General features: G+C 32.8%; 3 protein-coding genes across 4 annotated transcripts; 1 reads left to right on the top strand and 2 right to left on the bottom strand.

Moving 5' to 3' along the window:
- Positions 1-16450: 16450 nt before the first annotated feature.
- On the bottom strand, positions 16451-19763 carry LOC101250348 (uncharacterized). The gene is made up of 4 exons (XM_004248699.5): positions 19446-19763; positions 18675-19014; positions 17002-17109; positions 16451-16903 (listed from the first exon to the last, which is right to left on the bottom strand). Exons 2-4 carry the CDS (start codon positions 18972-18974, stop codon positions 16595-16597), a joined length of 717 nt encoding a protein of 238 aa, XP_004248747.1. The 5' UTR covers positions 18975-19014; positions 19446-19763; the 3' UTR covers positions 16451-16594.
- Positions 19764-29069: 9306 nt separating this feature from the next.
- On the top strand, positions 29070-30642 carry LOC101250638 (uncharacterized). Of its 2 annotated transcripts, none has more exons than XM_004248700.5 (2): positions 29070-29212; positions 30111-30642. In XM_004248700.5, exon 2 carries the CDS (start codon positions 30129-30131, stop codon positions 30504-30506), a length of 378 nt encoding a protein of 125 aa, XP_004248748.1. In that variant the 5' UTR covers positions 29070-29212; positions 30111-30128; the 3' UTR covers positions 30507-30642. The 2 variants fall into 2 exon arrangements, with proteins under 2 accessions (XP_004248748.1, XP_025883545.1); XM_026027760.2 differs by having other exon boundaries at positions 29105-29483.
- Positions 30643-31421: 779 nt separating this feature from the next.
- Positions 31422-33259, bottom strand: LOC101251133 (uncharacterized). The gene has a single exon (XM_004248702.5). It carries the CDS (start codon positions 32469-32471, stop codon positions 31590-31592), a length of 882 nt encoding a protein of 293 aa, XP_004248750.1. The 5' UTR covers positions 32472-33259; the 3' UTR covers positions 31422-31589.
- Positions 33260-72089: the final 38830 nt, after the last annotated feature.

Here is a 72089-nt window from a genome sequence, read left to right as displayed (position 1 = left end):
AACGATTAATTAGACAGAAACAAGTTCGAATCTAGGAAGACAAAGTGAAATCGCAGCGAAGATGATCGATGACTAGGGTTTTGGTTTGTGAATCGTGGTGGAGACGACTAGGGTTTTGCGTGAAAAGCAATGGATCTTTCTTCGAGTGTTTAGATTATGGTGTGTGTTTAGGATTCTTTCAATGGGTTATGGGGCGGGTTATGGTTATGGGTTAAAAAAGGGATGAATGGGTAGTATAATAGGATCATGACACGTGTTATAAAATATGAGTTCTATAGTGACAAGGTTATATATGTACTACTAATTGAACGATAGGGATATACGTGTGCGCATAGTATAATGGAGGGTATATACTCACCTTTTATTGAAGTTCAAGGGTAAATCCATCTCTTTTCCCATGTATTAATAATACGTGGATTAGTTATGAGAAAATTAATTTTATTATTTTATTCAAGGATCAATTATGTAAAATGTATTTATGAAAAATTCATCCAAATACACAAGTTATTTGATTATATTCTCTAAAGTTCTTTATCATTTGAAAAAATTACAAACATCCCTACTTTACGGAGTTCGAAACTTAAATAAGACACACAAAAATAAAAGTAATCGAAATAAGCCACTATTTTAAATATGGGAGACATGGAAATTTGAGAATGTCCTAACATTTTTCGTCTTTTCAGACTGTGAGAACTGACCAAAATAATTATCTAGTTCATAACTTGGAGCAATATTCCTATCTTGTTGGAGTACCGCTAGAAAATATATAATAATAATATTTGGAATAATAATAAATAATATAAATTAATAAATTATTGATCAATTGAAATAATAATAATCAAAATATAATTATTGAGCATTATCAGTCACATTTATTGATAGTTTCGTTTAAATTAAAATCATATCGATTGGTAAGAATATTTTGATAATGAGTCATGTTAGAAAAATCGGTAGATTCACTTATAGGAAATCCATCAACACTATTCTGATTTTCTAATTGGGAATGGACATCGACCGATAAAGTAGAACATTGTTGGCTAGTCTTAGGGTCCTTTCTAACATAGATTTCAAGTATTGTTAACTTGATTTGATCTATATAACCATTTGGACCCTCAAAAAGTCGGTCAACGATTAATTATTAAAGATAATCCACTCTCTAAAATTTACTTGTCCTTGTGATAAAAATGAAGTAGATATTTTTCGACTATAATCACAATAATACTATTTATACCTCAATTCTTTTATAAGTTGATGAAAAGAATATATGATATCGGATATTCATTGAATATTTAGTATTGTGTTTTGGAGGACAATTATATTAAACAGCATTTTCATCACATATAATTTCACCATCCCAATAAATCAAAACTCTAATTTTTGGTTTAGAAGACACTATTTTGTGATTGAAATGAGGAATAATAGAAGACTAAAGATGTTGAATGTGTTATGTTTGAATGTCCTTAAATAGAGCTTGGATGATCTTTCATATTAAAAAATAAAAAACCATAGTGTAATAATTTTTTTATTTTTATGATATGTCAAATTAATACAATTATATGACAAACATTACAAAAGCATCATAAGGAGTACAAAACTTGAAAAATATTCCTCTTTGTAAAATGTTGTTTTTTCTTCCACGTTATAAAGTGTAAGAAAAATTCCACTTTGCAAAGTGTAAGAAAAACTTACATTTTATTAAGTGTAAGAAATAGTTCCGTATATATTAAAATATACCTGTTATAGACTAACGAAAAACGTTTGGAATATTGGATAAAGTGGAATTTTTTCTTCCACTAAGTCTATGTTAGTTACTTCCTAAAATAGTGGCTTATTTTGGTCACTTTTATTTTTTGTGGCTTATTTAGGTTCCGAATTCTACTTTACGTTATCTATCAGTCGAATACATAATTTTACGCGATGTATCGATCAAATAAATCACTTTATGTGATATATCGAGACATACATGATGCATCGTGATGTTACTTTCGCGATGTATCAACCGGATACATCACTTTATGCAATGTATGGGGACGTATGCAATGTAACGGGATGTTGAGCGATGTATCCCAAATCGAGACGTGATGTATCGGGAGACTAAGAGATGTATTTGAAACCAAGACGCTATGTATTAGGACGTTTTGGGATGCATTCGGATTCCACCAAATTTAAGAAATTTTTGTAATCTGAAATCAAATATCAAACAAAACCATTTGTCTAAAAATTTTAAATTTATAAACCAAACCAAACTAATAAAATTTGATTCTTTTCGGGGTTTTCAACCTTGGGTTGATTTTGGTTTTCAAATACCAAACCATTGTGTCGAATTTTTTAATTTATAAATCAAATCAAATAATAAACCTCGAATTTTTTTAGAATTTCAATTTTTTTGGGTAAAGTTTGCATACAAACATATAAGTAACTTGTGCTTCAAATATTTCTTTATTCCAACCAAAATATAATTATCTAAGGTGTTTCTTAAAAAAATAACACTAAACGTGATATGAGTATTGATGACACAAAAATATTCAATTAAAAATAATAATGAAATCATCATATAAAAAAAATATTGTTAAGTCATAATGAAAATGATCGTAATTTAAAAGTCTAAATCATGCTAAAATAAGTTTAATAAGTATTAGTTACATTAATAAATATTTAAGAAAAAATAAAATTAGATTATGTATTTTAATTATCTAAATAAATGTAAAAATAAAGAATAAATATTCAATAATATTGTCATTCTTAGTGTTGAATTGATTTTCTTTTTGCATTGGTATTAATTTGATTTTAATTTAAGTTTTATTATAATTATCAACATTTATGAACTACAATGTTTAATAAACATTCCGAATTCTAAGTTTTAAACTTGAAGTAATATATGAAAAGATAAAACTATGAAATAGTATAAGAAATATTTTAAAATTATATCGAAGTAAAATTTTTTTATGTATAAAATAATTTTAGAATAACATATATAATGTCGGGTAAGTATGGTCTCGGGTTAATTTTTTAGTTAAAATCAAATCATTCCAAATATAGTCCGATTTTTTTTCCATTACCAAACCAAATCACTAGTCGGATTTTTTTCGGATTGACGCGGTTTTTGGTTTGATTCGATTTTCAGCTCGATTTTGTGCACCCTAAAGGATATGATGTAATTAACTCTTAACACTATGCAATTTGTGTAAAATCTACTTTATTTATTCATGTAATTACTCATTTCATCTTCTATCATGTATAAAATAATACATATAGTATCTCGAAACTTATACATTTATTGGTTATATATATAGATTTCTAAATTGCAATCAAACAACATATTAATTTTAGAAAAATTTTAACATGGTAGAGGTCCAACCAACAAAAAATGAGTGAGACTCCATTAACTTTTTGACACATGATTAAGAGTGGGTCATTTATCAACTTTAAAGCAAAAATGTTACCACTAGCAAGAGAGAGAAAATATATTAACACAATAAATTGGGTTGAACAAATATAAGAAAAATGTAAGAGAAATTATATGTAGTAAATAAAAATGTAAGAGAAATTATATGTGCATTTACTGCTTTTAATTTTTAATTTTTAATTGTTAATATTATATTAATTTTGAGATTACATTAGATATGTTATTATTATTGTAGTTTATGTTAGATTGAAGATTTTTTATAAACCTAGAACAAAAATAACAAAAGTAAAATAAATTTTATAATTAATCCATGTCCCATTAGAAATAATACATTTCACTAAATATATAATAATAAAATAAAAAATGATGGTGAATCCACATTTTATACTCGTTGAAAAATTAAATTTTGAATTCTCTTTCGTAATATTTTTTAAAATCAAAGGGTGGTAATCAATTACGATGTTCAAAATGAATCAATAATTTTTAAAAAAAAAACATTTTTGCTAATGGTAGAAAAAAAAAGTTACACCAATGTTGAAAAGAAATAAGATATTTTCTCTCTAAATCTAGCCATTTTTAACTTAAATAAATCATTATTTGAAACAATTAACAATAAAATAAAATAATTTTTTAAAATAAAATAAATTAACGTATTCCACAAAATTTGAAGTACTATTTTACAAATTAAAAAAAATAAAAGTAGAAAAATAATACAAATTATATTATGTAGAAAAGATAGCATATCAAAATAAAATTTCCAAACCAACACATGACTACTTAACATATTCAATATAATCTCAAAATTAAAACAAAGAGGAAATAAATTCACGTTTTAATTTCTCTTGTTAATAGTAACATTATAACTTTAAAATAGATAAATGACCCACTTATCCATGTAAATCAAAAAGTTAATGGAGCCTCACCCAACTTTTGTTGGTTGGACCTCTACCATATTAAAATTTTTCTTAATTTTGTACATGAATAACTTACCTCCTAACCAGCTATCAAATGTGTTATTACTAATGTAAAATTTAATACCTACATAACTCATTTCCAAACCAACTACTAAACGACCCCTATATTGTCTACCAGTGTTTACAGACCAAATCCAAACAAATGTAGTTTTGCTTAGCAAGAGAAGTTATTGCATATTGTAAGTTTCTGGTCCTCTCTGGAGTTCATTCGAAGCAGCATGGACAAAGCTAACCTCTGGAAAATCCATCTTTTGAACGATATGTTGCTTCTTGCTATGCATCTATTACAAGTTAAATCTCTGAGAAATGATTAAAATGATCCCTTAAATTTGTGTTAGGCTTAATATAATTCCTTAATATACTTTAATTAATGAGGAACTTTCATAAAGAGCAACAGTTTGGAACATAATTACCATTAGTATCTATAGTTGTCCAATTACTATTCATAACTACTACTTTCATGTAATTAGGGGTGGCTCAATGCCTTTAAAAATGAGATATATGTCTTAGGCCCTCAAAACGAAGGGCCTATTTTTTAGTAATAATAAAATTATCTTAAGTTTTTTTTTAACAAAAAAAATAAGTAATGTTTTCATTTTTTTTCAAAACATTAAAGAGTGTTTCTTTTTTATGGATCAATTCTTAAATTTAACTTCCACATGATATGTTTAATACCACAAGACTAAAAGATATTTTGAAATATATATATATATCTTTAATTTAAGATCATAAAAAAATAAAACTTTTATTTATTAAAAAAAGAAAATAACTTGAATCTCAAATATATAAAAAGATAATTTAAATTTAGGACTCCAACTTATTTGTGGCTTTAGTCCACTCATTAGTGTGTTCTCTCAAATTTGTTGTATCAATGTACATTGTCATGCTAGATAGCGTCAAGATAGGTCGCTGGCGTTAACTCAAGTTTATTCAATTTTAATGTGACAATACATATACAACCATGAGAATCCATCATCATAGACAACAATGCTAATCTAATTAATCACTTAGTGAAACAAATATTTGAGTAATTCAACATCAGTTACTAAAATACGGTCCGCTTATCATCCTTAAATGAATGAAGTTGTAGAAGTTTCCAACAAGCACATCAAGAAAATTCTGAAAAAGATAATGGATAATCATATATCTTGGCGTGAGAAGTCGTCTAATGCTTTATTGGATTATTAGACAATTATCAAAATATCAACCAGGACAAGTCTCGATTTGCAAGTATCTAAACAAAAGCAGTAATGCATGTTGAGGTTGAGATCTTTATTGGAAATCATTTTGCAAGTATCTGAAACAGAAGCAGTAATGCACGTTGAGGTTGAGATATCATTATTGGAAATCATTCAAGAAGTTGAGTTGAGCAATGTTAAATGGGTTCACACCCGATATTATGGTACAATTAGAGTCGCTGCAAGTGTTGTGCATTAAGTCGCATATGTTTCATTTCTTTTCATCATAACGTTTTTTGCTTACTTAATTTCTGTTGCTTATAGCCACTAATTATGAATAGCTAAATCTCATAACTAGGATTATGGAACCCTAAGTATGGATGAAGATAATAGATTCTTCACATTAAAATCTTGATCACGATGCGATTGTTGTGCATTAATTTTTTTTGTAATGATTTTTTTAAGTGTTGCACATATCAAGAAATCATATGTGTTATTTGTAGTTTTGATGATGTAACAAACTCAGAGACCTTGTGAAGGTACCGGTTCTCAATATGAATCATGCGTTGACTGCCAGCTGGAGAAGGTACAAAAGGTTGGTGCACAGTTCCCTACTGCGTCGAATACGTCAGAACTTTCCAAACAATGGCAGGGGTTTAAGGAAAGTGACTTGTCTATACAATGTCATCTTTCCACACATTGCGCTTATGTTTTTGCAACTTGAAAAAGCACATTCAAGAACTCTTGCAAAGGCTTAAGAAAATCAAGGAGAAGAATCATTCAAGAATAATCTAAACTCAAGAGTATATTGTGTAGTTGTTAGACAATATATTCATTCGATCTTACATTGTAAACTGATCCTAAATCTATAAAGGAATCAGTGTGGTTTGATATGAAATTCTAAGTTAGTTAGTTGAACTAATTTAATGGGTAACCATTGTGTTGCTTAGAAAATTCTAAGTAGTCTAGAGTGGTAGCTTAGTGGGTAGAGTAACATCTACTTAGAATCATCAAGCAATAGATTTATTGCTTGTTGGTGAGATTAAAAACTTTTTCTCACATTTGTGTAACCGATTAACTTTTGCTTGTGAAAATTAGTGAAACGGTTGTTAAAAAATCCTGTGAGACAGGTCGTGATTTTACTCCCTTGAGCAAGGAGATTTCCACGTAAAACTCCTATGTTGTTAAACTGCATTTACTTTTTGTTATATCCTTATTTGTGTGTCAAGGGACATGGTTCATTGACTGATACTGAACGCACATATTCTAACAAGTTGTATCAGAGCAGGGACTCTCTATCCGGTTAACACCAAGAGAGTGATTCATATTCTAGAATGGCTACTCCACTTAATCTGGAAGAGAGTCAGTCTTCAACTAGACCCCCTCGTTTCAATGGTCATTTCTCTAGTTGGTGGAAAGTGAGAATGTATGACTTCCTTATGGCCGAAGACAGTGAACTATGGGACATTGTCTTAGATGGACCCTTCATCCCCATGATTGAAGAGAAAGATGGTGAAAACACTAGGCTTGTTCAAAGCCTAGATGAAAATATGATGAAGTTGATAGGAAGAAGATCGAAAAGAGATACAAAGCAAAGAAACTTCTAGTCTGTGGGTATCGGACCTGATGAGTTCAGTCGTGTCTCAGCTTGTGAATCTGCAAAAGAGATCTGGAATTGCTTCAAAACAGCTCATGAAGGATCTGAACAAGTAAAAGAGTCAAATATTGATATGCTTACATCTCAATAGGAAAATTTCAAAATGAGAGAACGTGAAACTATTCATGAGATGTTCACTAAACTGTCATCAATCACAAACGAGTTGAGAAGTCTTAGAGAACCTATCAGTATGAGTAAGCAAGTTAGGAAAGGGCTTCGAATTCTTCCCACGTCTTGGGAAAGTAAGGTTGATGCTATTACTGAAGCAAAGGACCTGAAAGTGTTGACAATGGATGCTCTCATTGGAAATCTAAAGACTCATGAGATGAACTGAAGTCATGATCAGTCAAAGAAGGAAGTCAAGAAAGATTATTCTTTGATGCTGATATACATATTTGAAGAGGACTCCAGTGATGATGATGATATGGCTTACCTCATCAAGTGATTTCAGAAGAAGATTTTAGAAAGGGAGCAAATGTTCCTCGAACTGCCACTTTAAATGATACTTGTCACAAGTGTGGAAAGCTAGACACTTTATTAGAGAGTGTCCATTACTTAAAGTTGAAAACAAAGAATATCAAAAATCAAGAGGTGATAAAGAAAAGCGAAGGGACCTGATACTCGATAAAAATGATCAGAAAGCTAATGCTGAGTATGTGGTCAAGAAAGCTCTTGCTGCATGGGGAGACTCTTCGAGTGACTCAGAAGATCTTGATAAACCTAATGATGTGTCAATGGTGGTGGTTCATGAGGAGGAAATCATATTCAATGAGATGTTTCCTTTCGTGGCTAAGGTAACTATTCTTAATATGAAACATGATCTGAATACCTATTCTCTTAAAAAAATTACGAAGATTAGCAAATGTTATGATTGATTCAGTTATTGAGTTAACTTCTGAAAGATATATTATGAATGCTGAGCTTGAAAGTTTAAATGAAAATACAGATAAAAAAGGGTAAGAAAATGCTGAAAATTGAAGATAAAATGGTTGTTCTGGAATCTGACAAAATAGAACTTAAAAAACAGTTGCATCTGATAAATGAGAAAGCTGAAAAACAAAAAAGAAAGTCTAATGGTTTACAAGTTGAGCTCGAAGAAAAACTGAAAACCTCTAAGACTAATTTGGTTTTGGCTTTGGAAGGGAGCAACAACTCAGAAAGAGATATTGTCAAACTTAAAGATGAACTTGAAAAATCTCTTAAGTGGACAAAATCTTCTAAGCTGTTTTCAAACGTAAAAAATCAAAGTAATTTCAACAAGAAGGTCTAGGAAGTTTGAAAATTACTCCTCCTTTCGATCCTCACAGCAAATATGTATTTGTGTATGACAATTTGTTGTGCCTTCATTGTGGTAAAAATGGACATTCAAAAGAAGAGTGTACTGCCTGGAGAAAGTCACATGAGAGACTTTCAAAGTATAATGAAAAGCAAAGGGTTTTTCAAAAGAGAGATCTGGTTCCACAAAACAATCCTAAACCAAAAGGTTTTCAAAGAAAGGACTTGGTTCTACTCAAAAATCCTTTTTCAAAAAGAATCTGAAACTACCTCATTGGGATAGAAACACTTTGATCACTCCTTTGTCTGCTTTCTGGGAACTTAAATTGAAATCTGTTCCCAATCCTAACAATTGATTCTCGTTGTAGGTGAGTGAGAGGAGCAGCAGTCAATGTTGGTACATGGATAGTGGATGCTCTAAACATATGACTGGTGATATTAAAAATTTCCTCTCGCTCAAGGCACATCAAGGAAGAGGTGTCTCTTTTGGTGATGGAAAGAAGGGGTATATTTAGGTGTTGGTAAAATGGGAAAATCGCTTGGGCAATCCATTATCAACGTGTATCATGTCAGTGGGTTGAAGTATAGTCTTTTGAGTGTGTCTCAAATTTGTGACAAAGGAAATGAAGTGAAGTTTACATCTAAGAAGTGCACTGTAGTTAATCTAACTACAAAGAAAGTGATTCTTACTGCTCATAGAAGTAAAAACATGTATGTGGCTAACTTAGAAACATCTCATGGAGATGATCTGGCATGTCTTAGTGCTTAGAATGAAAATGTTGATCTGTGGCATCTAAGACTAAGGCATGTGAGCTTATCTTTATTGAATAAACTGATTTCTAAGGACCTAGTCCTTGGTCTGCCAAAGTTAAAATTCTATGAAAGTAAAATTTGTGAAGCCTGTGTCAAAGGAAAACAAATCAGATCATCCTTCAAGACCAAGAAGCAAGTAACCTCATCGAAAGTTTTAGAGCTGCTACACATGGATTTATGTGGACCTTTGAAGGTTTAAAGTAGAAGTAAAAAGAAATACATTATGGTGATATTTGATGACTACTCAAGGTACACATGGACAAGGTTCTTAAGATCAAAATCAGAAACACCAGAAGAATTGATAGTGCTTTTCAAAATGGTTCAAACAAAGTTGAATCGAGTGATTGCTGGAATTAGGTCTGATCATGGAACTGTGTTTGAAAACTCAAAAATTGATCAATTCTGTATGAAAAATGGCACTAGTCACAATTTCTCTGCTTCAAGAACTCCCCGGCAAAATGGAGTAGTGGAAAGTAAAAACAGAACCTTGATAAATATTGCAAGGACCATGATTATTGAGTCAAATCTTCCTCAAAGTTTTTGGGTTGAAGTAATCAACACAGCATGTCATGTTACTGTCAGATGTTTGATAAGGTCTCCACTGAATAAAACTCCCTATAAACTACTCAACAACAGAAAACCTATGTTGAGCTACCTTAGGGAATTTGGATGCAAATGTTTTGTTTTAAACAATGGAAAGGATGATCTCAGAAAGTTTGATCTTAGAAGTGATAAAGGAGTGTTTGTAGGATATTCTTCATCAAGTAAAGCATACAGAGTTTTCAACAAGAGAACTCAGTGTATTGAAGAAAGTATTCATCTTGTATTTGATGAAGATGGAAATCTGAAAGGTGCTGCATCAAATGATGAAGATGAATTAATTGAGCTGTTTGATTCTCAGAAAATTGAAAGAAGTGAAGCTGATGTACATGACCAGTTGAAGATTGACAATGCTGATCAAAGCTCATCTGAAAAGGCTGATGAAGTTGAAAATGTGAAGAGGAACTTGGTACCATTCTGAACACAAGTCAGAATATCTCAAACTCTCAAAAAAATGAAGAATTCTTGAGGAAGAAGAAGAAGAAGAAGAAGAAGAAGAAGAAGAGCATACTGATCAGCTGAACCAGTTGACCTTGAGACCAGGATGAAAACACAGCTCATCATATCCACTTGATAATCTCATTTCACCTCTGAACTCTGATATTCACACTAGATCAAAAACAAGAAATCTAGTTGAATTCTCAGCGTTTATATCATCAATTGAGCCTAAGAATGTGAAAGAGGCATCAGGTGATGGATATTGGATTAATTTAATGCAAGAAGAACTCCATCAGTTTGAAAGAAGTAAGGTGTGGTACCTGGTTCCTCGACCTGTTGACAGAACTGTTATAGTAACAAGATGGGTTTTCCGAAACAAGCTTAATAAAAATGGTGTGATTACTAGAAACAAATCCAGATAAGTTGTTCAAGGATACAATTAGAAGGAAGGTATAAACTATGATGAAACCTTTGCTCCTGTTGCAACGATGGAGGCTATCAGAATTCTCATAGCCTTTGCAGCATTCATGGGATTTAAGCTATATCAAATGGATGTCAAGAGTGCTTTCCTAAATGGAGACTTAAAAAAGGAGGTGTTTGTTAAACAACCTCTTGGGTTTGAGGATGTTGAGTTACCAGATCATCTGTTCAAATTGAATAAGGCTCTGTATGGTTTGAAACAAGCTCCCATAGCTTGGTATGAAAGACTGTCGAAGTTTCTGTTGAAAAATGGGTTCAAAATGGGGAAAATAGACAATACCTTGTTCTTATTAAAAAGAGAACAGTATTTGCTTATTATACAGGTATATGTGGATGACATTCTCTTTGGAGCTACATCGGACCATTTGTGTGAAGAATTTTCATCATTAATGGGAAAGGAGTTTGAGATGATCATGATGGGTGAATTGACTTTCTTTCTGGGACTACAAATCAAGCAATCATTAGATGGAATCTCAATCAGTCAGGAGAAGTATATTAAGGAGCTGTTGAAGAAATTCAATATGTTTGATTCTAAACCTATTGATACTTTCCTTTTTATAACCCCTTTTTATCTCTTTTAATCCTTCATCTTGCAGTATTCCTTCACTCTGTCGAGAAAAAAAGGGGGGGGGGCTAAATTTGCTTTAATCACTACATCTTTTATTCTCCAATACTGCTACTCTCATTTTCTTCTTGATAAAATGGCAGACCCTTCTTCTGCTTCTAAGCAAATGCTTACAACACTTAGTGAGATTGCACCAATCGTTTTCTACTCTCTGTCATTCACAGGGTGAAGATCTAATCGTCCAACAAGTTTTCCTTTAGATAATCCCGAAAACCCTTTTCATTCTATAGATTTAAACAGTTCAAGTGTTCCTACTGGACCTGGTACTCATCATGAAATGCTTTCAGATGCTTCTTTTGAAGGAGATTTGCCAAGGAACAAAACTTCTGAGTCAAACTTTCTTGCTGCGAGTGAAGAATTGGTGATTTAGAGTCTTGTTATGATGCAAGAGGGAGTCAGGGTTGAGGAAAGTTAACCTTTTCATAATGAAGATATCAGAGAGACCCAACCTATCTTTGATAGAACTCCAAATTTTGGAAGATTTCCATCCTCTAATTCCTCTGACTCAGCAGGTGATGAACAATCTATAATACATTGGAAGGTGGAAAGAAGAGATGTAAGTGCATCTAAAAGGGGAAAAGAGAAAGTGGTGGGAGAAGTGTCTAAAAGGACACCTATTACTAGATCTGACAGCAAAAAGATGATGGATGATGCTCTGAAAGCCAGTGCTAAGTCTACAACAGAAAATAGGAGCGCTAGAACTTTCAAAGTGTCCAATTTTAAACTGCCTGAGTGTAGTGTGATAGATGTGTCTACTGAAGAGATGGAAAAGGGATACAGGAAGAAGAGGTCAGGAAAGACAAAACCAAGAGGAACCAAGAAAGCTGAGCAAACGAAATCCACAAAGGAGACTGCTAAAGGAAAGAGGAAAAGGTCACATGGACCTGGTACACAAGGGAAAATTGAAGAGCAGATCAACAAACAAGAGACTGTTGACAATCTAAGGAAGTAGTTTGTACTGGCTGGCAGGGTTTTTGATATGGGGATAATTAATCTTTCTAGGATGGACTCACTTCATGACATGGTTGAGATTTAGTCTTGGATGCATCTTTTAACCAAAAATCTCCCATTCTTCATGAAAATAGGAAGTGCGAGAATTTTACTATAACATTCAATTTCAGGAAGATGGAAGTGTCAATAACAGAGTAAAGGACATTGTTGTTCACCTTGACGAGACTCTGCTGGGAAAAATTCTTAGGGTACCTCGAGATGGTACTAGGTTTGTGGTAGGGAAAACGTGTTCTGTTGAATTTGTGACACTGTGTTCGAAGCTTCCTACTACAAAATGTGCAGGGATGTTTAAGAAAGTGATGAAAAGTGAGTATCAGTTAGTTTTTGAATATGTCAACAAAACTCTCCTCCCTCGAACTGAAAAGAGGACCTCAGCAACTTCTGCTGATTTGTATGTGATGGAATTGTTGTGCAAGTTCGAACGTCTGAATCTTCCGGGACTCATGCTTGAACATATGTACAAGACTATCATTGAGAGGAAAGGAATATATGGTATGGAATATGGATACTTTCTTACTGAAGTATTTAAATATTTTAACATTCCGTTGGGTGTTGGCAAGGTCGGTACAGTGAAGAAAGCCTTTTCAGAGACTACCTTGGTCGAATGTGAGAGCATTGAAGGGAAACGAAATCCCAAGAGCAAAATGGCTCAACACATTGAAGACCAGGACCAACTCAAGCATGAAGTTGAAAAACTGACTATGAGGCTGAGGGGAAAGGATGCTGAAATTGTTATTCTTAAGGCCGAGCTACTCACTGCGCAGACAGAGGAACCTGTTACCGCTGTGGTTCAAGCCCTGGAAAGGGAAAATGCAGAACTGAGGGCCAAAGGTATTGCTTTACAAGAAAAAGCAATAAAGGATAATGATGATGCTAATGCTAGACTCACTCTAATCATTCAGTCTCTTTCCCATCAGTCTTCCACTTCATAGTCCATTCCTTAATCTTCCTATGTCTTCTTTATATGTCTTATATTTTCGTTCTTGGATTTCAGTTTGATGTTAATGTATTGAATGTTAATTTTGGAATGCTATTTATATTATTCCCCTAGTGTTCTAGATGATATCTCTTGTCAAATGCTTTCTTTTATGTTTGATTGCCAAAAGGCTTGATCTTCTCTGATATTATTATTGATATGGTTGGTTTACTGTATCTCTTTTTTATGATGCCAAAAGGGGGAATTTTAACTGGTTGTCGTGACTGGACATGTTTGTGAGGGGGAACAAAATTAGTGCAGTGATATGCTAGGAGGGTGGATAAGTAATTCAAGGGGAACTTGTCCTGAATCTCGAGTGGAGTCTGGAGTATTGTTTGTCATCATCAAAAGGGGGGGAAATCTTCTTTGTTGTTTTGATGATGTGACAAACTCAGGGACCTTGTGAAGGTACCCGGTTCTCAATATGAATCAGTCGTTGATAGCCAACTGGAGAAGGCACAGAAGGTTGGTGCACAGTTCCCAACTGCGTCAGAAACGTCAGACCTTTCCAACCAATGGCAGGGGTTTAAGGAAAGTGGCGTGTCTATACAATGTCATCTTTCCACACATTGCTCTTCAGTTTTTGCAACTTGAAAAAGTACATTTAAGAACTCTTGCAAAGGCTTAAGAAAATCAAAGAGAAGAATCATTCAAGAACAACCTAAACTCGGGAGTATATTGTGTAGTTGTTTGAGAATATACCCTTTCGATCTTACATTGTAAACTGATCCCAAATCTATAAAGGAATCAGTGTGGTTTGATCTAAAATTCTAAGCTAGTTAGTTGAACTAATTTAGTGGGTAACCATTGTGTTGCTTAGAAAATTCTAAGTTGTCTAGAGTGATAGCTTAGTGGGTATAGTAACATCTACTTTGGCTCATCAAGTAATAGAGTTATTGCTTGTTGGTAAGATAAACAACTTTTTCTCACATTTGTGTAACCGATTTACTTTTGCTTGTGAAGATTAGTGAAACGGTTGTGAAAATCCTGTGAGGCAGGTTGTGGTTTTACTCCCTTGAGTAAGGAGATTTCCACGTAAAACTCCTCTATTGTTAAACTGCATTTACTTTCTGTTATATCCTTATTTGTGTATCAAGGGACCTGGTCCATTGACTAACAGTGGACGCACAAATTCTAACAATATGTATTCTGACTTGCTTGAAAAAAGAAAATAAAATTAAAAAAATCATTAACATGGATTTGATACTATCAGAAGGTGAATAGATTCATCTTTTTTGCACCGTAAATTCACCTAAATAAGTCGTTAATTAGTGAATTAATCATCTAGTTAAACTCAGATATTTAGGAATCACAGCTCTAGTTTGTCTTTAAATCTTGATAGAAAATCATAATATAAGCAAATTACATTATCCTTTCTTATTATAATATTATTACCAAATCTTTTTGTTTAGTTTTCCTAAATATGTTTCTATTGTATTTATTGGATATGATCCAACACATGAAGACTATAAAGTCTATGATATTGCATCTCACAAATTCTTAGTCAGTAGTGATGTTATATATTTAGAGAAGACATCTACTTAAGTTTTTAAGGCTTAATTTCTCAGATCCTATAATTTTGTGTTTTCACATCGCTCCTCTAAAAAATTGAACTTTAGATTCTACACCCACCACCATGTCTCATGGACCATGGTCCAATATCTTCATCTCATGCTTTCTCTATATTTGTTCACCTAGTTCTATTATTATTTTACATATTGTTGTTGCCAATCCAAGCCTTAGACTAGGAAATATGGTAGGAACGTTAAACATTTAAGAGATAAAAGGACAAATATGTTCTGAACTATCATAAATGGTATGCAAATACTCTTCGTCATACTTATAGGACATTGTGCCCCTGTCGTTCAAAAACTAGAACATATATACCCTTCATTCTAACGGACATACATGTGTCATAATCTTATCCACCGATCCGACATTTATTGACGGATAAGATAACGCCCGTGTGTCCCTATTTAGTCTTCGCTTAGAGTGAAGAGCATTTATGCTCTAATTTTTGAACGGCAAAGACACCAATCTCCCAAAAGTATGACGGAGTGTATCTGCATACCATTTACAATAGTTCGGTGGTATATTTGTCATTTTTCCCAACATTTAATTTGGTTAACAAACTATGTTAATACTACCTTACTTTTTTGCGCATATTCATATCTTTATCCTATAAATCAATACATTTCTATGATCACTTTCATGTTAACTTTCAGCCTCTTCTTATGATACTGAACCTTCTTTTTACACTCATGTCATCAAGGTCTGTAGTCTACTTAAATCCCTATATTAGCTCAAACAAGCTTTACTTTTTATAGTTAATGATCTAGACGAATTTCAGAGGGCAATGTGTGCTTTACATCACGGTTTCAAATCAAATCTTGGAGAATTGAGATACTTCCTAGCCATTCTGATTTCATAAAGAAAGTATGCTTTGAAAATGATTTTAGAAATAGGACTATGAGGATCAAGGTGTTACACGGTCCCCTGTTATGAATCTAGTTATGGGACGCTGCAATCCTATGGCCTATGGTGCTGGTTCTTAAAGAGAGAACCTGCAATCTTTTGAGTTAAAAGTACTCAAAAACTTGAACTATTTTCTTCTTAGATTTCATGACATTAACAGAGAGTTTAAATACAGAATTTATAAGAGAGCAAGAAGCAATTTGTCATATAAACAAGGTGATGATTCATGTACATATTTTTATGTTATCTCAATTGCAGGAATCAATAAGATTCGAGGATCGAGATAATGAACTAATGAAGACAACTCAAGAACAGAAAAATAAGAGGAGAGATTTAGGAAAAGAATATAATGGCTTGTATGTCGATATGTAATCCTTATAATAGGAATGCTATATAGCTTATAACAATTGAATCGACTGAAATGGAAATTCTTTGAGCCATAGAAATCCACGTTCATTTCGATAGAGATAGATCAAACCAAGGAAGCATCAAATGATAAACAATGAGAAACTATAAACAACAAAACATCTTGAGAGAGGATCTTACAAGCAAAAACAGGCTTGATTCTATGTGTAATCACCAAGTTATTCAACAAGAAGGAAATATATATTCTAGTTACGTGGATAAGCACAACAGAGATCTTATGGTCATTACACATTATACAAACAAGAACTCGTTATGTGGTCCTAAAAAAGGTTCTTAAAGGGACTCGTGAGAGAATCACTAACATCTTGAAACAAACCGTAGAGGGAGTATTGTCTGAGGTTTTTAACCTCGTACCACGAGTTCAGCACATCTTCATTCTTATCTGTTCCTGAAAAGGCCAATTGTATGCTCACGTCGCAGTCAATGGATCCGCCATTCCCATTGCACTTATTATTGGGGACTGCACAATCAGTTTTATTGAGGCAAACAAAAGAATCTCCTTTGCACGAATCACACCCAAATTTCTTCCAAAACAAGTTCTGGAGGGTGCCCTTTTGAAATTCAAGTACCTAAATCAAGTCAGAGGACAAAGTTCAATGATGCCAAAGAAGCTAATTCTTTAATGTTTGCCAACACAATTGAGATTTTCATGCTGCATTAAACTTACCAGAGTGAAGCTTGTAACGGTGTGAGTACTGTCTGCCACAAAAGCAGGCAATGATCGAGCAGCATACTTTCGTCCAGCAAAGGCAACCATATAACCACCAGATTTGCTCTGAGAAGGTTCAACAAAATCATTGAATACGATGCACTCCAAACACTAACTATTACTACAGAAAAGCATATAAAGACCAGCATATTTCAACAGTGATTTAGGAACATGACGACATGGTTAATTAGTCAAATGCTCATAATTTCTTCTTAAATATCGCTGGTTAAGAACAGCTTATGTGCACCTAGACTAATGCGCTGGGGATCGGATCTAGCCCAAAAGCACATGTTGCAGAGGTAAACTTGCAAAGGGTGAACATACCCAATTTTGTGACTCAAGAATTGGCTATCTTGACTGTATTCTATGTCGAACAAAACATTTCATAACCTATGATGCCGTCTATACTCCATTATTCTTATTTTTCTTTTTCATACTTTGATCAATTGAAGCAGTCTTAGACTTAAGAGTGAGCTTCTAAAAACTGTCTTCCTTTGAGAAGCATTCATCATTCTTGTCAACTGTATGTACTTATTTGTATATACTCCGACTTCCCAATGGGAAGTACGTGCTGATTATTCTTCCATAAGGAGATTGAGAACCTAAAAAGGAGAATTTCAAAGGTCGATAGTTCAAATCTGTACCGTACAGTTGAAGTGAAAGTTGACACTGGCCGCTATGTTAAACAAATTATTTTAAACTTACAATATAGGGGAAAATTCCCTAATACCATGATTGATGTTTAAGCATCTAGTTCGTTCAATTTTCGATGGAAAAAAAGACGTTGGACAAGACAGGTTTGTAGTCAGCAGGATAAAACAAAGGCTTGAATTACTTTTCTTTGTTGTAACATACAAATTCTACCAAACATGTTTGTTAGGCACTTAGGTAAAAGGTGACAAATTGCCATTATATTAAAATGTTGTTTCTTCCTAGACAGTCAAGCAAATTGCATCCAAATGATTAAACATTTTAGTGTGCAGAACAGGCAAACTATCAAAAGAGAAAAGTTCTGTTTGTTTTCGATGTAAGAATATAAAGACCTATAGCTACATGTAACAAACCAAGCAAACGGTACGCATTCAAATTTCTTATTAGATCAATAATCTACTTGGTGTTCCTGACATAGTAGGCAAGAGTTTTACATAGCTCGTGATATACATGCTTAACGAAGAAACCTGCTAATATTAGCGGAGCCAGGATTTTCAATAAAGGGGTTCAAAATCTGAAGAAACAAACACAAAAATAAACCAAAGGGGGTTGAAATCTACTATATATACCTAAAAAATTATTTTAACCATGTATAAATGACATAATTTTCCGTGAGAAGGAGTAACCTCCTAACTAAAACGTGGTTCTGTTACTGCAGTGATATAAGCTGTTCGACATTATGCTAAGCCATAAAAGTCAATAGCAAACACACTACAGCGACAAACACAGTATCATAGAATAATTACATCTATATGCCAAGATTCTTAGCTAATTACGATATGAAAACACTTGTATATACACATTCACAAGAAGACTAGCACGACAGAAAAAAGTAATGAAATACAGAACAAAAAAAAGAACGAAATGAAAATGAAAGCATAGGATGACAAGAAAACAGTATGGGATATAAGAGTACATACAGGATTGAAGTTGCTGTTATTAATTTTAAGGAGTGAAATCTCATCGACTTTAGGCCTAAAAACAGCGAGTTCAGCAGAATTTCCAGTAAGAGAGAGGCGACGATCACACGGAGAGAGCTGTGTTTCATTGAAGAAAAATGATTCCTTTGATGAAAACACAAGGCCAAATGTGAAACCATCCCATCTCTGAACTCGTGTATCTGAACAAGGATCAAAAACAGAATTCGTATCTCCAGCATACACATTGTCCATCATAACCATTGTCGAAACCAAAATTAGCACCACCAAGATGGTTCCCATCCTCACCAAATATTATGATCCCCTTTTTCAAGTATTAGACCTTTGGAACAATTTGAACCAAATCAATCTCATAACAAAGAAACACCAACCATATAGCAACAGAGAACATCAAATATTCAAATTTTGCTACCATCAAATCATCAACAAGTTATGTTTTAGTCATTCAATTAATCAATTACGCCTCGGCTAGAGAAAACCATGTTCAAGTCACCCCAAAATGGGCTCTGCATTCAGATTAAGTCGGAGCTCCAATGTGGACTCCAGACACCGGTGGAAATCAAAAGAAAAATAAATTATGCCTCAATATTCATGATGTTGTTTACATACTCCAACCCTTCTTGGATATCACAATTTTTTTAAAAACAATAATTTAGAAATACAAAATAACAAGTAAATAAATTTATGTTTGATTCTAATTACCGTGAAAGCAAGGAATAAATAAGAATCGAAGTGATTAAAAAAAAAATTTACCTCTTTTAAAAAAAACGGATGTTATGTTCTTCAATCTCTTAGAAATATTTCTTGAAATTGATCATCTTGTTTGTGAATTTGTGATGACCGTTTCTCTACGTAAAGGGGTTACAATAAGCTTTTAAAAATTAATTTAATTAATTTATTTAATTAATAAGGAGAAGTTTACGAAATTGGTTATTGAAAATATTTGATTTGGTTTGATAATTTTTGTGTGTGATGGGTTTTTTGGGATTGCTTTGCGCACGGGAAAGCCGGCAAGGGAGGTGGAGGGGAAAACTATGGGGCAAGTGGAATTGGATCTTTAGTTTTTGTCCTAAAAACGGTTAGGGAAGTGGCGTTTCTAACACGATATTGAGTAATTTCTTTTTTTTACTAAAATATTTAATGTCATGTTGACTAATGAACTCTTGGATCCTTTATTTGTACAAATAGGCACTTTTCTATCAATATATTTATGTTTTGATCTTATCAATAACCATAACATATTTAGTGAAATTTGATATGAGAAGGATATAATGTGTGCGAATTTTGTCACTTTTTGAAGGATAAATAAGTTGTTTCTGAAAGACTCTCATCAACTGCAAAAAAATTTGTTACAAAAAAAAAATGAAGAGAATATACCAAGTAATAAGGAAACGATGTAGAGAGTACCTAAGAGGAGCCAAAAATAACAATAAAATAATATGATAATATAGATTATTGAAAACAATAATAAAGACCAAAAAAAAAAGTAGTAATCCAACAAGTAGAATGACAAACAGTGGCCACCCTAAGCAAGACAACACAATACTATGTATTAGCTTTCTATAATATGTGTCATCCGCACCCTTCTATCTAAGGTCATGCCCCGATAACCTGAAGTTGCATCATATAATCTTTTCTTATTATCTTTCCCCAATATTTCTTCGATTTATCTTTACCTTTGCTCGTACCTGCTATAATCAACTCCTCACTAGTGCGTCTACGCGTCTCCTCTTCATATATCCAAATCATCTTGATTTCGCCAACACTCTGCCCATACAATAATATTGTTCTAACTACCACTTTATAAAACTTATCTTTGAATTTTGGTGGTGCATATGTATCGCACAAGACTCCAAAGGAAATCATCTGCCTCATTTGCGCCACACCAATACAATGTGTGGTGTCATCATCGATGTCACTACACTCCTGAATATAGACCCAAGATACTTGAATATGTCTCTCCTAAGAATTTTTTGTGTGACATGCCTCACTTCCACGCCTATTTTATGCATCACACTATTGAATTCACATCATATACTTTAGGAAAAATTAGTAAATTAGTCACAATTCCTAATTCAATTTGCAAAAATATCTACACTTTAAAATATTTATTCAAAATGTTAATATTTTAAAAATAATGTGTATCAAAATATTATTATTTATCTTTTCTTTTATTTCTCAAAACAGTCCAACATTAAATATATTCACTACCCATTTAGACTTCTTCTAGACTTTAATACCATTAAAATTATTTCCATCTTTAATGTTTTCAATTTTTTTTTCTCTTTTACCATTTTCACCATTATTCTCTCTCATTGTTGAAGAAGAACTAATTAATCAAGTTCATATCAATTTGTTCAGATCTATCGATTAATTCAAGAAATCTCTCAATACATAAAGGTATTTCAAAATCATGATTTATTTTATGAGATTTCATGAGATTTTGTTTTCGAAATAAAAAATTATGTTGAATTTTGAATTGTAATTTTCCGTCATTTTTTCAATTTTCATATGAGTTTGTTAATATACTCATCAAATATTTATGCATTTCAGAATATTAGTATTTGAAAATCTATTTTTATGATTTTATTTTCATATTTAAAATTTAGTAGATTATAATTTGTAGTAATCCACATAAGCATTCATACATATTATATTGTTTGATTTTTTTTGTATATTCATATTTAATAATTTCAAATTTTGCTTATAGGATTATTAATTCACAAATAAACACATGTTCAGATTTGAATTTGGTGAGAAAATTGAAAAAAAGGAACATAGCAGACGTAAAAGAAAGAGAGAGTCAAAGAAGAAGGTTGCGAAATTGTGTTCATATCAGAATAATATTCATATTAATTTTTGTTTGTCAATTATTTTTCTTTTACTCATCATTTATATTTTTATTAAGAACATTGTATTTCTTTTTATTTGTAGTCATTCAAATACGTATATCATATGAATTTGTATTTCTTAAGCATAGATGTATCCAATTGTTTAAAAGTCAGTTTGTATTTTCTTAGAATATTGTATTCTGATTATATCATTTTCATCATGTATGCTATCTCATATGAATTTGTATTTCTTAAACATATGTGTATCCTGTTTTTCAACAGTTAATTTGTAATTTTTTTTAGAATATTGTATCCTGATTATATTATTTTACTATACATGCTATCTGTTTTCCAGAATCTTGTATTCTTATTTCTTTCATAGTCAATTTGTATTTTTTTTAGAATATTATACCTTTCCTCAACAGATTTATTATTTCCACCAAGTATGTTATTTCCCCCCCAAAATCTTAATCATATTCATATATATTGAGATATGTGTGTGTGCGTGCGCGCGCGCGTGTGTGTGTATGGAAATCAAGTAATACAATTTTTATTACCGAAATACAATTTGTAGTTTGAAAGAAAAAAAAATTAATTTTAATTTGAATGGTAAAGTGAGCACATAAAATGTAAAGAATATTGGTATACAATTATAATGAAAACATAACAAAAGAAAGTTGATCTAATAGAATGAAAAATATTTTTTTTTTGAAATTGTAAATGATGAGAATTTTAAGTGATATGTTTCTTTTCTAAAAAATATTATCTTACTTTTTCATCATACTATTTTTTTGTATTTTTTATATTATTATATAATATTCTAAATAAAAACTAGAATAAATAGAAATACATATTGAAATGAATACGAAATATAAAATTTTCGAAGAAATAAATAAATACACATGAAAAAAATATATGAATACAAATATGTTTCTTAATAACTATAGATTCATTTTGCATACCTATTGCAATTAATACAAACTAATAAAAAAAAAGGTTAAGAATTATGGAGAAAAAAAGGAACAAAGTTTGAGTTTTATTTGAAAATGTAACTGATGAGAAAATTAAGTGATTACCTATTTTTTAAATATTCTCTCCCTTGATTTTCTCCTTTTTGTTATTAAATAATTGTATTCTTTAAATAAAAACATAAATAAGATACATAACAAATTAAAATTTTGACATTTTTACTAGATATTGAAAGTGTTGCTAATGAGCCCTCTTAAATATTAAAATATTGACATTTTGAAAAATTTTCCTATACTTTATCTTGGCCCAACTCAAATTAAACCCTATAATTTTGAAGTTTGTCTACATACCTCAAACTTTTCAATAAATTTCATTACGCGTCTCGTCAATTAGTATTATGTCATCCACAAATAACATACACTAAGACACCATATATAAGTCCATCTTTCTTTTTCAATATCTCTCTATCAGTTTCCTCACCAGATGAAAGGCTTTTGTGGTAGATCGCCCTAGAATGCAGTGGCGTAGCCACATAATAGTAAGGGGAAAAAATAGCATATCTACAAGTAAAATGGTATCCGAAATGATTTTGTAACATATTTTGGACACCCTTAACATAACAAGTTGTTATTTCTGGACACACTTTATAAAATTTCTGGCTCCGTTACTCCTAGAATGTGTTGGGATATATATTACTAACCATGTGTTAAGAAATAATATTTATTATAGACTAAACATTTGCTAAAATTCAATAGATCATAAATTTGCTTATGGTGTCTATTTACTTATATAGTAGATGATTTAGTGTGTAGAGTTTTAGCTTATACACAGAGCATTAAATCATCGATTCTTATAAGTATAAAGTTTTTGGTTCGCAATCTAGGATGAAAATTAGACATGCCATCGGGTACGATTGTAGCCCAAGATAATATGTAATTTGTCCTGATTATGGGAACGGTATAGTTCCAACTTCTTGTGCTAGTACATTTTGTATGTATTGAACGGGACCGAGTAAAGATAATTATTTTAGACTGACTGGCAAAAGTATATTCTCTAAACTATTAAATGTACTTATATTCTTAAACTTGATATAACTATTATGATTTGTATATATTAATTATCGTTTTGATTTATTACAAGGTGAGATTCTAAGATGGGTCAATATGTCTGCTAAGTTGGATGATAATAATATGTATTGGTGAAATAATAATTTAGTTGATGAAATCCATGTCTCGTTATAGAGATTGATTGATATACCTTTTTGAGAAACTTATAAGTTTTCATCATGTCAAATCTTGCAAGTTGATTTATGAATCCGACAGATGAAATAAGTTAAGTAGTGCTCTAAAGGAAATTAATCATTAAGTTAAATTCGTTAATAATTTCATTTATTGATTAGTATCTGAAATCTTAACATGGGAAATTACTTAAGTGTTTAATTGGAAATTACGAAATAGAGGAGTGCAATTATAAATTTCTAGTGGAATTATTTGTAATTTATTATTGTAAGAATAATTCAAATTAGTTATTTGGAATTATTTCCATAATAGGAAGCCTCGGTAATTAGTTTTTTGGTTCCTATAGTGCCCATATTTAACTAGAACTCAGAATCCTATTTCTATACAAAAAGGAAGTATAATATGGGTTTTTCTAGTCTTCTAGAAAAACAAGGTTTTCTAGTCCTTTTTGAATTAGGAAGAAATCTTTATATATAGGGATTCTCCTAACCTAGAAAAAAGATGATTAGTTTTCTATTGAATACTTGCTCACCCAAGTATTGAGAGAGTTCAGATGTGATTTGGGATCACTGTAGAAGACCATAGTTATCTTGTCGATTCGCTTGAAAGTCTGTCTATCTTGGGGATTCGATTGAAGGTATTCATTCACGCTTCAAGAGGTAATTCTTGAATTAAATTTTATTATGTTTATGTGTTCTAGCATGATATTTGTTTTAGCGTAAACGGTATTGGTTATCTATTATTCATGTAAGCAGTAAAGATGCTAATATGCTTCCGCTCTGCATATGTATTCTAACAGAATGAACTCAAATTAATCCTCAAAACTAGACACACTTCTCCTCATCCTCTCATCCCCACCACCCTTTTCCATACTTTCAACCACGTTTTCCCATACTTCTATATTGTGGCTTAAAACTTAATACTCATGTAGTTGTTGCAATTTTTGATATCACCCTTATTTTTGTTCAATGGAACCATTGTAATACACATTCATTCCTTTGGCATCTTAGTCGTCCTAAAAATAGCATTGAACAAGCTAGTCACCACTCCAAACCTGTTATATTCGTGCTCTTCCAAAACTACATCGAAATTTCATCAAGTCATGTCGCTTTTCCCTTACTTGTCCTACTAATATCATGATTTACCTCCACCACCTTATTATGCTTACGACACCCAAAATCTTGATGTCTCTTAGAGTACTCCAACTCCCTAACATGATGTCTTTATCCCTTTCTTAGTTCAATAGTTTGTGAAAGTGTGTTTTCCATCTTTGCTTAATGAAGTTCTCCTAGTCAGTGGCGTATTCAGGATATACAAGTTGTGGCTGCTCACTTCCTTTAACATAAAATTGTTAGAAATCACATAGAGTAAGTGTATACTAATTCAAACTCTTTAGTAAGAAAAATAAATGTATACTAACTCAAACTCTTTAATAAAATAAGAAAAAGTTTATTTCAAAAGTGTTCAAAAAAATTATTTTTAATCACGAAACACTAAATATGTGAGACTCTAAAGTTTAAACTTATTTATAAAGTAACAAAAAATAAATAAATAAATAAATAAATAAATAAATATATATATATATAAAAAAAAAAATCTACTCTAAGACTTAAGAGTACTAACCATAGCCCATAAACAATGAAAATCTCAAAACCTAATTCCCTAAAGCTTTTTTTCATTATCCAACTTTAATCAAACATAAAATAATATCACCTTTCTTTTATATTTTAATTTTTTTTTAAAAAAAAGCTTGAAGTTTGTTATCGGGTTAGCTGTTTTCTCTTTGAAACAAGAAGTTGTTTTGTTCAAAGAAAGAATCACAAAAGCGGGCATTGGAAAAGGTTTTAAAGCATAAAAAAAACTGGAAAAAATAAAAATAAATTAGAAAGAAAAATTCATTATTTAGCCTAAACTAATTAAGAATAGAAAAAGTCAAAACATATACAAAATTCGAAGTAAAAGAATTCTTAAATTAAAAAAAAAAGTAAAAAAATGGGTGCAAAAATTCGCTGGTAAAAGTAAAAAAAAAAAATCTAGAAAACCTCAGAAAAAGGATGCAAATTCGTTGGAAAAAAATTGGGCTTGTTGGGATTCGAATCGCTTGATGGCTTTGCGCGCCTAATTGTTCAAAGGAAACCAGCGTGCCCACAACTACATTTATTCAACAGGTGCTTATTTATATCAAATAATCTAGTTTTCATATTTTCTGTATGTATATACAAAAAGATTTCTGAGTCAATAGGTGTCAAGCACCCGAAACTACCTATGTGGGTCCGCCCCTACTCCTAGTTAAGGTGTCTAAGTGAAAATTGATCCAAATTTAGGTGGATACCGGTGAATTCTGCACATCAAAGTTGATCCTAGTTTGTCCAATTTGATATCCGATTATAACACTTTGGAAAGTAGAATTAAATTTAAACTGTTATATTTCGTGAGATTCGATCCAAATTATGATAAGCATGAAATGCAATGAGGTCCAAGCATGTCTAGAGTAAGCAAAAAATTGAGAGACAAAATGGAGAAAAACTCGAAAGCCCATACGCGGACCAAAATAAATCGGAAAAATTATGTATTATAGCAAACTATTAGTTCAAAATAAATGTTATAGCTAAAATTTCATTTAATTCCAATTCACAACAAACTTCTTGACATTCGCCTCTTTCCCCCTCTCTCTGGAATCTCGCTCGCCACTCTCCTCTTTTTCAGTCTGTTGAATGCCTTGAATCGGACCCGCTACAAACAGAAAGGACGGGGGTCTCGCTGCCCGACGGTATACAATGTTGTTGTATTGGGCCCTTAATTTTCTGTTGATTCTGTATGTTGGGCCCAAGCCTTTTAGGGCGTAGCTTAGCACTATATATAGACGCTATGTCAAACCCTATTCTATAATTCTGTTTTTGCCTCTCCATAATAAAACTGCTCCCTCTCTTCCCGTGGACGTAGCCAATTTATTGGTGAACCACGTAAATCTGTTGTTTTATTTTTCGCGTTTTTATATTTTCTCGTATTATCTCAAATTCCGCACAACACAGTCATCTCTCATCGCCTCTCCTACTTTATACATTTGTGTTTGTATAATGCGAGAGACTGTATATACAAATACAAACACATATCTGTCCATCCTATACACTTATAATTATACATATACAAATACAAATCTTTCCCCTGTCTAATTCAATTTTGTCTTTCCCCTGTCTCTTAAACAAAATATACAAATACAATGTATAATTTGTGCTTGTAAGCAAGGAGGAGATTTGATATACAAATACAAATATTTTTACTCGATTCAATTGTATACGAATTCAAATTCTATGCACATATACAAACACAATCGTTGATACATATACATAGTAGTTACATATATGCAATTATCTAACCGATATACATATGAATTCACCTCACTCTGTATCTTCTCTAGCTCGCCTCTCTTCCTTATCTCGCTTGCCAATCTAACCTAACACACATAACATATACATATATAAATTCAATTTTCATAGATACAGACACCCCATTTATATAAATCACTACAATTTATACAAATCAGATGCTCCGAAGCAAACATAATTTGGTTATGAAGCACAAAGATGATTAATTTTAGTAGCTATAGAAGAAGACTAGGCATTCTCCAGTAGGGGCCACAATGGTATGTCTCCAACAATAATTTTATGAAATTCATATCATATCAATTTTTTTTGGTTATTGTAATTTATTTTATATAATCAAAATTAGATATTTAAAAAATTATTCCTTCATCTCGATGCTTTTCAGTATTGATATGATTACATTAATTTTTCAATTTTGTTTTTAAGAAAATATAATGTAAAAGTCCGAAGTAGAAGTTACAGTACGATATCACTTTTGTAGGACTTTAACAAAAATTGTTGGATATTAATTATCCTGATTTTTTTAAATCATATATTAGGGGTGGGTGTTCGGTATTTCAGTTCGGTTTTTTTTTTTGTTGGTTTTTCGGTTTTCAGTTTTTGTAAATTGTGTACCGAATACCAAACAGATATATTTTGGTTTGGTTCGATTTTTGTTAATTTGATTCGATTTTTATTAATTCGGTTCGGTTATTTATTTCAATTTTTTAATGGACCTGAGACGGCGCGGCTGCTGGCTGCTTGATGGCGGACGGCACGGCTGCTGGCTGCTTGATGGCGGACGGTGCGGCTACTGACTGCTTGATGGCAGAGGCGCGGCTGCTGCTGGCCGCTTCTGGCGGACAGCGCGGCTGCTGCTTCTGGCTGCTTCTTGCTGACGGAACTCGGAAGAGGAGAAGAGGAAGAAGAGGAAGAGGAAAGAGCCAAGAAGAAAAGATGCAAGACCAAGAGAAAAAGAAAATTAGTAGAAAGATGAAAGAGAGAGGAATAGGGTCATAGAGTTTCTTTTTTAAAAAAATTATTTAATATTAATAATTATTAATTAATATAATATAAATTATAGTATAATATTTCAGTTTAAAACGAAATATCGAAAACCAAAATAATACGTACCGAAAACCGAATCGAAATACCGAAAAATACAAAAAAGTAAACCGAACACCGAACCGGAAACCGAAATACCGAAACCAAAATTCTGAAAATTTTTGATTCGGTTCGGTGTTTCGGTTTTCCGGTGTTTATGCCCACCCCTATCATAAATAGGTATTTTTGTATGAAAATGTTTAGGATTGGCTAGTCCATAAATATTTTTGTACCATAAATTTTTTAAAATCTCATATTTATATAATGAATTGTTCATATTTTTTGTGAACGTAGGTCAATGACCGAATCACGTTAAATCTTTGGATCTTTTGATAGACTTCTCTTTTTTTCTTCTTATTCATGATCTTTCGAGTTTTGTTTTGCTAGCTTTCGCATGACATATAATCACACAGCATAAATAAGTCAATCAAGATGGAGCTCAAGATTGTTGGAAATTTAAATCATAGAGAAAAGATAATTAATACTTGATAGCTTGCTACTCAAGATTGTTAGAATACCATTGGAGCTTACTAATTATTACACGAGCGTAATTGATTATGAAGTTGAAACTCTAGGTGTTAATATTTCATTATTTTTAAACTTGTTAGATGAAATATATTTTACACATACAATATTTATTTGATATGATTTAATATTTTTTATATATATAAAATTAAAAATCTATCTAACTATTCGGTATAATTATTAATTTATATAAAAATCTATGACTTTATTAAAAGCCTAATGATCAATTTAATTCGATCCGTTAAATCAATTTTTAGAAAAATCATTGACATCCCCAACTAAAAGAAAAAGTCAACTATGTTTTTAGGCAATATTATAAATTTAGGAGATATCAATATTTAACAGCTTATAAGTTAGCTCCAATTTCAGCCATCCATCTCCTTATCCATTTTGTCTAATAATTCACCTCAAACATATCACTCAAATGTTCACTCTTCTATTTTCTCTCTACTTTCCAAAACTTAGATCACTCCACAAGCCATCACAACCAGGTAAAACCAATCTTTTTTAGACTTTGCTTTTGTATTTCTTTCATACTAAATCACTCTTCTTAAAGATATATATTTCTATGTTGTCCGGACTCTCCAAGAATGTTGTGATATTGTTGTTGAATCATCTAAAAATGCATTACTTTTGGAGGATTCGATACAGCTCAATGACATTTTTGGGAGAGTCTTGAGCAACATACAACAAAGCTCTATATAGTGCAAATTGACTTTGTTACTTCATAGAAAAAGGCTTGAATTATAAAGTTGAAAGAAGGTAATTTAGAAGAGTATATCTTGATTTCATGAACTAATATTTTCTTTTAATTCTAGAACTTAAATTATAACATTTGACTTGAAATTCAATTTTTAAGTAAAAACTGAAAATATCATTATCTTTTAGTGTAATATGTAAATTCTTTTAGCCTTCAATCTCACTTTTACCATCCACTTCATATGTAGTTTAAAATAGTAGTGGTCAAGTCAGAATTTTCAGAAGGAGAATTCAAATATAAAGAATTGAATACATTGAGAATCTAACATGTACTGTATATAAATAGTAAATGTAGTTTTGATTAGGCATAATACATGAATGTGTCATTTAATTTGGTGTCAACTGACATCTATGTCTCTAACTTTGAGTGTGCACTTAAGCTTGTATTTAACTAAACAAGTATACTCATTCGTCCTAAGTGGCAAGTTTGGTCCTATATGATGTCTTACGTGTATTATGCCACGTAGGATGTTTGTGCCTACTTGTTCGATTTTTTTACAAGTTTAAGTGTCTACTTAAGCACTTCTGAAGCTGGTTATGCATTTTGATTTTATATCTGTGCAATTTTCTGGCGAATGTGGATTTGAATGAACCTCCTGACTCCGCTGCTGTGTATCCCCTGTTATATAGGTTGGTGGTCAGAAAGCAATGGCAACAGGTTCAGTGACACTCTCTCCAGCAACAGTTACTCTAGCAGCCAGAGTTGGCACAAACAAGTGTTCCCAGAAAAGAACCAAAGTGAAGTACATTAGTGGCTTGAATTCATTTGAAGGGCTTAAGGCACATAACAATGTTGCCTCATTAGGCCACCCTTTGAGTACTGAACAGTCATTTGCAAACATTGTTAGTTCCTTGAGAACAACATCATCATCATCACAAGGCAAAGGCGGAGCTTTGTCTTCTACTTGCAATGCCGCTGTTGAGATTTTCAAGATTGCTTCTATTATTCCAGCTCTGGTTCTTGTTGGAGTAGCTGTTGGTTTTGTACTCCTTCGAATCGAAGCTGCTGTTGAGGAAGCTGATTGAACAGTCGGTTCGCTATTGTTTTCTTTTCTCTTCACCAAGATTTACTTTCTCTGCATTAATGTAGAGTTTCTTTGTTTTGGTTATGTATATTGAACTCATAAGCATTGAAAAAAAATTGAGTTTTCACATGTTAAAATCTGTGTCCTGTTTCCTCTCTTGACAACATCATACTCTATGGGGCCTTAGTGTATCGAATTTTAATTGAGATGATATGTGTGATCCTTAGGAGAGGGAGGAAAAGGAAATTGCGGAAACTTGAACGTAGCATAACAATTAACATCATTTGCTTGGGTTGATTTATTGCCAAAAGCTTAACTTTTATGTAGTTAGAAGGCCTATGATGATACATTCTTGATCTGTCTCATACTTGGAGTTGTCATCCGAGGCTAAGGCCAAATAAAGAAAGTCTATTCGAGTTTAGAAGGAATTCATTAATTCGATTGATGGCTTCTGAGTATTGCCAACATAGTGAAAAATGGAGGCTCTACTAACTTGAAACTAAAACAGATTATAGACAGAATTGTCAAGTTGAAATATCTTCCACTACAGAGAGGGAAGCCAAGTGGCTGACTTTCTCGCAAACTGACTTCCACGTCTATGCACACTAGCACGTTCCACTCCTTCATCCAGCTACAAAGACAAGCTAAGGGATTGGTTCAACTCGACAAGAGGCAAATGCCTAAACATTAGAACTAAAGCTGATAATGCAAACTTCTTCATCAGCTAATTTGTCCATAGAGAAATGTTTTTGTGCTTTCTGGTTTTTTTGGTGATAGTATATGACCTCCTATTTTGGCTTGACAGTGTTGTATTGAGGTTAGCCTCAGTCCGCTCTGCCTCTTTTTACTGAATACAACACGACCCCGACTTTAAATTTAGTAATTGAATTTAAAAAGAAAAAAGAAAACACGAAACTAATTTTAACTTTCGTTCAATTGATAAGTACGGCTAGACAGTCTAGTGACTGCAATACACGGGACTAGTACCACGAAGACACCCCATAACTCGTCCTCCCCACACATCGATTGAAGTTCATTTATGTTTGCAATTTGATGCCTAATGTACATTTCTTTATTTACTAGTTTACTTCAAGCAATTAATTGTTACAGGGTTGTCTCTGCCTCTATTCTGAAGCTGTTCATACTTAGACAATAGAGTCCTATCTGCTCGATTTTTGGCGAACATAAGGGAAATACCAGACACAAGAATCAAGATAGCTGCAATTACCCAGCTAAACTGCAAGTTCGCCATAGCTCGTGCTCTTGTATCAGCTTCATCCGTTTGACACATGATCGCTCCATGCACAGAGCTGTTTTCAGGACCTTCACTTGATTGCATAACACATCCTTGTGGAACAAAGTGAGGAAACCATAGACTAAATCCCATGTTCATAAACCAAACACCTTGGAAAATGACTGAAATTGAAAGAACAAGTGCTGCGGGGAAACAAGAAGGGAAGCAAGTGACAACAACAGCCGAGATAAGGGCAATACACACCACAAGCTGCAATAGCCAGTGGTAATGACCTTCAAGTCCTACATGATCAGTTGAATGATAATGAAGCAAGAAAAGCTCCTGACCAAAAATAGACATAGCAAGTATGCCTAAAATCCCATGTAGGATCTCATGTAAGTTGCTTATCTCAGCAAGAAGAGTAAAACCCGCGAATACAGTCAAGTGAAGGAACATAGTAGCATGTTCAATGTTATGAAGCTTCAATGATAAGTGAAGAGAAGGTAAGTCTATGAACTGGATAACTATGCAAAATAAGGAGAACGACAAGACAAGAATGAGATCGATGTGTTGTAGAGTAGGAAAGGGAGTAGCCTTAAAAGGGTACCAAAACCTTGATTTGAATTTTGTAGTTCCATTATGATAGTTAGCTCTAATAGTACTAATTGTATGCCAAAAACCAAGGAGGGCTAAGGCCAAGCCAGGTACTAGATGTCCAAGAAATGTCCCCATTTAAGGCTAATATTCAGAACTACACAAGAGTAATGGTTAAATACAGACGCGAATAAGAGAAAATTACTAGTGTTGTCAATCTGGTGCATTATACATGTGTTTCCACCATCAAAAGGCCAGAGGATCAATAGTGTATTCCATTAATAAACAACCTTTAGGATGACTAAGAGTTAAAGGACACAAATAATCAAGGTGGCGTGGCGACATGAGAAATGAAACTTTCAACAACTATTAACAGAAAGAAAAAGAGTCATCCAGGTTCACTAACTACTAATTAAGCTCTTGCTATGTGCCAGGTTTAGTGAAGGGTTAGACCATATTGAATGTACTATACACAGTCTTATTTTGCATTTCTACATAAGGTTATCGTTTGCATAATTTGCTCATGTGACCTCTTGATCACAAAACAATAACTTTTACCGTTATGTTAAGGAATTATTAAGAGAAAAAGGACAAAAGATATTTGTAATGAATCTCATTTTTTTGAGTGTTGTGTGCATGGAAGTAAGCCTTTAGTAACAAAAAAGCAATATTTTTTGGAAATGATATATACTACCATTAACCTATAGTGGACAATGATATATATCTCCATTATAATGTATTGGCAAATATGGTATTTCCACTTGTTGCAAACATTGACTGCTGATTGTAAATTCTACGTTTATTAAACATGAAATGTGAATAATAGAAGTTGTAAACAAGGGTTAAAAGACAAGCGAATTAAGATTGATCAGGATTGCGATTTTTTGTAAAAAAAATTAAAGTACCAAAGTAGAGATCGAATACAAGAATGTAAACTTATTGCTAGTCTTCACTTGTAATATAGCTAAAAGTTAATTTAAGGATATACTATTAACTAAGACTTTATTCGAATGGACTCCACGTGTGTTTTCTTTTTTATAGTCAATTTCGTACAACCAAGTAAAAAAGAAGATAAAAAGAAGAATGAATCATCATCCACATTATCTAGCATTCGCAGATGCCTAGGGGAAACGGAAAGCTTCTCATTGCTTTTACGGCTTTTTATTAAGAGTTACGTGTTTTTATAAGATTTTAGGATAACTTATTATGTCATGTGGCATATTTAAGGTATATTTAAATTTATTCATTAAATATTTATAAAGAGATCAAATTCGAATCATTTTAATTCGAGAAATATGTAATTAATGACCCTTGAATTACGAAGATCAAGTATAATCAACCCAATTCAAGAAATACACTATTGACGGCCCTCAAAACATGAAAATCAAATCAAAATCATCTGAATTCGAAAAATTCGTCACTAACAATTTTCGAATCATGAATAAATTTTAAGAATGAGAAGAATCTAATGAAGAACAGATTTGTACACTCAACGTTTATGAATAAAATATTCATACTTCTTCATAAAAAAGATAGAAGTATTGTTTTTAGACTATCAATAATTCAAAGATTAAAACTAATAATTTGCACCAAATTTAAAAATAATTTTTAATACGTTTCACAATATTTAGCACTCAATAACTAATTTTCCTATATTTTTACAAAATCCTAAATATTAATTAATCTCACCAAAGATATAAACGGGAAATATTCAGAAGCCAGATGTTACTAGGTACCTTCCCCCAATTCAATCATCTATTGTATCGACATAACTAATGCATTTACATACAAATAATTTGTATAAAATTGATGAAAACATACTAATAAGAACTAACAATACATATACTTTAACCAAAAAAATATACATTACAATTAACACAAATACTAAATCCCTACGATAAACGATGAATCAAAGTAGATGAAAGTTATTCGAATGAAGGTAAAAATACAAAATATCCAAATAAAAATCTGAAAAATTAAAAATCGTCAATATTTGTTACCTAAAATTGGAGAAGCACGTCCGCCCCTATTGATAATTAGTTTAAACTATAACTATATTTAGTAATTGACTTGTAGATGTTTGTCGAGTTATATAATTTTTCTTTTAAGAAATTATATCGAGTTAAATTCGATTGTCCACATGGTTGACTCATGAGTCAAAAACTTTTTAAATTTTTTTCACTCGATATTCAATATTCACATTAAAACTCAATAAAATTTATATTCACACAAAAAAATTTCACATTAAAAATACCTTTTTGATATGTGTAATACATAAATGGTACTCCTAAGTATGTATAACGTGTAATAGTTTTAATTTTCAGGATTACAGCCAGTTTTGCTTTTGGCTTTTTCTAGCTAATTAGTTAAATAATTATTTACTTAATATGTATTCGTGTTGCGAGGATGATTTAATATAATGATTTCAAAAGTAATAATTTTATAATAATTAAAAATTACTTAAAAAATAAAGTATTTACTTAATATTATATATAATTTAATATAAGCCACAAATTATTAATATATTTATTTAAGCAAATTAAATTATTATCATTATTAATACACAATTAATTTTATCATTTTAAAATATAATATGTAATAACTATATCACCTACGCTTTTAGTTTTATAATATGTTATAATGAATTTTTCTAAGGATACTATTAATTTTATGATTATCTCATATATCCAAATACACCAAATATTTTTAAAATTTTGTACTTTATTCTTTTCATCTCGTTCGAATAAAAAAATACTGTTAATAATTTATTAATTTTAACATTTCATATGAATTATTTGATACATAAGATTAGATGGTATGTTGATACATTAAGTATATGCATATACATACATACATACATATATATATATATATATATATATATATGCATATGTATGTATGTATGTATGTATGTATGTATATATGTATAATGTATATATTATATATTTTTTAAAATAGTTTTCTTAAACGAAGTAACCGCATATATAGAGTAAAACCAAACATATTGTTGAGATCGTCAGTTTTCACAAACTTTAGTCTCAAATAAATTAAAAGGAAATACATAAAGAGATCTTTAGACTTGTTGAGTTTTTTTTCCTCAGGTATCGCAACTATGCTATTTTCATATTGAATCATTAAACCACCCATAATTTGTTCCTTTTAAATATTTTGGAACTAGATTTTGCAAGGAGTATTGATAGAGGATACATACGTTGTTTCAGAACTCGTTGGTTCAATTGATAATGAGACTAACACACAGTTTGTTTTCATTCCTTCAATCAAAATCACTCCAATACAAACAGAATTGATCAAGGCATTTACAATAGAAAAGTCGATCAAAATCAGCCAACGATTTTTAACACGAACAAATTATGGGTGATTCAATGATTCAATAGGAAAATGACGTAGTTGAGGCACCTGAGGAGAAAACCCAACAAGTTTAGGGATCTGTTTATGAGTTTGGCCAAATTAAAAAGAAACAATAGTTGATGACATTTTAAAAATAGTTGTTTTTTTGGATATTTATAAATAATCAAATGGCTGATTTTTTAAAAATGTTTTGAATGGTTTGTTTTATTTTACTATTTTAGTATTTTTAAAAATATATCTTTCATTGTTTTTATTATGTTTTAAAGAGTTAATTTCTTTAAAATGTTATCCTATTTTGATCAGTAAATTATATTTTAGGAATTACTATTTTTCTTTTCTTTAACTCAAATTAAAAAGATAACAACATTACATAAAAGTTTAAGATCCCACTAATTCCAAAATAATGAATTGACATTCTTTTTTCCAAATACAATATTGCAATATTTATTTTTAAAAATATTGCAATACAATTCAGTAGAGTTGTTAATATGGGCTAGTACACCCCATTCGGGCTAACGCATACAAGCTTCGATATTTTATGGATCAGGCCGGGCTAGCCCATTTCTGGTATGGGTCAGAAAATGATTGACCTAACCTACAAGTACATGGGTTACAGGCTTTCCGGGCCAACTCACTTTTTTTTATAATTATATTATTTTGAGAATTATTAAATTAAATTATAAATTATAATTTAAAAATATTATCATAAATATCAACAAAATAATATTAAATATGATGTTAATGTTACTATTTTTAATCAAATTCACAAATAAAATTATCTTTATAATATTTATTTAATTTTTTTTCAGATAAGAGTATAACTATCTAAATAGAAATATTAACCTAATTGTTTTGAGTTTGAATTCTATTTAATTTTAAATTTTAATATTATATTATATTTTTTAATTAAATTTTATTGGTCTATGGGCCGGCCCTACCATATTTCTCAAGCCCCAAAAATCAACAGACTTATTCAGGCCGGACTAAAAAACATCTTTCTCAAATAAGCTTCAAAAATCGTAGCCCAACCCTATTAAATCTCGAGTTAGACCACACCGGCCCAACAGGCCTAGCTCATATTGACGGTTCTACAACTCAGCTAAAGTATTTCATTTTGTTTACAATAATACTGTTTCCACAAATCAAAACCACATTGAGAATTTTGTGCTATGATAATTTTGTTGTTTTATATAATTTTTTAAGTTAAATTTTTTTAAAAATAAAATAAAATTTTATTTTTAAATTGTTTTTAATTCTTTAATGTACATAGAAATTATGTACTGCTTATATGTAAGCATCTTTTTTGATTCTCCTATTATATATTGATAGATTTTCCTTGTAAAGTAACCTGTTTTAATGGGTAACCTATTTAGGAATCACTTATTTTCTTTTCTTAACTCAAAATTAAAAAGATAACATTACATATAAATTTTTAAAGATCCCACTAATTTTAAAATAATTAAGTGACATTTTTTTTCAAATACAATATTGTAATATTTATTTTTAAAAATATTACAATACAACTCAATTTAAAAAAAGTTTCGTTTACAATAATTGGGTTTCCACAAATCAGAACTCATTGAGAATTTTGTATTATGATAATTTTTGTGGTTTTATGTAATTTTTAAATTTATTTTTTAAAAATAAAATAATAAATTTTATTTAAATTTTTATTAATTTTTTAATAAATTTTGTGGTGCTGACATGACATGTAGGTTTTTTTTCTCCTATTAGATATTGATATATTTTCTTTATAAAGTCATATTATTTTAATATGTAAACTATATTTTAAGAATCACTACTTTTCTTTTCTCAAGTGTTAAAATTTAAAAGATAACAACTGACCTAAATTGTAAAGAGTCAACTAATTTTAAAATAATTAACTGACAATCTTTTTTTCAAAACAATATTCTAATATTACTTTTTAAAAATATTTCAATACTACTCAATAATTATTTGTTTCATTTACAATAATTGTGTTTCCACAAATCAGAACCCATATTGAGAATTTTGTGGTATGATATATTTAGCGGTTCGACATAATTTTTAAATTTAGAATTTCAAAAAAAATAAAATAAAAAAATTAATTTTAAATTGTTAGTAATTTTTTAATTTTATGGTGCTGACATGTAGACATTTTGTTAAAAATAAAATTATCCTATGTCAATCAATAACCTATATTTTAGGAATCACTAATTTTCTTTTCTTAACTCATATTAAAAAGATAACAACACTACATAAATTTTAAAGATCCTACTAATTTTAAAATATTTAACTGACATTTTTTTTTCAAATACAATATTATAATATTTGTTTTTAAAAACAATTACAATACTACTCAATCAAAATATTTTGTTTCGTTAACAATAATTATGTTTCCACAAATCAGAACCAAAATTAAGAATTTTATGCTATGATAATTTTTGTGGTTTTATCTAATTTTTAAATTTGTTTTTTTTAAAATAAAATAAATTAAATTATTTTAAAATTGTTATTAATTCTTTAATGTATATACAATTTTTGTGGTGCTAATATGTAAGCTTTTTTTTTTTCCTCCTATGATATATAGATAGAAGATTCTTTATTACTTGTATAATTAAGTAATTAAATTGTTTGACTATTTTAATTAACTAGTTAGTACTGAATCATTTTTACTTATTGTTAATTTTACTGTAGTTATCTAAGAGAATCGGTTCCGTTGCATAATTGTTAGTAGGGGTGTAAACATATATGAAAAATCAATCAAATCGATCAATCTAATTGAATTAAATAAATTTTTTTTGATTTATGTTACCTTTTTAATAAAATCATAAATTTTTATCTAAGTGTATAATCATCCCAAATAATTTGGATGATCTTTCTAATTTATGAAATTTTTTTTTTTTTTGGATCGAACAAAATAAACTTATATGATGTACATATATATTATATATATTAACCATATGTTAAATTTAATATATAATATGTTTTATAATATTTTTAAAATATAAATATAATCTAGGTCCTAAGCCTCTGGTGACTAGACGACTTTGGGTCATTACTTTTTAATTAGCCTTTACTTAATAAGGTTTAAAAATAAAGATAATATAATTGATACTCTATCAAACAATACAACAAATCTATGCAAACACTCCTATTAAATGTTTAAAATTAAGCAATACGACAACAAAGTTTATCATTCTTTTCTTCTTGGTGAAGAATCAAAGCGCTTCTTCAAGAATATCTTTGAGAAAAAAAAATTCAAATAGTAGTATATTTTGAATGATATTTTATAAGTAAGAAAAAATCGCGTACCGATATCGATACCGAAGAGAAACCGATATAATTGGGATAGTTTTAAAAAATCTAATTTTGATTATATATTATAAAATACCCAAAAAATTGAAATGATATAATTTTTAAATAATAACTGACTAAGCCATACCATTGACACCCAGTATCACTATAACAAAAATAATTTTTAGCGGTAATAAATAGACACATTAATAAAGAGTGCTAAAATCTTTACGGCTTTAGTCCTATGCCATTAGATTCATTGTCGCTAAAACCTTTAGGGACATATATAAAGAGTGCTAATTACCGCTAAAAATACATATTTAATGACCAATTGCTAATTAATTGCCGCTAAAGATCATTTATGATTTAGTATATGCTAATTAGCTTTGTTAATTTAATAATTTATTACTAGTTTAATTGTTACCTAGCTATTTACTTATTTTTTTTTGTTTGTTTATCTTTATACATATTGAATCCGTTTCGCATATGTAAGTACTGTTTAATAACTTTGATTTTTGTTAAAAATAACAATTGTTAACTAGTATATCCTTAAATCTTAATTAGTTTAGGGTTGAAAAATCATTAATTACGATACCTCTATGGATCATATTTCATACTTACAAAAGAGGAACCTTTCAAAAATAGCAAATATTAGGCCTAAATAGGACTATATAGCTATAGTTTGCTTAATTATGAATAATAGCAAAATGTTACGAGATGAGGATGGAGAGAGGCGAGCGAGATCCGGAATACATAAGAGAGAGTGTATTTTTTCGTGGATTTTTGAGAAAAAAATACAAATACAAAATGATTTGTATCAAAAACCCGAAGCGAGCATACCCCTCATTTCGACGATTTTCGTGTGCAATGCACACCATTTTTTGGGTGATCCGGATTCCGACGTCAAGAATGCCAAATTTTTTCGTGGACGTCCGTCAAGACCTTGTCTATGCATACGGTTGGCCATCACGGCTTGTCCGACCCATTTGGAAGGTCAAACGAAACGCGAAGCGAGCATACCCCTCATTTCGACGATTTTCGTGTGCAATACGTATTAAGAGGAGAGATGAGCGAGATTGTGAGAGGGAGGAGAGAGACGAGCGAAATCGAGAGAGAAATGAGAGATGATTGTATTTTGTATTTTACATTGTATTCTGTATTTATTTTGTATGAATTGTATTGAAATACAACAAATTGTATTTTGTATTTATTTTGGATTGTATTCTTTATTTATTTTGTAATTGTATTTGAAATACAACAAATACAACTGTATTCATCCTCTTTTTGTTTGGATATATCTGACAAGAGAGAATGAATGCATATTGTATTAATATGAATACAAATACAGTTGATGCAAAAATACAAAATACAATTGAAATAAAAGACAAAATTCTCGCTTATATTCGATTGACTGATACATGAATTTGAATGAATTTCTTCATATTGGCACGAGAGACAAAACAAAGAGGGGGGAGACAGAGGGTGAGGGAGAGGAGAGAGAGGGGGGGGGGTGGATATTTGCTATGAAACAACATATTGCTTGTTCTTTGTTATAATATTTTAAAGGGCAACTTTCACATACAACATACATAAAATTTATATTTATATGCTATAACAAAGTTTGCATAATTGCGCTCCATAGCAAGCACATATATGTATAATTCACTATACATATACAATTTAAGCGAATTGTATGAAACGACGTGTATAAAACGGAAAGAGAAAGAGACTTGAGCAGATAATTGTATAAAACTATAAAACGAATTGTATAATTATAAGTGTATAGGACGATCATATACATTTTAAATTTGTATAAAATGAGAAAGAGAGAAAGACAAAATAGACTTGGACAGGGAATATACAATTGAATCGAATTGTATAAAACGAGAAAGAGAGAAATTATATACAATTTGAATTTGTATAAAACGAGAAAGAGATAAAGAGAAAAGAGACTTGGGCAGGGGAGTACTTTTATTGTATAACTATAAGTGTATAGGACAAAAATATATGTATTTGCATGTGTATATATAATTTTCTCTCGCTTTCTACATTTACAAACACAATTTATACAATTCTATTGAATAATTTTAAAGCTATAACTATTTTTCATAAATAAGTTGCTAATTTTCATAATTTATCCTAAAAAAAGCCTTGAGAAAAGGCCCTTTAAGAAAATACGGTTCAGGATCTTGAAAAAAATTAACAGTGAATGATAAACTTTAAAGTTAAAGAAAAAAATCATCTACCATACTTCCAAAGAATGACTTGAAAAATGTATATTAAAAAAAGGGTTTAGAGTCGTGATAAATGAATTAAAAAAAATAAATATCAAACATATATACACCATATGTACTTACCCAAAAAATTCGAATAAAAAAATAGAAAAATTACACAACAAAGCAAATTTATAAGTACTATTTAATTACTTATCATAGCTATAGTTTTCTATAATTATCACTTGCGACTAACATTATACATTAATTACGTGGGCTGACTTTGAGTCGATATAATTAGTCACGTTTGTGTATGTATAATTCACCAGAATATACAAATACATATGTATAATATATAATTATGTAACCTATATAAATATACAATTGTAACTAACTAAAACGAACTAAGGTGATCTAGAGCTTCATGATTGTTTCTTGAGTTAATTTTATGATAAAATGAGTTATATTAGTGTCCTTAGGTAGTGTGTGAAGTTTGGTTCATTTTCGAGGTCAAATGTCCAAGAACGTCCATGACATTCGGAAGATATTCCTTAGATAGTCCTTGTGTGTTCACATGTGTTTGAGTGAGTTTTACATGTTCGTTTTGCTTGAAATTGGTGTGAGATATTCCTAAGACCTGCACAACTATGTTTAGGGGTTTAACGTCCAGGTACGACCCCACCTAGGTCCCACAAGGGGCCCTAGAGAAGGGCCCAAGACTAGGTTACAAGACTGCCTACGCAATGTCCACCAATGAGACCAATCGACGGCCAATGGTCCAACCAAAAGCTCGTCGAATTGGTCCGTTGATTGGACCTGAAAGCTTGCACGTTTGGAGAGTCTCAGACCCAACCAACGACCACCACCAACGGGTCGTTGATGGACAAATGGTCCGTTGGTTGGAGCCGTCTGTGAGCTGTCAAATATCTAATTTTGCTTGAGGTGTTTGGTAAATTCACTTCAAGTTTTTTATGAACCTAGGGTGATATTTTTAGGGTCTTTTAGTTATATTAAAGTGGTTCAAACCCTAAGACCTAATTTTAGACTTCATTTCCTAAAACCCAAAACCCCTTTCTCTTAAAACTCTCTCTCAAACTCCATAGAAGCTAGAAGTCAAGAAGGAGCTAGGAGGGCTGTTGGTGGTTGAGTTATTCATAAATATCATTAGGTATTCTTCTACTTAAGATATGGTAGTCATCCTTGAACTCTCTTACATTCAAGGAGTCCTTTCTAATGAATTTTTAAAAAGGGTTTTCAACCATAACTTCTTCTATCTTTAACTCTAAATGTGGGTCTTGCATGAAAATGTTTTAAATGGTTCAAATATTATGTCTCTAATGTTAGTTGGTGATTCTAATTCTGAAACTTCAATGAAAACATGTTAAAGATTTTTATCAAATTTTGGCTTAAGGAATGGGTTAACTAAGCATTATTTTGTAGTCTTTGAGATTTGGTTTCTTTAGGTTGATGTTGTTGTGTATCTATTGCCCTAAGGGCTATTTTATGGTGAATTCTTTAGTAAATTGTAAATAGGTGTGAAAGCTTTGGAAGAATGGTAAGTTGGTCTCATTATTCACTCTCATTATGAATTGCTCTTGAGTGGTATGATCCACCTTCTTGGTGGCAGTATTTACTTGAATTGAATGAATGTGAAGTTACTTGTATATTGTGAAAGAGGCCACGAAGACATATTATGTGAAGTAAGATGATTGTGATGTTTTTCTTGGAGATGTGGTTTATGAAGCTTATTATGAGAAGTAGGCTAGAGATTATGTCTAAATGAATTATATGACTAAGTGAAGCATGTTAAAGTGTGTAATGTGATGAATGAAGGTCTAGACATATATAGAATTGAATATAAATGAAATGATGCTTATGTGCAAGGTGTGTTCACATGTACACACACACATACACACTTGAATGAATGAATGAAGCTAAGTTAAGTTAAAAAGGGGAGTTTTGGGGTGAACACTCTTTGCGAGTTGAGATGAAGTGTTTAGTAGCAACCTTACTACATCCTAAGAGATTTCTAAGATAGGTCGAAGGATGAATGTCCTTCGTGAGTTGAGATGTGGTGTTGAATAGTTATCCTCAACCTATAGTATATAATGTTTAGAATGTGCGGGGAGTTATGCCTGGCACTGAGAGGAAATGAAGAAGGGTAGTTACACTTCGTGAGTTGAGATGTTGTATTCCAATATACCTCTTGATATGAATGACTCCTCGTTAGTAGAGAATGAGTTACTTAGTAGGAAATATCCTTATCCCTTAACTATGCGCCCGCATAGGTGTAGCTATTGAGAAATCCATGTAAAATCTAAAAGAAATACCTCACTCTACGCAAGTGGGGGACCCTTCTCCGTTAAGAGAAGTATCTGGATTCCATGTTTAGCTCTCATGGTCTATGTCGGTTAAGCTAACCCCCACAAAAGTAATGGAAGTACAAAGTCTTCTAAAAGAGTGTAATACTTAGTGTAGGTAGTGGAATGGGATGCTATCTATCCATTGCACTAGGTAGACATTCCGAAATGGAGTCTTGGTGAATTTTAAATGAATTGAAAATACTAAGTCTTTTGAAAGAGTGTACTACTTAGGGTAGGTGGTGGAATGAGATGCCATTTATTCATTGCCCTAGGTAGGCATTCAGAAAGAGGATTCTTGGTGTGTCTTATTTGAATTGTATTAGCTAAGTCTTCTAAATGAGTGTACTACTTAGGGTAGGTGGTGGATTAGATAAGTCTTCTAAATGAATGTACTACTTAGGGTAGGTGGTGGAATGACATCTACTAATTGTACTAAGTAGGCATTCCGAAAGGGAAGTCTTGGTGTGTTGTTTGAGTGTTTTTCTAATGTTTTGTAATTGAGTGGGGAATCGTTCTCCCGAGGCGAGTAAGCCTAGACAGGGTAGTCTTGGGGATCACCTAGGTGTGTATTGAAGGAGGTGTATGGGCATTTCCTTCATGTCTTATCTAGTTGAGTCTAGGATAACCTTAGCGAGGTAAACTCCTTCGGAAATGAGTTTACTTCCTGTTTGCTTGACCTTGGAAGTTCACTATTTTGGAGTTAATTTGGTTTATTGTAATGTTTTAAGAGTTAACTGTAAATTTTGAAAAGCTTATTGTAAAGTGTCTCTTTTTGTTAAAATTATGGAAATCATTCTCTAAGTGTTAAATGATGATTCTTATGTTGTTTTACTCTTATGTTCATATATCTTTTACTTAATTGGCATGAAAAGATATTTATACTAAAATGTCCCTTTTTGATGTTTTTGTATATGCCATACTAAGTACATTATTTGTTCTAACCCTATACATTTCTAATCTTATAAGTATAGGTTTGGAAGCAAGGAGGAGTCTAGCAGGTGAAGCGCGGGAAATCTACTCTCTCAAGATTTAGTATGTCCTCATATATTCGAGGACATAGTCTATGTTTCTTAGTTTTGTTATTAAGACTTACTATGTATTTCTTTCAAATATAAAGGGACGTGTCCCTAGATACTATCTCGTGTCTTTAAATTGGCTTGTGACGATGAGATCTTTTTAGTATTTATGAAAGAATTCCTTTTTATATTAAAATCATGAAAAGTTGTAATTCCACACTACTTTTCATGTCTTATGCAATGAATGATAGTTAAAGGGCTTGTACAAGATCCCAAAGGGTCAAGTACACCTTGTGACGATCCAAGGGTTCTCTCTAACTTATAGGGGGTACTTATGGGTCATGACTGACTTGGTATCAGAGCATAAAGTTATGGGAAATAGTTTAGAGTCTAAAAGTCTCACAAGCCACGTCTAGTAGAGTCTTGTTCATTGGTGTGAGTCGCGACACATCCATGGACAATAGGCTACAAGATGATAGAAGTTTCACTTTCATCATTATTCTAATGTCGTGCCTTAGAGTTGAGTTCTATAAGATATCTCTCTCAACCTCTTCTCTTTGTGTTTATAAGACATGAATACGAAGAGATCAACCGCTAGAAGGGAGGAGAGATGTGTAGCTAATTAGAGGATCCCTCCCCGTGTTGACCAAGTTCTTATAGTTGTCTTAGAGGGAGAAAATAAGGAGGGTACCTTTAAGAACCTCAAGTGCCCTAAGTGCCTTCTATGGCCCAAGGTCCTCGAGTAGTCTTTGTTGAAGGGTATATGACTAATTCAAAGTTGAGGGCTGCCCTAATGAATTTGACCCAACTCATGACGGCTCAAGCTCATGTCGTAAATAATCATTTTGTTGCCCAAGCTATCCAAGGAGTTGGACTTCAACCTCATGCTAGTACTCCCGTTTCTAGAATTCGTGATTTCAGGAGGATGAACACTTCTACTTTTCATGGCACTGAGGTGGATGAAGATCCCCAAAACTTCATAGATGAGGTTTTGAAATTGATGGATGCTTTGGGTGTGACCCCTAGGGAGAAATTGGATTTAGTTGCTTACCAACTTAAGGATGTGGCTCAAGTATGGTTTGAGAAATGGAGGGATGAGAGATCGTTAAGAGATGGTTTGGTTGATTGGGAGGTGTTCAAAGAGGCTTCCTATATAGATTCTTTCCCCTAGAGTGGAGGGAGAAGAAAATGGTTGAATTATGAATCTTCGTCAAGGGGAAATGAGTGTGAAAGAGTACTCCCTTAAATTCACCCAACTCTCTAAGTATTCCCAACCATGGTAGCCAACCCTAGGGCTAGGATGAAAATATTTGTGATGGGAGTGTCTAGCTTGGTAAAGAAAGAGTGTCGTACGATAATGCTTCTTAACGACATGGATATTTCTAGGCTCATGGTGTATGCTCAACAAATTGAGGAGTCCAAAATTAAAGAGATAAGGCAAGAAGATAAGTATCACATCCAGGGAGCACCCCCTAGACGTAACCGGCGTCGTCATCCTCTTTGAGGACTAAGACTAGCCTCTTACCTTACATCATTACATTCATAGGTCAAAATTAGCAGAAATGTAAAACATTTCATTACTTCTATAATGAGGTTTACACTGATCTCTACATACACATAACACACATATATATAGAGTATACTTAGACCCTTCATATAGGACTTTTATTGCACATAGATATATAGAATATAACAGTCTCAAATAGTCGTCTCATCTCATAGTGTAATAATTTGGGCCTAGCCCATACATCAATATAACAAGACCACATATAGGTCATACAATGATTCGTATCCAAATGAAAAGGAAAGAACATAAGAGTCTTAATACTAAAACAACTTCATAATCTTGATAGTGGCATTGCCCTAGGAAAGTGAGGGCCTACTCAACTTGGATGATTGAGAATTCCAATTCTTCTTCGAGTCATCTCAAAATCCCTTTAACGACAAGAACCTGAAATATTGGGGAAAAAGGAATAAATGGGATTAGTACACCACTTGTACTAAGTATGAGACAATATTCACACATATAATAAAATCATGCTAAAAAGGGACATTTCATTTAAAACATGCTAATTTACATTTAGAAAGCCTTATGCATATTCAAGAAGATCATACCAATCAATAATACATATTCATTAAGTATAGGCATGTGCATCACAAGACCAACAATACTAAATCTAATAAAGTTATCATGCATATAATATAATTGAACACATAATCAAAGTAAATCTATCATCAAGTTATAATAGCAACACGCATGAATAAGAGTACGTGTCAACATAACAAAAGCAAGACCATTATTCATGACCTTCTTTAAGTTCACTTGTGCAATGACTCAGCAAAGCCCCATAACCTTACTTAATCAAGTAAACCTATCAAGAATCATAACCTATGTCCAATTTCACATAACATAACATTAAGAGTATATAGTATCATACTTTAGCAATAGAGACCAAGTACATGCTCATAAGAGTAATCCACATCACATAGTGTCATTAACATGTAAGATCATCATATACATATCATTTACATTTATAAGCATATACATACATAAGAACATCCTCCTAAGACTTTCCTCAAGGCTAACTAGTGCAATGTTTAGGTAAAGTCCCATATCCCTACCTAGACTAAGCTAAACCCCTTAGGTCATCTTAGTTAGAGTTCAATCTTTTAGTTCATTTTACCTTTTGGGAACATCATGACTTAACCTACATAGACCACATGAGATAAAATGGAATCCAGTGTTATGGAACCCTACACCGAAAGAAGGCGGACTACTTGCCAGGTAGTTACAAAACATGAACATAGAAACTACGTGGATCCACTAGCTAGTATTCCTATGGGGGAAACATAGTTCAAGAACTAAGATATATAGTAGGAACCCTCCTTATGCTACATGCATTGGAGTCCCAATCTCAATATTACATTAGTCATCCTACCTTCCCTATGTGGTAAGGGACACTCTTCACTCTAGTTCACTCGGTGCTAAGCTAGAGTCCCTTTTGAAATGTCTTTATTAATCATCATAGCTTAATATAGGTCATAGGGTCTATACCTTGTATAAACATCATCATCATAGCTCAATAAGAACTGCATGAGTTTTAATTACAATTCATATAGGCGAGGTTATCACATTAACATATTCACATCATGATAAGAAACATTGGTAAACTATCACCATCCTTATAACGTTTACATCTTAGCTCACCTCAAAATCAATAGTCAAGACATTTAAATTCAACATCATAAAAACTCTATCAATCCTAATACAATACATACTTTAATATAACATCATCACTCAACCACAAGTAAGCATAATTGAAGTAAATAATAGGGATCACAAGACTTATCAAGTCTCCTTTATAATTCATCATCAAGGTCTTACCATCAACCCTTAATTCAACCCAACAAGGCTATAGTATCATCACATACCAATAACCAATATTATAACAAATCCAATTGAATCACCACATCACAATCAATCATAAGTTCATAGCTTAAGATAATAGACTTAGATCAAATCTATAATATACTTCATAAGCTAGATCAGTTTCTCAAAAACTAGAATGATAGGATTCAAATTCATCTTAATCTATTCATAATTGGTACAATAAAATCAACTAGTAGTAATTCAACCAATAACCAATTCATTTGAACCAAGATTACACAATTCATATCAAGATCATAACGTAGGGTTAAGGGGAATAGATCATCTTCTGCAAACTAGACCAATCCATCAAGATTTACCATAATTGAGTTAAATCACATGTTAATTTATTCATAATATCCAAAATAAATCATAAAAAAGTAATTAATAACACCAATTATGTATTGGATGAAAACCCACTTGAAAACCTCACTTTTGAAATCAATTTGATGGAACCCTTTGAGGAAAGAGTATCAAAGGAGAAAGAGATCCCATAGCTTACTAACTGATGAAGATTGATTGATAAATTATACACTTTTCATCCCTTGAATATACCTGCTTGGTCTTCAATAGGGTTTCTTTGGAAGAGAGAAAGAAGAGAGAAGGAAGAGAGTTTTGGGTTTGGGAAATATGAGAGCTTAGGTTAGTCTAATTAGGTTAGAGGATTTATATAGTTGTTTAACTAACTTAATTATACCTACCCTAAACCCTATTTAAACTTCTAAGTAAGATAACTAATTAAATGAACTAAGGCAGCAAAACAAGCCCCTCATAGACGAGACCCCAATCGACAGTCCGTCTGTGAGACGACGGCCACAGGACCCTCCGTCCTGTTGGTCCATCATTTTGGTAAGAGACTATGAAAAATGTTCCTTTGTATAAATTGACTAAGTGCTCATCGGCACCCCGTCGATTGGCCTCCGTCTGTGAACATTGTCTTTTGACAGCTTTTGCCACCTTTTTCAAGGGTCCTCCTCGAGGGACCTTGGTTGGTACTTGGGGAGTCGTGCCTAGACATTTTGACTATAAACTAACTCTAATATGTGTTATACACCCTTACACCAATTTTCATCCTTTTCTGACTCTTAAAGTCTAGTCAAATAGGCTAAGTCACACTAGCACCTCATTGAACTAGTTTTCTAATGTCTTGAACGTTCTTTGACGTTTTGGTTTCTAGACATTCTAAATGACTTATATTAATTAAAATTGGCCTTAAAAATGTGTCTAAACCTCTTGACACTTATGTTAGTCACTAGAACGCGTCTTAGATTTTTGAAGTATTACAGTAAGAGGCCTAGGTCGGATGATTATAGTCATCAAAAACCTAAGAAGAGGTTATTTCTCCAAGAGTCTTCCATAGTGTACAATGATAGGGCTCCAAATAAACATTCCCAAGGTGGTGTCCATAATTTTGAGAGGACTAGGTGTGATTCTTGTGGAAAGCAACATTTAGGTAAGTGTCTTGCCGGAACAGATCATTGTTTTGCATGTGGTAGTAAGGGACACAAGATAAGGGACTTCCCTAACATAAAATCAAGAAAGAAAGATGTTAATAAATCTCCTCAAGGTGGTCTATATCCTAATGCTCCAAAGAAGAATCATTCCTATGGGTGGGAGCTATGAAAGAGAACTATTTCGGAGTTGATAGTCATGGTGAGTCTTAACCATTTATGGTTGTTGTTTTTTTGTTATAATATGATCATTCCTTCTTGACTAATTTCATAAAGAATGGATTTTTTTGGAAATTCTAGCTTGTTTCACAGTATTACATTGAATGTTCATTGTAAAGTTTCTCTTTTTTGAAAAAAAATTGCTTTGTTTTGAATTGTAGTTTCGATGTGTGTAAAAGTGTTATATATGAGAATGTTTAATATTGGATAAGGTAGTTCCTCCATAAAAGAAGGATAAGGGTAAGTTTTAAATTTGTGATGTTTTGCAAAAGTTGCCTGCGTTGCAAGTGTTTGGAAATGTGAAATGGTGCTCGTTGTTAGTTGGTGACTTGACTATGAATGTTTTATCATGAATGAATGTGGTTATGTGTTGCTAATTTAGTCCTTTATTGTCTTAATGTTTCAGTGTCATTCGAGGACAAATGTTATTTCAAGTGAGGGAGAATGTAACACCCCAAAATGAACTAAGGTGAACTAGAACTCCGTGATTTTTTCTTGAGTTAATTTTATAATAAAATGAGTTATATTAGTGTCCTTAGTCAGTGTGTGAAGTTCGGTAAATTTTGGATGTCACACGTTCAAGAACATCCATGACGTTCGGAAGATTTGCCTTAGGTAGTGCTTATGTGTTCTCATGTGTTTGAGTGAGTTTTACATGTTCGTTTTGCTTGAAATTGGTGTGAGATGTTCCTAAGACCTATAAAAATATATTTAGAGGTTTAATTTATGGGTACAACCCCACCTATGACCCACAAGGGGCCCTAGAGAAGGGCCCAAGACTGCCTAGGCAGTGTCCACCAACGAGACTAATCGACGACCAGTGGTCCAACCAATGGCTCATCAAATTGGTACATTGATTGGACCTGGAGGAATTAATGTTTGGAGAGTCTCAGACCCAACCAACTAACAGGCTGTTGATGACAAACGGTCCGTTTGTTTTGAGCCGTTTGTGAGCTGCCAAAAAGCTTTCAAAAATCTGTTTTGGCTTGGGGTGTTTGGTAAATTCAGCCCAAGTCTTTTATGAACCTAGGGTGATAGTTTTAGGGTATTTTAGGTATATTAAAGTGTTTCAAATCCTAATACCTAATTTTAGAGTTCATTTCCAAAATCCTAAAACCCCTCTCCCTTAAAACTCTCTCTCAAACTTCATAGAAGCTAAAAGTCAAGAAGGAGCTAGGAGGGATGTCGGTGGTTGAGTTCTTAATCAAAATCATTGTTTTTTCTTCTAAATAAGGTATGGTAGTAATCCTTGAAATCTCTTCCATTCAAGGAGTCCTTTCGAATGAATTTTCAAAAAGGGTTTTCAACCCTAACTTCTTCTATCTTTAACTCTAAATGTGGCTCTTGAATGAAAATGTTTTAAATGCTTCAAATATGACGTCTCTAATGTTAGTTGGTTATTATAATGCAAAAAATTTAATGAAAACATGTTGAGATTTTTATCAAATCTGGCTTAAGAAATTTGTTAAATGAGCATTATTTTGTAGTCTGTGAGCTTTGGTATTATTTGGTTGATGTTGTTTTTAAGATACTTCCCTAAAGTCTATTTTATGAGAACTGTTGATTAAATTGTAAATATGTGTGAAGGCTTTGGAAGATTGGTAAGTTGGTCTCATTATTAACTCTCATTATGAATTGCTCTTGAGTGGTATGATCCACCTTTTGGTGGTGGTGTTTACTTGAATTAAATGAATGTGAAGTTACTTGTGTATTGTGAAAGAGGTCATGAAGGCATATTATGTGAAATAAGATGATTGTGATGTTTTTCTTGGTAATGTGGCTTGTGAAGCTTATTATGAGAAGTATGCTAGAGATTATGTCTAAATGAATTATATGACTAAGTGAAGCATGTTAAAGTGTGTAATGTGATGAATGAAGGTCTAGGAATGTATAGAATTGAATATAAATGAAATGATGCTTATGTGCAAGGTGTGTTCACATTTACACCCACACATACACACTTGAATAAATGAATGAAGCTAAGCTAAGTAAAAAAGGGGAGTTTTGGGGTGAACACTCTCCGCGGGTTGAAATGAAGTGTTTAGTAGCAACCTCACTGCATCCTAAGAGCTTTCTAAGATAGTTAGAAGGATGCCCTTTGTGAATTGAGATGTGGTGTTGACTAGTTATCCTTAACCTATATTAGATAATGTATAGAATCCTTGGGGACTTATCCCTAGCGAAGAGAGGATATGACCTCTTGAGACGAGTACTCCGCGTTAGTAGAGAATGAGTTACTTACTAGAAAATCTCCTTATCCCTTAACTATGCGCCCGCATAGGTGTAGCTCTTAGGAAAACCATGTAAAATCTAAAAGAAAGACCTCACTCTAGAAAAGTGTGGGGGGGGGGGAACCCTTCTCCGATAAGGGAAGTATTAGGATTCCATGTTTAGATCTCATGGTCATGTCGGTTAAGCTAACTCCCACAAAATTAATAAAAATACAAAGTCTTCTAAAAGTGTGTACTACTTAAGGTAGCTAGTAGAATCGGACACTATCTTTTCATCGCACTAGGTAGACATTTCGAAAGTGGAGTCTTGGTGAATCTTATATGAATTGAAAGTACTAAATCCTGTGAAAGAGTGTACTACTTAGGATAGGTGGTGGAATGGGATCATCTCTTGATTTCACTAGGTAGGCATTCTGAAAGGGGAGTCTTGTGAGTTTTATTTGAATTGTATTAGCTAAGTCTTGTAAAAGAGTGTACTACTTAGGGTAGGTGGCAGAATGGGACGCCATCTACTCATTGCACTAAGTAGGCATTTCGAAAGGGAAGTCTTGGTGTGTTGTTTGAGTGTACTTCTAATGTATTGTCATTGAGTGGGGACTTGTTCTCCCGAGGCGAGTAAGCCTAGATGGGGTAGTCTTAGGGATCACCTAGGTGTGTATTGAAGGAGGCGTATCAGAATTTCCTTCATGTCTTACCTTGGTGAGTCATAGAATAACGTTATATTGGGAAACTCCTACGGAAATGAATTTACTTCCTCTTTTATTGACCTTGGAAGTTCACTTTTATGGAGTTAATTTGGCTCACTATAACGTTTCAAGAGTTTACTGTAAATTTTGAAAAGCTTAATGTAAAGGGTCTCTTTTTGTTAAAATTAATGAAATCCTTCTCTAAGTGTTAAATGATGATTCTTATGTTGTTTTACTCTTATATTCATGAATGTTTTACTTAATTGGCATGAAAATGTATTTATACTAAAATGTATCTTTTTGCATGTTTTTGCATAATCCATACTTAGTACATTATTTGTACTAACCCCATACTTTTTTATACTTATAAGTATAGGTTTGGAAGCAAGGATGAGTGTAGAAGGAGAAGCTTGGAAATCTACTCTCTCAAGATTTGGTATGTCCTCATATATTTGAGGACATAGTCTATGTTTCTTAGTTTTGTTATTAAGACTTATTATGTATTTCTTTCAAATGTAAAGGGACGTGTCCCTAAGATATTATATTGTGTCATTAAGTTGGATTGTGACGATGAGATCTTTAGTATTTATTGAAGAATTCATTTTTATATCAAATGTCGTGAAAAGTTTTAATTCCTCACTACTTTTCATATCTTATGAATTGAATGATAGTTAAAGGGCTTGTACAAGATCCCAAAGGGTCAAGTACGCATTGTGACGATCCAAGGGTTCTCCTAACTTCTAGGGGGTATTTGCTGGTCATGACAACAATTTATCTCTGTCCCACTCTCTCCCCTCTCTCCTCCCTCTCCCAATTTCACTCACCTCTCTCCTCCATCTTCCAGTCTCGCTTGTCCTACACATAAATGTAGATGTATGATATGCAATTATATACATATATAGTTCACCTCTCTCCCACTTTCTTCCCTCTCTCGCTCTCCTCTCTCCTCCCTTTCTCTCCTCCTATATACAAATGTATATGTATAATCTACAATTATATACATCCACTACCTAATGTATGTCTAGACAACCTATCGGGCATGTAGTTCTAGAATAAAGGAATTGCTACTAATCTCCCAATGAGAATATGCATACAATCTATAAACAATAATATGTATACCACACAATCACATTTGAGTATGAGAAAAGGCCTACAACGTTTTACATATGAATGTGGTGAATTTCATATACCTCAAGTGTGTTGCCACTTGGTTTTGATTAAAGTATGGCGATTTCCAAGGTAAATTATTAAAGATGGAGTCTCACGCTCCTACAATAAAGTGTTTAGCACTCTTTTGACTAAATATAGGGTGAAACCATAGAAAGTGGTGATGCCTTATCACCCGCAGAAAAGTTGCCTAGTGGAAATCTCAAATAGGGAGATTTTGTCTATATTGGCAAAGACAATGAATACCAATAGAACCGACTGGGCAAGGATGTTAGATGATGCTTTATGGGCATATCAGAGTTCTTTGAAAATACCCATTGGAATGTCACCATATAAGTTAGTGTTTGGAAAGGCATGCCATTTGTCCGTGGAGTTAGAACATAAAGAACTATGGGCACTAAAAAAGCTTAATTTGAGTTGGAGTGAAACAACAAACATGCAACTTGAGAATATAAATGAAATACATGAGTTCTAACTAAGAGATTATGAGCGATATGCATTATACAAGGAAAGAATGAAGTTGTATCATGTCAAACATATTGAGAAGAGTACTTTTAGTCCCTGAGATTTTGTGCCGGGAAAGCTGAAGTCCAAATGGTCAGTGCTATTCAACGTGATTAAAGAGTTTCAATCAGGAGCTATTGAACTTGAAAACTAAAAAGGCGAGAGGTTCAAGGCTAATGGACAGTGAGTTAAGTCATATATGAGAGTCCCAAAATAAGAGAAGATAGTTGAGGAATTCAAACTTGATGAAGTCTGGATAATCAAGTAAACTGCGTTGCAACATTAGATTGTGTGATACTTGGGAGGTAGCCCAAGATGTAATTGTAATAAATAGTTTAACTTCTGCAATTTTTTTCATATAAGGTCACAATTTGTGCCAGTGTGCATGAAAGTTGAAGCATCAAGTTCTTTTCACGAGCCTCTGAACGTGCCATTTTGCACAACACGAGAGGTGAGTTAAATGAATTTGAGTTCTCTGGTAAAGGGGAATAAAGGTTCACGAAGGGGTTTATGGCCCATCTGATTCTATACGAATCGTTTAGCCTCTCGTGAATATGCATGTAATTTTTCTTGTTCAAGTCATCATCACGAGCAACAAACTTCATGAGCCACTTCACGATCCGCCAGAGTTAAGTCAAAAGTGATGTACCCCACCCAATCCAAACTGATCTGAACCCATTCTTTTTTTAACGAAAAGTTTCCAAATTCCAAAGGACCGACTGTTTCCCCCTATACTCAAATTCATAGCATCTTTTTGGCAAAGTAAGAGTTTTCTAATATCTATATAAATAAATGAAAGAGAATTTTAATCCCTAATTAAATATTGCAAGAAATCTCTAAAGGCAAGCATTCACCCTTTCTCTTTGCTCAAAATTTGATTTCCATTTGAAGTAAGTCCTATATCCCTACTTAATATAAATTTGTTGTTGAAATCAAGTATAAGAACTACTTATTATTAATCATCGCTTGGTATTCTTGAATTGTTTTGATTTTTTTGGGTGTGTAAGTTGAGGGAAGGGTGTGAAAGTAGTAGATGATATGTTAGATGGTGATAATATGTGCAATTTGTGATGGGTCTAGTGAAATAAGAGGAAGTCATGTTGTAGGATGGGTAAGAAGGTCATTTTTGGATGTTCTTAATTGATTAAATTGACCAATGTGAGTTTTTAGAAATTCTTATTCAAACCTTAACCGAAGTGTGAGTACACGATAATTTTTATGGACCTTGTACGGTTGCACGGGCCGTGATGCCCTTTTTGAACCACATGTAGGAGGTTTGTAAACACTGGACAGGTTCATGAGGTTGTTTTCTTAATTCATTCTTTAATTATTGCGTGGCCCTTCCCAATGATTGACCACACTCTTAAGGCAAGGCGTCACTTTGTATAAATACACATAGGAAATCTTCGTACTCGTAGTGTATTCATTTGAATTATGCTGATTATAACTTTTTGTCTCTCAGGTACTATGGCTAAACCAAGGTGCAAGACAGAACAAATACACGTCTCCCCCCCCTTTAACCCAATTTTTTTTGTTGAGGAGGCACCTAGTAGCCTTAGGTCCAGGTAAGCATAGAGATTGAACAATCCTCACCCGCACCAATATCTCAGACTGTTAGGGCTACTGCGCAACATTCTCATTCCACCATGAAAAGGAAAAAGATAGTGCTAGGAATGAGCAGTTGTTTAATGTTAATTCCATGGCATCGACTGATGACCCACCGCCAGTTGAGGATTTAAAAGAAGCGAGAGACATTAGGAGGATAGTGACACTACTGACACCGATAACTTATTAGTGCAGTTTGTTTGCCAGAGGGAGGTTGACCCAGTAATTTAGCAACACCTCATTGATGTATTTCGAAGGACTTGTTCTATACCTATATCAAGGGACATATTTTATAACAAGAATACTTTCCAAGTCTAGCGGCATCGGCGGGAGACCTATTATCCAGAGTGTAGAGTTGTGGAGACTGACTTATAGGTTTTTCCGGATATTTTCAACTTGTTCAAACAACATCAGTTTGAATGGATGACTAAGTATAAAGGAGAGTTTGTGAGACACTTGAAAAAAGAATCTTGCTCCTTCTATGCTGCCTTATTGATGAACTTAACTCACACTGAATCATCCGAGAAGGGGAAGAAAGCAACAACATTAAAATTGGGATCACTAGCAGAGGTGGTTGTTCGAGATGACAGGGTTGACATTTTGGAGACCACAATCAACAGGTTTTAACATGATCCAAATTACATTACACCTACTATTATAGGTCTTTATGAGGGTGGCCATTATTCATCGACTAGTGAAATTGAGATGGAGGATCTAGTCTCTCGGGAGAGTATCATGAAGTGAATAAGAGGGCTGATTGCAACTGATGGTTAGGAACAAACATGGGTAGCCAAACCACATGTGCATAAACATAGTCATCTTTGACATGTCTAGTCAAATATTGTTCGACACTGTTTTGTACACACTCCTGACAATGGTGAATGACAACACCCTATAGCTTTCACAAGGTTTCTTTCTAGCTCACATCATCGTCGGTTATGCCTTGAATGTGGGGCAAATTATTGCTGATGATATGAGAGATCGAGTCATAAATGGAAGAGTTCTTCTGCTATTTCCTTAGCTGATAAAGAAAGTGTGTGCGCATGCCAACATACCGTCTAACAAATTTGTAACATCTCGCGACTATAAAGAACTAGAAAATATTTTAAAATCTTAAAACACTTATTTTTGAAAATAAAATGAAATTATGGAAAATTTGTCTAAGTGAAAATGTGAATTTTTGGTCAACTTCAAAGGACCATAACTCCTAGGTCAGTGTGAATTAGGAGTAGCTCCAGATATGGTCGGAAAGCCTATGGAACAATATTTTCTAATGCCATCGAGTTCGAGCAATTTTTATATCGTATGAGTTAGTTATGCCTTTCAGAAGTTGGATTGTTGGATTAAGGAAAGTCCAATCTAGATTTGGGAAAGGCAAAGTTGTCTTTTCCTTGGTTAAATTAATTAATTCAATTTCAGGGATTGATTGGGGGTAAGATAAGACTTCATTCAGTCAAGAAAGATTTATAATTCATGCTAGGTCTTGGAGAAAGGAGAAAAGAGGAGAAAACCAAAAAATTTCTCAAAACACTCAAGATTTGCATGTGGAATTCATCGGGGGTGATCCCTAAAAAGGTATGTGAGATCACATAATGTTGGGTTAGTTTACCCACACACCAATATCATTTAATTCAACAATTCTAAGCTATTTGAATGTTTAAGAAATTGAATTCTTGAAGAACAATATTGATGTTTTTGTTGAATTCTTGATAGTCATGTTGTTGAAGTTCTGATTCATGTTTCTGGATGTGATTTCGAGTTGAATCTATTGGGTATTGAGGGTACTAATGATACTAAGTGTTTGGGGGGAAAGAACCATGGATGTTTAGAGGGTATATAGATGAAAAATGAAGGAGAAAAGTTAAGAACACTTGGAGATATGGGTTGGGGTGCCGCGCCTCTCAAATCCCTAAAGTACAGCCTCTGTCTCTAGGGCCTTGGGAGCCGCTCTAGCCAGAGAGCCCAGCCTGCTCTCTGTATGATGAAGGTTGCGCCCCGCACCTCTCATAGCACTAGGGACGTCAGTTCTCCCCATTTTCCCCCACATTTTTGTACTAGTTTCTAAGTGATATACCTATGTTTCCTAGTTGATTCTTACACTCTAAGGTACATCTAAACATCATGAAATCATCCATAAACATGAGATCATGAACCTCGAATCCAAAATCCAATTCAAGGAAAGTTAAGATCAAAGTCAAAGAAGCTAAGAGTCAATTTTAGAAGTTAAGAATCAATTCAAAGAAAATTCCTTAAAAGTTTTCAAGAGTCTTTAACAATGTTTTAACTTTGTTTTTAAGACTCAAGTTTCAAGCTAAGTAAAGAGTAAAAAGTTAAATTCATTTCTCAAAAGTTATAGGGGAACTAAGTATTCCCTAAGAGTTTATAAGTGTTTTCACATTTAAGATTAGAGGTAATTAAGATTTCCAAAAGAGTTTTGAGCAAGAAAAGGGAACATTGATTCCAAGAGAGCTTTTAAAGATAAGTGCTGAGAAATTATCTCAACCCAAAGAAAGAAGTTGTTTTAAAAACACAAAAGCTAACTATATATTCATGAACTGTTTGTATGTGTTCCTTCATACTCTTTTTAAGCTTAAGTTGTTTGAATCATTTAAACTTGCATAATCGTACATTCAATGTACAGATGCTAGTTAGCTTGCATCGTATCATGATGCAGGCACAAGTAACAAGGATCAACATTTTGTGTACCATTGATCTAGTGAGAAGCTCAATGTCAGTTGGTGAGTCTTCTTTCATTCCAGAGGATATTTTTATCATTCAGTTATGGTTTTTTGTTTTGTTTTTAGTTTTTAGGATTATTGGGGTCCTGTCCCAACACCCCTATTATTTTAGAGCCTTCTTAGACAGATAATATTAGTTCTTTTGTCTTATTCATTTTTGTTGCATATGTTTAAAACTTAAGTTGCGGTTTTGGATAAGTTATCACCTTTCAAATTATTCCATGAGTTATATCTTGTGTTTAAGTCTTCCTCTAAGTAAGTAAGAAAGGCCATGGGTTTGCTCGAGGCCAATAATGGTTTCGAGTGTTGTCTACGTCCAGGTTGTAGGCTTGTGGCATGGAAAATTGGTGGACAAATATGTTCAGGCAAAGAAGGTAAGTGCGGTGACTAAGATAAAATATGTGGCAAACCCATTATATGGTTTAAGAGTAGGACCTGCACCACATTTGGTGATGTTGCTACATGTTCCGGCTGAGCCCTTTGGAGCTGAAAGAGGCAATAAACAAGAAAAGGGGACAACAAAGGCAACTTAAAGGGTGCAACCTCCACCAGCATCACCTCATCAGCTAAAAATACATATTTTTCCTTGCCCATCATATTCCTTGAGATACTGGTAGAGAAGCAAAGACAGACTTGGTCCATACTAGATCAGGTAGTTGAAAAATTACCATAGGTAGTCCAGATTCAAAGTGCAGAGCAGTGAATATGACATGAACTATAACAAAAAGTATCTATGCTAAGGAATCAGATGGATGGTTTAAAGTCTCATGTGAATAACAATTAAATATGTTAAGTCGTGTAGATTTTGCCTCTTGCACACATAAATGACTATAATGAAAGTCGAGTTTCAATAATAACCGATAAGACAATCACTTTTCCTCCACCACTTGTACTAGATTCATTGATGAATCTATTTAGCATGCCTTCAATTACTCAGCCAATTGCAGATATTTGGAGTGATTTCGCTGAGAGAGGGAAAGGTAAAGGGAATGATATAGATCCTGAATCGGAACAACATGAAGAACCCTCTGGGAAAGAAAGTAGGATGCCGAAGAAAGCAGGAGAGAATCCAATGAGTTGCTTAAGAAAATGAAACTTTGGAGTAGCAACGTGCTTAAATGAGGTTTTGGTGCCTCATCTAGTGGACCTTCTATTCCTATGGATATTAGCCATCCTGACAGTGTTTCTGCACCAGAACGAGAACCCGTTGATGAGGATTCCAACATCACGTTGACTACTGACGCCTAGATCATCGCAAGTATGACCCCTCCTCACATCCCTTGTATGTTTTTACTTTGAGGGCAGAGTCTATTAGCGTATGGAGGTTGGCTCTTGTGTTGAATTTTTTTTATTAAAAAGTTAGTTTGTTGTTTTGTTGTGTTGAAAGTTTGGTATTTTGTGTGAAAATTGATAGTAGTGGGTGAATTTTGTGTGAAATGATAAGGAAGACATCCTTTATCTGAAAATTGATTGTTAGACTTTTTATGCAACATATCGTATACTTGGTGTTGATCATTGCTATCTAGCACATAAATAGGTTGACTGAATACTGAATAAGGTGTAAGGATATGCCATTTGAGTGTTTGTAGTGTATGAAGTCTAATGCTTTAAATAGAAAATAGAAATTGCCCAAGTATTCTTGCTAAAACCATTGAATAACTGGATAAGAAAGGATCATAGGTCATTGTTTGATTAAGTACACTTTAAAAAAAACTACCAAATGAAATCATGAACTCTTGAACCCTATTTGAACCTTGAAGTTGATTTTGTTGTCATCCATTTGATATTGTATCCTTGGTTCTCTGAAGGAACAATGCCATAACTCAGACCAAAAGCCTACATTGAGGGTGGTCATGAACTGAATAAAAAGAAATAGCTTAGCAATATCATCTCCTTGGTTATTATAAAGGCACAAAACCACAATGTATGTTATGAATGGGTCTAGTTTAAATTGTTCAAGTAAATTGTAGTTACCAAGATAACACAAAAGCAGAAAAGAAGAATGAAATGATGTGGGTGCGGGGATGTACCAAAGAAAAAAAATATTTGAACCACTTAACAAAAAGTTGTTTAAATAAGAACTTCCTAGAGTTGAGGTAATCTAGTCAATCAGAGACCAAATGTTCCACTCCCTAGCATGCACCAATGATACAAGCTGATAAAAGTACTATAATGATCCTATTCCGGTTGTTTAATTGTTGGACGAGAATACAAGGGAAAGCCTATTGTCTGTATACTTGCAATGTTAGATGTTTTTTTGGAGAGTGAGATTATTCATTAGTCCCAAATATCACGTGTGAGGGATTTCTTTATTGTGAGGGCACTATGTTTGCATTTGATAGTTTCTATGTTAGCTAATAGTTGGTACTAATATAAGCATGACTGAATGTGTGTAATGGGATGTTGTGCATTGATCCTTGCATGTTAGATAGATAATTTTAGATGTAATTGTTGTGGAGGAAGTTGCTGAATTATTATGATGTGTTCCTTTATATTTGAGCGTCGAGTATTGTTATTTTCCATGTTTGAGGAAAGGCAATGATTCTAAGTTGAGGGTGTTAATGTGCCGTGAACTCATAGTACATTTAGCACTCAAAACTAAGAATTTGTGTGAGAAATTGAGCTTGTTTATGTTTATATGATGGTTTTTTTTTTTGAAGTTGAACAAGTAAAACAGTTGGATAAAAATGGAAGGTATAAAAAAGAAGGTAAGTAGAGTTGAAGTCACCACCATAGAGCCCCAAACAGGCTGTGGTACAGTTGATAAGTCGTTTGAGGGTTTGTGGAAGAGAGACAATGAAGACATATGGATGCCTATGTAAAGTATGAATTCATGGAGCCCCAAATGATCCATGGCCCACTTAACAAGCTGCATAAGGGCTCTAGGAAGAGAAGCAAGGAACTAGAAACACCAAGTAAAGGTGAAACCCCATAGAGAACTACACGAGCTATCTATCTTAAAAAGATCCGTCTAGTTGCTCGTGAGGACTTACACTGAGGGAAGACCCACGCAGTCTAAGTGTGGGATCATAGAGGGAATAACGAGCGATCTTCCCTAAAATGAGACATCACCCTTTTGGTGAAATTTTGCGATAGTGTAGTCCTACTTTGAGTAGGACTTGTTTTAAAAGAGTATTTTAATTACTTAAGGTTCGATTTTGAATATTATCTCGTATTGTCGTGTTGTTGGAACAATATGAGGAATGTGTCATCAAATCAGACTAACCCAAAACAAACGTATTCATTCTTGCCCTAGATTTGGCAACCATAGTTAGAGCATATCTAGCCAATTGGGTGAATTTCAAGGCGTATTCCTTCAAGTACTTTTTCCTCCCTTATTTAAAGGGGAAAAACCTATCAAGAGCAACCTTAAACTTCTCCCAATCAAGAGGATCCACTTCTACACTCTCTTTTCCTTCCATTGTTCACACCAAACTTGAGCAACACCCTTACATTGACAAGTGACCAATTTTACCTTCTCAAGCCATAGTCACTCTCATAGTTCACACTATCTTGTAAACCTTATGGGGATCCTAATCAAACTTAGAACCCTGGAAATCCTAAGGATTCATCCTAATAAAGTCCCCATATCTTTAGCATCATCAAACCCATATTTGAGTTCACATGAACATTATCCTTTGTATTGGTTTGAGCCGTCATATCTTGAGCCAACACTTGGAAAGTGACTCAAAATTAAGCATGAGTCACTTTCTCAGCCAAAGGTTTGGCCGAAACTTGATGAGATTTTTATTCCACATACTCACCTGCATTCCTTCTAACTTATGCTCTTTGAGAGGCCATATCTTGAAAACATCGACCAAGGATTATGAGAGAAACACATAAAGTTACACTCTATCACACGACTTAAGAATGATGAAAGAAGTGAAATTTCCTAAACATCTTAAAGCCTCTTATTCATAAATCTGGCACGCTTCTCACTCATGAACAAGACTTTAGTTGATGTGGCTTGTAAAAAATCCTAGGACCTTCTAAAACTTGTACTGTGAATACTAAGTTTGTCAAAATCCAAAGTATATCCTAGGTGTAACACGACATATATAAACCCAAAATAATCTATACAAGCCACTTAGCATGCTTCATACAAGAGAATAAAAATACATATTTAAAAAAAACACCCATATTATGAAATAGTTCGACAAAGCGGGAGTCTAACATAGTCTCAACAAGCCATCAATTACATCAAAAGGAAGTAGTTGGGTTGTGACCCACACACCACATAAAATTTTCGGAAAACTAAAGTAACAAAAGCAATAAAGTGTGTCGGTCCTTGGAACATGAGGAATCACTGATCTTCAAGTGCCTAGAGAAAGATCAACTAGCAACAATTGTGCATGGTAGGAGCGTTGGACCCTACATTAGTCAAACAATGTAAGAACAAGAATGCATTAGTATATGGAATGTGCTAAGTAGGATAACAAGAAATAAAAGTCATAAAATCATGCTAAAGAGAACTTTACATGACATGCATTGACCAAGCCAAGGCATAAGATAAAATGTTAAAAAGTGCAAGCACATTCATGGTCAATGCAAGCTAACACATTTTAAACACTGAAATACTTTGAAATTAATTTAGTTTATTATTATTGAAGTTTACCGTTAATCGGCATAGACCTTGTGAGCTAAAACATGGAATCTAGTATCTATCCCATACCAAAAAGATATTTCATTGTTTGCCAAGGGAAACACCTAACTTTTAGCTATGATGAATCCATTAGCTAAGATATCCTATGATATCACATAGTTTTGGGACTTAAGTATTGTTAATAAAGGTCCATAAAGTCTAAGCGAAAAAACTTCTTTGAAAAAACTATCACGCCTGAGCCTATACTCTGGACGAGACCAACACCTAATAATCATTGCTAGTCTTAAAAAAATCCTTGACCTGACTTACTTAAATCAGCGGAGGACTTAATTTAATCAAATGAGAATAAACATTCTCATAAAATAACATATATAAATGTCTTGGTCACAGTGACAGTTACGTCTCAAAAATCTGAAAATCTAAAATGCAAGATCAAGAGAGACTCAAACTGAAAAATTTAACTAACCATCTGTCTATGAAGTCTCTATAATACTGAGATGAATGTTGGGACAAACCCCTCAACATTATGTAAATGAAAAACACTAGAAATCAATAAAAGAGTCCTCCAAAGTGCAAGGAAGCTCACCACTGACTCTGAGTGCTCAAGCTGGATCAACGAGACACTAAATGCCAATCAGGTTACCTGTGTCTTCATCATAAGACAATGCAGGCCAACTGACATTAGTACATTGAATGTACGAGTATGCGATTTGGAATTCTAAGCAACACTTAAGCTCAAAAAGAGTAAAAAAAACACTTATGTTGGTTCTGCTCAACTCATGAAACACTGAACTTTATATAAAGCAATAGAGACACATGTAGTACAAAGTTTTACCTCACATTGCCAAGGACCATCCTACATCTTACCATCGGTATAAGACCTTACTTAACTTAGTGTATCCACTAGCTTAACTTACCTGATGATCTAAAAAGTATAACTCGTTATTTCTCATGATGGCTACATGGTTTTCATGGAGACTTGAGTTAATTATGAACTCTCATCCCTACATCGGTGCTAAATACTACTCCCAAAATGTACTTTAGCTTATGCTTTTAAAACAACTTCTTTTATTTGGGTTGAGATATTTGCTCAACACTTTAGCTTTACAAAGGTGTCGTGGAATCAATGTTCCCTTTTCTTGTTCAAAACTTTTTGGAAAATCTTAGTTTCCTTTTAACTTAAATATGAAATAATTTGCAAATTTTTCAGGAAATACTCAGTTCTCTTATAACTTTTGAGAAATGAACTCAACTTCGATACTCTTTACTTAACTTGAAATTTGAGTCTGGATCAACTCTTAGGGAATAATTAGTTGCCTTATAACTTTTGAAGGAAATACTCTGAACTTTTTACTCTTTACTTTAACTTGAAACTTGAGCATCAAAACAAAGTTAAAACGTTAAGTAAAGTCTCTTGAAAACCTTTAAGAACTTTGCTTTAGAGTAGCTTCTTAACTTTAGACTTCACTTTTAACTTCTTTGACTTTGATCTTAGCTTTCCTTAGATTGGATTATATATTCAAGGTTATAATTGTGTTCTTTTATGATTTCTAGGTATTTAAAAATCATTTGAAGTAGATAGAATCATTGTAACATGTTAAAGTACCTTTGAAAGGACTTAAAAAGTCTAAACTACAAAAACTGGGCAAAAAACGTCGATCCGGCGCATTTGGTGCACGTCACACCAACCTCAATTGACTGAGGCCAATTCTTAGCGTACTGGTGGTGCGCCGCGCCAGGACTTAGTGTCAAAGGTCATTTTCTAGTGCACTGCAGGCGCGACATGCCTGGACTTGCCCTAGTGTGTCTGACAAATTTTTGAATATTTGTTTCATCTCCAAACCCTCCAAACCTCTCTAGTTCTTTCACCAAACACTTGGAACTATTGGAACACTCAATACCAACTGAATTCAACTAAAAATAACTAGGGGAAACAAGAATCAACCAACAATTGACTGCCAACAATTCAATTAATAAGAATTTGACATTATTCTTTAAGCACTTCAACTTTTCACTTGAAATCAACTCACATATTGCTGAATTCAAGCAAACTTTTGTGTGGGTGAACTAACCCAATACGAAATATCTTAGATACCTTAATAGGGATCACACCTGATGAATTCCACTCGTTAATCCTTGGCATTCTTGGCGAAACCTAGATCTTTCTCCTTTCTCCTTCTTCTCTTCTCTTTTCTCCCAAATCCTAATCGTAAACTGATTTTATAAAATTGGTTTAAGGCTTAGTTTAACCCTAATTAAATCCTTGAAATGAATTAGGAAATAATCGGGTGAAAAGACTGGTTTGCCCTTACTACAATCCGGAATTGGACTTTCCTCGCTTCAACAACCTAACTTCCAATAGGCATATCTCCCTCATAAAATATCGAAAATGCGCAAACTTGGCTGTCTTAGAAATATATCTCCACCTCTAACTCCTCCTGAGGTAGAAGTTATGAATGTTTTAAAAGTGATTGTCTTCAATTTCTTAGCTTATTTTTAGTTTACAAGTGAGTTACCATTCCAAGTTAAAGTCATTTAGGATAAATCCTTTAATCTTTATTTAATTTAGGTGATAACCATTTATGCCTTATCAATTCTTATGTGAGAAAAAGTTACACAATCATGATCATAGTAGTATTTTAGAAAATCTTTCACAATTTCATTGTCACTTTCATCCAAAAAATTTCTCATATCATTTGCACCAATTTCATAAAAATATGTATATCTTCATACATTCACAGTACATAAGCATCAACATTTGTTCATAGTCAAAATCATAGATCATGCATGGGTGCAAACGAATCCAACTCAAAATCATGTAAATATTTCAATTCATGCATTCAAAGATGGAACAATCAATTGAATCATAACTGAGAAGAACCCATGAAGATTGAGTAAAACCCTAACTATTGAGTCGAGAATCTAACTTGTAAAAGTGGAAGATCTTAAGAACCATATGAAGAAAAGGACTCAATAAAATACTAACATACCCTAGTGATCAAATCCAAATAGCTATGGTAAATTGAAGATCTTCAAGTGAAGCCCTAGCTTCTTCTTCCTTAATTTAAGAAAGAACTTTGGGTATGAAATTAAAAGAAAATTTATGATTTAGGAGAATGATCTAGAATAGGTAGTTTTTAGGACTTAAATCACTTATATATGACTTATATTAAGGTTTAAAATGCCATATCTTAGATATTAAATACATAACGAAAGACTAAAATAGCACTGACTTAAAAAGCTAATGCGTGACTTATATGGAAGCCTTTATGGACCGCTTAGGGCTTGACAATCTGTGAAGGGAACCGTAAAGCTGGACCAAATTTAGGGTTGCACTAAACGACCAACCCAGTTCCCCTAAACAACTAGTGATCCCCTAAATGGATTGTTAGGCATCCATGGAGGGTTCATAGTTGGTTTTAGGCATGTGCACCTGCCTGCTAACCCACTTTAACCTTTTACAACATCCAAGGTGTTACATCGGGAAAATACCGATAATGGTGACTTTTCTCATTTTAAGTCCGATGGGATGACTTCTTTAATTGTGACAAAAGAACTCCGATCAATGTTTTTTTCATATGTTATAGCTCCAAATTTGAACAAAGAAAATCTGTCAAACCCTAAACCGCATAGTGGTGGTAGTAGTCGACATTTTATTCTTACATGAATAAAAGTGTGGTAAATTTATTTGGCAAAGTTTTTAGCTTGTGCGGTTAGTTGCTATGGTTGTTGGAAGACTGGTCACAAGGTGAGAGAGTGTCCTCTGATTGCTAATAAGGGAAAGTATTATAGGCAATCCCATTTTAGTGTTTCTGTTTATGTGATCCTCATTAGGATAAATTCTATGCACTTATGACTTTATATGATTATGACGGTTCTCTTGATGTTGTAACTCATATGTTGAAATTATTTCATCTTGATTTGTATGGTTTAATTGATATGGGTGATACATTGTATTTTTTGACTCCCTATGTGGCTATGAGATTTCATTTAGTCCCAATATTCTTTTAGGACCTTTTTTAAGTGTCTACACATGTTGATGGTTTTATTATTTTTAAACTAGTCTAGAAACATTGTTTAATTTATGTCATCCATAGAGTAATTCATGTTTATTTGGTTGAGCTTGATATTCTATACTTTGATTTTATTCTTGCAATGGAATGGCTTCACTCTAGTTATACCTTCATAGATTATAATACCTTATTTTTAACATTCTAGGTTTTGAACGAACCTATCTTAGAATGAAAATGAGAAAATTCCGCTCCTAAGGATCAGTTTATATCTTACCTAAAGGCTAGGTAAATAATTCTAAAGGTTGCATCTATTATCTTGTTAAGGTTAGGGATAAATTCTGAAACCACTACTCTTGATTCAGTTCTAATCCTAAATGAATTTCCAGAATTTTTTCCTGATGATATTTCCCCTATTCCACCCAAAAAGGAAATAGACTTTGGTATTGACCTTCTTCCAAATATGATACCAATCTGTATACCTCTTTGCTGGTATAGGTCCGATAGAACTTAAGAAGTTAAAGGATGAATTGAATGATTTATTTGGATAAGGGTTTCATTAGACCGATTATCTCACCATGGTGTGCTATGTTGTTTTTTGTTCAAAATAAAGATGGTTGATTCTGTATGTGCATTGATCATTGGAAATTGAATAATGTTACCATGAAGAATAAGTATCGTATTCTAATAATTGATGACTTGTTTGATGAACTCCAAGGTTGTAGTTTCTTTGCAAAGATTTTCCTTCGATTAGGTTATTATAAGTTACGATTAAAGGAAAGTGAAATTCTGAAGAAATCTTTCCAAACTCATTTTGGTCACTATGAGTTTTATGTGATGTCATTAGGTTTGATTAGTGCCCCAGAAACATTAATGGACGTAATGAATAGTATATTCAAACAATATCTTGATATATTTGTAATTGTGTTTATTGATGGTATTTGATTTACTCACAGAGTGAGGATGAACATGTTGAACATTTAAAGATTATATGGAAAATTCTCAAGGATCATCAATTGTTTGCTAATGCTAGTTTTTGTTGAGGTCCATTGCTTTCCATGGTCATATTGTCCCCACTCTCTGTTAAGGATATACAAGTTAGTCATAAGAATAATTCCCCTAGATATTTGTCCACTTCATACATATGGGTTTTAGGATTTGTCTGATTATTTTAGAAGGTTTATGGAAGGAATTTTGTCAATTGTTTTTCCTTTGACAATGTTGATCCAAAAGAAGGTGAAATTTCTATGGTCAGAATCTTGTGAGAAAAGTTTCGAAGAGTTAAAGGATAGACTTACTTCAGTCCCTATTTTGACATTACCCGAAAGATTGAATGGTTTTGAGTTTTAGTTTGATGCTTATCGAATCGGTCTTGATTGTGTTTTGATGTAAAATGGTGAATTCATTACTTATGATTCAAGGCAATTGAAGGTCAAAATAAATAACTAGCTGACTTATGATTTTGAGCTAGTGGTTGTAGTGTTTGCTTTAAATATTTGGATATATTACCTATATGGGGTTTACGAGGATGTGTTTACAGACCTAAGAGCTTAAAATATGTAGTCACTTAAAAGTACTTGAATCTTCACCAAAGGAAATGACTTAAGATATTAAAATATTACGACATGAATGTTCTGTTTCATTTAGGTAAAGTGAATGTGGTGACAGATGCTCTTTGTCGACTATCGATGGTAGTGTTGCTCATGTTGAGGATAGTAAGAAAGAGCTAGTTCGAGATATTCATAGATTTTTCTTATTGGATGTTTTGTTGGTTGATTCGAATGAGGGTGGTATGATTGTTCAAAATGGTTCAGAAACGTCTTTTCTTTCATATGTAAAGTCTAAGCAAGATATTGATCGATCATGGTTAATTTAAAAAAATGAGCTTCTCAAAAATCCATCAAGGCTTTCTTCCAAATGGGAGTTGGTGTCTTTTGATACCAAGGTCAATTATGAGTTCCCAATTTTGATGAGTTAAGGAACCATCTTTTGGTAGAAGCTCACAATTCTCAATATTTTTTTCACTCAAGATCTACCAAGATGTACCATGATTTTCAGAAGGTCTATTAGTGGAATAGGATGAAGAAGAATATTGAAGAATTCGTGGCTAAGTGTCCTAATTCTCAACAAACTAAAGTTGAGCATTAGAAACTGGGTAGTTTGTCTCTAGATATTAGTATTCCTACTTGCAAGTAGGAAGATTTGAATCTGGACTTCATTAGGGTTTACCTCGTACTCGTTGTTAGTTTGACTTGAGTTGGGTTATTATGGATCAATTGACGAAGTTGTATTATTTATTCCTCTAATGAATTCATTTTCAACCAAAGATTATGCCAAGCTCTATATTTGGGAAATTGTGAGGTTGAATGAAGTTTCTTTGTCCATTATCTCCGATTGTGGTACTTAGTTCACATCTTAGATTTTAAAGTTGTTCAAAAAAGGGCATTGATACTCAAGTGAAGTTTATCATACATTTTCATCCTTAGGCTGATGGACAACCTGAGTATACGATTCATTCTTTGGAAGATATGTTAAACAGATCGTGTAATTGACTTCAAAGGTAATTGGGATGATCACTTGCCTTTGATCAAGTTTGCTTATAATAATAATTAACCCTTGAGTATCCAAATGGTTCCATTTAATGATCTCTATGGTAGGAGATGTAGGTTTCTTATTGATTGTTTTGAATTTTGTGAAGTCACTTTGATAGAGCCCAACATGAGGCTACGCAGAAAGTTTAACTTATATGAGAAAGGTTGAAAATGTATAAAAGGCGATAAGAGTCTTATGTCGATGTTAGAAGAAGAGAAATTGAATTGGATTTTAATGATTAGGTTTACTTAAAAATTTCACCCATGAAAGGTGTGATGAGATTTAGAAAGAAATGAAAGTTAATTCCTTGAATAAGGGACCATATCAAATTTTTAGGTGTGTTAGCAATATTTCTTATGAGTTAGAGTTACCTGCCGATTTGCCAATGATACATATGATATTCCCTGTCCCTTTATTGAAAACGTGTGTTGGAGATATGATGTCTATATTACCATTAGAAATAATGTGAGTTAAGGAAAGTATTTCGTACGACAAAGTTCTGGTTGAGATTTTGGATTGTCAAGTTTAGAAGTTGATAAATAAAGAAGTTTCTTTTGTGAAAGTACTTTGGATAAATCAATTAGTTAAGGGTTTTACTTGGGTAGCCGAAGATGATATGATGTACAAGTATCCTCAGGTCCTGTTCTAGCTTGATGTGTTATTTTTTCATGGTTCATTCTTTATCAATCCTGGATTTTAGTTATTATCATGCTTCGAAATGCATACATGTTCATCAAAACATAATTTTTAGTTATGAGTTAGTTTGTAGTAATTTTTTCTCGTTTATGTGCGTTTTGATGTGATTTGCTTTCATGTTGGGAAGTTAGTTTCTCCCCCCTCCCTATTCATGCTAATTTGAGTCTTATTCAATGACGAATTTTCCCAAAGGAAGTATATTAAAACACCTGAGAAATTGGAATGTTAGATTGTTAAATAAAGGTTGCAAAAAGATTTAGTTGTGGCAGGTTCTATGGAAGCCACCTACGATTTGTAGGAAATTCAACGATCCACAGGAAGGGATTCAAAGGAATTTAGTTAATTTTGGAAATCTCAAGTCTTTGATAATATCAAGGATGAATAGATTTAGTCGTAAGCATTTCTACGGACCATAGAAAGGTTCTGTATAAGTTGTTTGGACATTATGATATTGGAAATTATAAGTAAGGTTTTGAAGGAAAAGGTCTACAGATCATAGTTAATACAATGACCCATAAAAAGGTTTCATGGTAACTTGTGTGGTTTTTCGGTTCCAGTGTCTATAGTTGACCACTATGATGTGTATAAAGTTCTATTAACCGTAGATACAAACTGTAGAGCCTTTATAAATATTTTAATTGAGGGTGTTTTGGTCTTTTCTAACCTAATGAAATATAAACTATGTCATTTTATCCCTATTAGTACCCTTACAACTGCTTTTACTATTCAAAACCTAATTCATTCCCTCCCATTCACTAAACTAACAAATGTCTCAAAGGGTTTCTTTTTCAATGCTCTCTCAAGTTCCAAGAAAGAAGAGTAGGTTTCAAAAGCTTCAAGGTTTATTCCTGAGTTGCTTTTGGACTTTGACTGTGAAGGTTTGCATAAATTCACCTATGGATTCCTTGGTTCACAAAGAAGCTCAATTTTCCAATTCAATTTCACCTAATTATCTAGGGTTTCATTCAATTCTCCATTGATACAATTTATTATGATTCATTTGTTATTATTTGATCTTATTATGTATGATTTGATTCAATTACATGGTTTCCAATTGATTTCATATGGACCCATGTTTTATACATGATTAAGACCATGAACTTATGGACTTCAATTTATAAATTGATTATGGATTTGTGCATGTATTGTGAAATAAAAAATTTATGACTAAAAGAAGTTTTAAGATGAAATATAGATAACTTGTTAAAGATTTTGTCACGTATGAAAGAATTCATGATTTAGATGCTTAGAAAAAAATGTCTTACGATCAAATTTATGAAATCATAATTTGAAAGAAGATACTCTATTATGACTTATGATGGGGTTGGTAGTGTTTTATTGATGCCTTTCCAAGTTATTTTATATGATTTGATTATGTCTTTCCATTGAGATTTACTTAGTACCGAAAAGACTTTGAGATGGAGGCACTCGGTTTAGTAGAGGTCATGTCTCCAGAAACAATCTCCTTATCCATAACTAAGTGCCCTATAGAATTATCTCAAATGACTTAGATAGTGGATCCACCATAGAAATAATGATTGAGACACAGTTGTACCTTGTCCAATAGATTCTCCTTTTTAGTGTGAGGGT

The sequence above is a fragment of the Solanum lycopersicum genome, chromosome 10 (genome assembly GCF_036512215.1).
Source record: "Solanum lycopersicum chromosome 10, SLM_r2.1".
Classification (NCBI taxonomy): Eukaryota; Viridiplantae; Streptophyta; class Magnoliopsida; order Solanales; family Solanaceae; genus Solanum; species Solanum lycopersicum.
The sequence above is the reverse complement of the archived record's forward strand: the minus strand, read 5'-3'. Positions and strand labels throughout refer to the sequence as shown.

Bases quoted from the DNA above. Each gene is read 5' to 3' on its own strand.
- LOC101250348 (XM_004248699.5), bottom strand. From the start codon at position 18,974: ATGGGAACCATCTTGGTGGTGCTAATTTTGGTTTCGACAATGGTTATG. The intron at 17,110-18,674 runs GTATGTACTCTT...GAACCTTCTCAG, and splicing joins ATAACAGCAACTTCAATCCT to AGCAAATCTGGTGGTTATAT. The intron at 16,904-17,001 runs GTAAGTTTAATG...GACTTGATTTAG, and splicing joins CCGTTACAAGCTTCACTCTG to GTACTTGAATTTCAAAAGGG.
- LOC101250638 (XM_004248700.5), top strand. From the start codon at position 30,129: ATGGCAACAGGTTCAGTGACACTCTCTCCAGCAACAGTTACTCTAGCA.
- LOC101251133 (XM_004248702.5), bottom strand. From the start codon at position 32,471: ATGGGGACATTTCTTGGACATCTAGTACCTGGCTTGGCCTTAGCCCTC.